The following is a 66,474-nucleotide window of genomic DNA, read 5'->3' as shown; positions in this document are numbered from 1 at the left end:
GTTTTTCCTCCATTTTAGCTCCGTTTTAGCTCCTATTTGGATTTAACCAAATAATTAAGTATCTTGCATCAAAGAAGTAAATAAAGACGTAAAAGTATTCTAAATGAATATATTTAGCACGAATTCAATGTAAATTTAATGTATTTATGTATGATATTTTAGGTATATTTTGGGCTTAACAGAAGTCAAAGCTCTCGAAAAATTGTGAAAGAAATAGAGTTCTCGTACGAACTCTTTTAGGCTCAAAAATACCTCACAAAATTTTGGGTTAAATTGTGTACGTTCAAGTTCTCGTCAAATTTTCAACTATACCGTCTTTATTGCCTTTTTAAATTTCATTATGGAGATGACCTGTGGGTTAGGACTCAATGTTTTTGTTTAGTACGAACCTAGGCTTTGCATAAATTCTATAATTTCAGAATCAAGACTAAAATTTCTTAATCAAACTGATCCTTTGTGTTAACATTTTTTCATTTAAGAACAAATAACGGAACTTTTAATTAATTTCCGAGGGAGGTAGTGTGTCGAAAAAAATTTAAGAATCAATAAATAAATTAGTTTAATTATTTTATTGGTTATTTGATTTTTATTTTTGTTTTTGTTAGTGCAAAACAAACGATAAGTGCGGGGTTGCACGACCCTCTACGTTATTAAAATGACGTCTATTCCAAGGACGCCGCAAAAGAGAAGAAAAAACAAAAACAAAAATAAAGATGGAATCGAAAAAAGGGACCCTTGAAGGTCAGGTCCTACGCGTGGCGTGCCCAGGGGGGCGCCCCACGTAGGAGGTGCGTTTTAAGTGCCTTATGGCTAGAGGCTCAAATACGCGGGGCGCACTTAGAGGGGCGCCCCACGTGGCCATTCATTTGAACTTAGTAAAAGATCAGAAACTTGGCTACGCGGGGCGCACTGGTACGTACGCTTCGCGTGAATTGGCAAAATAGTGCCAGAGACTCGGCTGCTTGGGGCGTGATGGTGTGTACGCCCCGCGTAAGCAATTTGGATGAGTATGGGATTTGTTTTTTCGTTGATTTTAATTTAAGAAGATAGAAAGGGAGAAAGAGATAGTGCCTACGAAGAAAAGAACAAACGGATATGATACATATGTACAAAGGGTTTGAGGAATGCAAACCGAGGCTACGTTTAGAGTCGGAGTAGCTCGACTTTCTCATGATGTGTGCATGCTTACGGTGTCTGGAGGAATGTGGCTTCACCGTGTTGTGGAAGAGTGCCTCCGCAGTATATTTTCAGACGGTGGCCGTTCACCCGGTGGGCTGCGTCTTCGGAACCTTGGATGTCGACCGTTCTGGATGAGTGGGCATTGATAACAGTGTACGGTCCCAACCACCGAATTTTTAATTTTCCTGGGAACAGGCGGAGGCGAGAATTATATAGGAGGACTTGGTCCCCCTTGTTGAATTCCCTGATTTGCATGTGCTTGTCGTGCCATTTCTTCGTACGTTCCTTGTAGATCTTGGCATTTTCGTACGAACCGAGACGAAGTTCATCAAGGGTATTGAGTTGGAGGAGACGTTGGTCCCCCGTGGCCTGTACATCAAAATTTAAAAATTTCAGAGCCCAATAGGCCTTATGTTCCAATTCCACCGGTAAATGACACGATTTCCCGAAAACTAAACGATAAGGAGACATCCCGATAGGCGTTTTAAATGCCGTGCGGTAGGCCCAAAAAGCATCATCGAGCTTTAGGCTCCAGTCTTTCCTAGAGGAACTAACCGTTTTCTCCAAGATACGTTTTAATTCGCGGTTAGAAACCTCGACCTGTCCACTAGTCTGCGGATGGTAGGGCGTGGAGACTCGGTGTGCAACCCCGTATTTATGTAAGAGTTGGTCGAATTGGCGATTGCAAAAATGGGAACCTCCGTCGCTAATGATAGCTCGAGGGGTTCCAAACCGAGTAAAGATGTTTTTCTTTATAAATTTCCCTACCACCTTAGAGTCGTTTGAGGGTAAGGCAACAACCTCCACCCATTTGGAGACATAGTCAACTGCCACGAGAATGTAGGAGTTGTTATGCGACTTAGGGAAAGGTCCCATAAAGTCTATCCCCCAAACATCAAAAAGTTCACAAACTAGGATCCCTTGTTGGAGCATTTCATGTTTACGGGAGATGTTCCCACTCCGTTGACAAGCGTCACATGATTTGACGAAGTCTTGGGAATCCTTGGACAAGGTAGGCCAATAAAAGCCACATTGTAGAACCTTTGCCATAGTCCGACTTGGGCCGAAGTGGCCCCTCGGCTCTTGGGTGTGACTCATGTGCAACACATGATTTACCTCTTCTTCTGGTATGCACCTACGAATGATATTATCAGCACAAGATTTAAATAAGTAGGGTTCTTCTCAAAAATAGTTCTTAGCATCGTGAAAGAACTTCTTACGTTGCTCGTAAGTAAGATGCGGGGGAAGAATATTACCGGCTTTGTAGTTCGCCATATCGGCATACCAAGGTAAAGGTGTTACCGCATAGAGAGTTTCGTCGGGAAAGGTCTCATTGATCTCCACAACTTCCGGAGATGTGGCTTGCTCGCCTTGTAACCGGGAAAGATGGTCGGCCACGACATTCTCCACTCCTTTTTTATCCCTGATTTCGATGTCGAATTCTTGTAGGAGTAGAATCCACCGTATCAACCGTGGTTTGGCGTCCTGCTTAGTCATTAGGTACTTGAGAGCTGCGTGGTCAGTGTATACGATAATTTTGGATAACACGAGATATGATCTAAATTTATCGAAAGCAAAAACTACAGCAAACATCTCTTTTTCCGTAATGGAATAGTTTTGTTGGGCTTCATTGAGCGTTTTGCTCGCATAAAAAATGGGGCGAAAAATTTTATCCACCCGTTGGCCCAAACAAGCACCTACAGCCAAATCACTCGCATCACACATAAGTTCAAAGGGAAGACTCCAGTCGGGTTTCACCATGATGGGTGCATTAATTAGTTTTTCCTTTAGCGTGTTAAATGCAAACAAACACTCGGATGAAAAACTAAATTCTGCATCCTTTAAAAGGAGTTGGGTCAAGGGGGTCACTATTTTAGAGAAATCTTTAATGAATCGCCTATAAAACCCTGCATGACCTAAGAAACTCCGAATCCCTTTAACATTGATTGGGGGAGGCAATTTCTCAATCACCTCAATCTTGGCCGGATCGATCGCGATTCCCTCCCCGGACACCTTGTGTCCTAAAACGATACAATCTTGAACCATAAACTGACACTTTTCCCAACTAATAGCTAGGTTAGTGTCCTCGCAACGTTGAAGGACTTTATCAAGATTGCTTAAACAAATTTCAAAGGACGACCCAAAAACAGAAAAATCATCCATGAAGACTTTCATGAAATCCTCAATCATCTCGGAGAATATAGCCGTCATGCACCGTTTAAAGGTGGCGGGGGCGTTACAAAGCCCAAACGGCATCCGCCTATATGCAAATGTCCCATACGGACAAGTAAACGTCGTCTTTTCTTGATCTGAAGGATCAACGGGGATTTGCATATAGTCGGATAGGCCATCGAGGGTACAAAAGAATTTATGTCCCGCCATTCTTTCCAACATTTGGTCAATGAACGGCAAGGGAAAATGATCTTTTCGGGTGGCTTCATTAAGTTTCCTATAATCAATACATACTCGCCACCCCGTTATTTTTCGTGTGGGAATTAATTCCCCTTGATCATTTTCCATCACCGTAGTGCCCCCCTTTTTGGGAACGCATTGGACCGGACTAACCCATGGACTATCGGAGATAGGAAAGATTATACCTGCGTCGAGGAGTTTGATTACCTCGGCTTTTACTACCTCTTTCATGTTGGGGTTAAGTCGTCGTTGCGGCTGCACGGAGGGTTTGATTTTGTCCTCCATAAAGATGCGGTGTGTGCAAATGGTGGGGCTAATCCCTTTAATGTCGTGAATGGTCCATCCAAATGTGCCTTTGTGTTTTTGTAACACCGCAACCAATACTTCCTCCATTTCCTCTGTCAAAAGTGAAGATATAACAAAGGGTAAGAAATTAGGAGGTTGCAAAAACACATATTTTAAATTAGGAGGCAAGGGTTTAAGTTCCAAAGTCGAAGGCTCTTCGAGAGATGACTTTGGTTTTGCTTTGCTATCCCGGTCCAAACCCTCGAACCGGCTCCTTGCCAACAGACATTGTTCTATCTCGGAGGAGTATTCAAACGGCTTGTCCAATGGCTCCTCATCCAAATGCTCATTACCATCTATTTCCGAAGAGGTTCCCGCAGAGGACCTATCACAAAAATCCTCAACAAAAAGATCAATAGAGTCTACGGAATTTAAAAAGTTGCAATCCTCCATGGTGTGAGATGGGAATTTCATAGAGTTGTACACGTTAAACTCTACCTCATCATCTTGCAACCGTAGGATAAGCTTACCTCCGTGGACATCAATGAGAGTCCTACCCGTTGCAAGAAATGGTCGTCCTAGGAGGATCGGTACCGAATCGTTTCTGCCATGTCGAGCACCACAAAATCGGCGGGGAAAATGAACTTGTCCACTTTCACTAAGACATCCTCCACAACTCCTTTTGGCCGGGCAATGGATCTATCGGCCAATTGGAGCGTTATATTGGTAAGCTTTGGCTCTCCCAAGCCGAGCTTCCTAAAAACAGATAAAGGCATTAGATTAATACTAGCACCTAAATCACATAAAGCTCTACTAAACTCGACATTACCAATCATGCATGGGATAGAAAAACTTCCTAAATCCTTGAGTTTAGGTGAGAGTTTATTCGTTATAATCGCAGAGCATTCCTCCGTAAGCGCTACCATTTCATTATGTTCTAACTTCCTCTTTTTGGCGAGGATTTCCTTAAGAAACTTCGCATAGGTGGGCATTTGTTCCAATGCCTTCGCAAATGAGATGTTAATGTGAAGTTTCTTAAAGATTTCCAAAAACTTGCCATATTGATGGTCCAATTTTTCCTTTTTAAGTCGTTGCGAAAAAGGGAGCTTCGGTATGTAAGCCCCAATTGGATCACACACATTCTTATTCTTATCCGAGGAAGTCACAGGTTTTGGATCCGAACCGGGGTTGCTTACCACTTCCGGTTCGTCACTTACCTTTGGAGCGGTTGGAGTCGCCTTTGGAACTGGTGGTTCCAAACTAGGTGGGTCAAGTTTTATTATAAATAAAAGCAAGAATTTAGTATTATTAATTTGAATTTGGATTAGGTTGTACATATTATCTTTCATTATGTCTACCAAATCCAAGATTGTACAAGATCATTCCAGTCTACTGGACGGCTCCTCCAGCTGGGTGGGTCAAGGCGAACTCTGATGTGTCGGTCACTAGCAACTCAGTCGGCGGTGGTGGTGTGTTTAGAAATTGCAGAGGGTCGTTCATCGGGGCTTTTGCAATGCCATCTAATTACAGATTTGTGCACATGGCTGAGCTTGAGGCAGCAATCACTGTAGTTCGATTAGCGGCAGAAAATAATTGGAAGCAACTGTGGCTGGAATGTGACTCATCTTATGTTGTTGCAATGTTCCGTTCTTGTTCGAGGAGGGTATCTTAGATGCTCCACGGTGACTGGTTAGACTGTTTAGACTTGCTGTCGAGCCTCAGTATTATGGTTTCTCACATCTTCCTAGAAGGGAATCAAATAGCGGATAAATTAGCAAACTATGGTCGTCTGCAGCCCGAGATAGTTTGGTGGAACACAGCCCCAGACTTCTATTTTGGTCTGATCAGAGATAACATGTGGAAGCGACCTTCATTTCGTTTCACGTAGTTTTTTATTTTCCGCCTCTGTATGAATTTCTTTTCTAAATATAATTAAAAATTAGAAAAAAATAATAGAAATAATAAAAACGGAAAAGCAGAAAAATGGAAAAACGGAAAAAAATATTTTAAAAAATGAAAATGTGAACAAAGACAATGGTACAATGGATGGTTCTTGACGGCTGGGGTGCGTTGGCACCCCGTGTCTTCTGCCACCTTCTGTAGACTCAACTTCTTATAATTTTTTTTATGTTAAATATATATCTTTAAGGTATCAAAGAAGTGTCAAAATTACTTTAGTTATTATTCTCTATGCAAATCACAATAAAATGTTACTTTTGAACCCAATAAATTAATATATTATATAAGTGTTGGTATGTCTATTCAAATGAATATATTATATAAGTGTTGGTATGTCTATTCAAATGAGTGATTTAAATAATATTAGATTACTATATGTACTACAATCGGTTGATTGATATGTTTGCAATAAAATAGAATTAGTAAAAAGAAAGAAAATTTGATTTTATCAGCTTAAAGTTTTATTATAAATAAAAGCAAGAATTTAGTATTATTAATTTGAATTGGGATTAGGTTGTACATATTATCTTTCATTATGTCTACCAAATCCAAGATTTTTTTTTTCGTTTTTCATATTTTTTTTGTTTTTCCATTTTTCATGTTTCCGTTTTTCAAGTTTTCACGGTTTCTCGCTTTTCATTTTTTTTATTTTTTTATTCGTTTTTCACAAATTATTAAATGGGTTAATGGATCTACCCAACTAAATCGCGACCCAACTCATTTATTATATAGATTAGATGGGTCGACCTGTTTATGACCTAGCTTATAAATGGATAAACCCAACTTATTTATTATATGGGTTAAATGGGTCATTAAATGGATCATGACCCATTTTGACACCTCTAGTAAAGGGCGTTCATCTGTCTGACAAGTAACATAGGATCCAATCTTTTCTCCGACTTACAAACTCGAATCTGCACTTCAGCTAAGGTTAGTAATCTTATCTTTCCTTTCGATTTAATTAAATGCATGGATAATGTATTTGATTTTCGGTGCTATTTGCTTATGTTGTGTTATTATGATCTGACGAAACCTAATAATGGTATCAAAGCCACTTGCATTCTTAATTCAATCGAAAATGTGTTATATGTATGCGACATATATAAATCCATCATTTTGTTTTTTGTTGGTATATATGATATAACTAATCCTCAGACTTATATAATCATCATTGTAATATTGAACTATGAACTGTAATGCTTTGACTTTAGTAACGACGCTTTGTGAAAAGGGTTAGCTCCTAATCTTGAACTATAAATATACTTAATTCAATCTTCGTGTAAGTCTTCTTCATTTAGTTCATGTTAGGGTACTGAATTCCCTTCATCTCTTCTATCTTGTCGGGGTAACCCTTCATCATCTGCATTTCCCCTCATACTTGGGAAGATATCGTCATCACTTCCCTTATAATCTTCAAACTTCTCACTTAGCTCAAAGTCAACATCAATATTGTCAGTACTCTCAACCACATCCCTCCTATAATCATAATATTCATCGTTTGAATCATCATCATTAGTGCTTACATCTGTTTGGTGTGTTTCTGTGTTTAGTTAAGGGGATGGTTATGTTTGTGGAGGTAGCTGAGGAGATTGATGTGTTTGTGGAGGTGGCTGAGGAGATGGTTATGTATTTTGATGTGTTTGTGGCACTGGCTTAGTAGACAGGTATGTGACATGAGGTGATTATGGCTCTGATTATGGTGATGGTTGTGTATAAGGAGGCGATTGTGGAGTTGGCTGTGTAGCTTGCTGTGTATTATGAATCGCAACAGGAACTATCTCTTTAAATTACAATTCAAATGTCTTATATGGCTTATTGTACGTAGGTAATCATGTTGAACACATCCTTGTCATTCAATATATCCTCATACCATATACTCCCGCACAATCCCTATATCTTGTACCAAATCTGACATGTATGCACATAGCCTCCAAAGCTAATGTCTTGTAATTAAAACAGAGACATGTAATCCACATCTATCTCCTTAATTATCTTGGTTTGACCACCAGTAGACACCATGTATTCTTCTGTAATCATCCAATCGCCTCCATGATGAATGACTAACTTCACGAAGTCGGACATTTTCACAACCTATACTTCAAACAACAATTTCTAATCATCTTTTGACCATTATCTCCAAATAACCATGATCACAACTCAAATAAGAGTGAACAATAAACATGATCACAACTCATAACTATCTCCAAATAACCCAGTTTTACCTATACCAAAAGAACAATTTGAACTACTCACATTTCCATAGCAGAGCAAATAAAAAGTCAGAAACTAATATAATACTTCAAACAACAATTTCACATAAACCAGAGCAATCCTTTCAAATACGATTTCTCCTCAGCTTTCAACTACTAATACTTCAAACAACAAATTCTTCTCAATAATCAACCATTAATAGTTATGAAACAATACTTCAAACAAGAATAAACAAAAATATGATCACAACTCGTAACTATCTCCAAATAACCCAGTTTTACATACACAACATTTCCTCACTTTGCGAATCCCCTTCTTTTGTACATGCAAAACTATGAAATTCAACGTCTCTGGTTAAAGAATCAAAAGAAGTGAAAAAAAGAAATGAGAAGAAAATCTAATTGAGGAGTCCGATTTTATACATTGTAAGGCATGGAAGATACACTTCTTCGCCCGTTTTTGCTAGACTAGAACCAGTTGTTGTTATGGCTTGTTCTTTATAAAAAAGGACTACTTCGTTCACAAACTTGTGGAGAGGATGAATTTCGACTTTTGATTTCCTTTTACTGGTCTTATTTCGTTTGATCGGAGATGAAAAAGAAGGTTGTGAAGAGGAAAAATGGGTAGGGATGACGTTTTAGTTGCAAAATGAGAGAGAAGAAGACTTTTCAATTACCACCTTCAATTTATCTAGATAATAATGTGATGAGCACCTCTAGTAGAGCGGTAAGTTATGGTGTGTGTTACGGTTAAGATCTTTCTACGTGCTTTAACTCTATTAGACGCTACATAGGGGCAAGTATACCCCGTCGTATCAAGTAATAAATCCGGTTAAGACCAGGTATCGAATCCACGGGATTTATAACCACAAATATTAAACTACTCGACTCTATACGTTATCTAAGCGGTGAATACTTTAGACTTGAGTTTGGTGACAACTAAAAACTACTCCTAAACTATGGTGAAACAGACTTATGTAACTCAAACTCTAATGAAGTGTTACGGGTAGTGATAAGTTATAACATATGGCAAACAACTTGAAACATATACGATTAATAATTTACTCTTGCGAAGACGGACTATCTATAGACCGAACAACTCCGTGAGGTTCTAGGGTCGTGATTTCCCCTTAAGGCGACTCTAATTCTTAGGATCAAAAACTAGGCCCGTAAGTTCCGTGGCTCGTCAATTCCTACGATTTCTGGATTGTCAACTCCCGTAAGGCAATACCTATGTGAATCCTAGTGGACTTCGGAGCTCGTAAGCGACCTACACAATAATCAATTATAAGTATCAAAACAAGCAATAAATAATAACACGTATAGTGAAACCAAAATTGTAAATCATATATTATAAATATGGAACGCGTAAATACGGAATACAACCAAGCCTAGTACATAGAAAGAGTACAAGCTAATTAACAAGTAGAAAGGGAAGAAGAATCGACCCTTAGAACTAGCTAACCGGACTCAAAGTCGTCTCTTAGGACTTGGAGGTGAAACTCTCGAGCTTGGTGGATGCGGATGGAACAGAACTTCGACGGCGTGATAGAAGGAATACACAAGCTCTCAAGGTGATAGAGTTTTTATTACATGAATTCTGAATGTCTAAATGAGTGCCAAGCACCCTTATTTATACAAAAACTCAGACCTAGGGTATAATTGTAATTACAATTGTCTTGAATCTCTTTCACACAAGGAAATAGAAATCAGAATCTGGGTGACACAACGTGTCAGGGGTATGACACGCCGTGTCACCTGATGCGAGAACTGTTCGTTTCTTTTTTCAATTCGACACGGCATGTCCTAGGGTCAACACGTCGTGTCACCTGATATGAAAAAGTCTCTGCCCGTTTTTGCACTTTGACACAGCGTGTCACATGGTCAACACGCCATGTCACCTGATGTTACGAATTTTCTGCCCAATTTTGCAACTTGACACGGCGTGTCATGTGGTCAACACGTCGTATTGACTTTTTGACCGATGCGGAGTTGATTGACATCTTGATCCGAAAAAGGAGAGTCGACACGACATTGACTTGACACGCCGTGTTGACTGGGTGACACGGCGTGTCACCTGCTGCAAGGTCATTTTTCCTTCGTTTCACACGGTGTTGAGTTATTCTTTGATAATTTCTTGATCCCTTTTGATTCCCATGGCCTGTAAAACACTATTACTAGAGCTAATTTATTAATATATGATAAAATTAAGTGCAAGTGCATATTCTACTCATTTATTTATTGAAATGTTTGTAAATTTAAGTACTAAACGTAATTATTATCCTTGAAAATAAACCGTAAATCTTCAAAAAAGATAGGGGTAAAACGTCCCTATCATAATGCCCTTGGCAGTCACATGAGTTCTTTGCCATGTGATCACCAGATAACGAGATTTCACGATTTGTCTGTCATTGCTAACGGATTGAAGACGAGGTACATGTTTGCAAATTTTTAAACCATATGATTTATGATTGAAAATTGGTATAACCATTTGGTTTATTTTTGCACTTTTCCCTAATTACAATATAGCTTGTAATTAATTATAACTAATATTATATGCATATAGTGTTTTAATTAGAATGAATGAATAAATCATATCATATATATTAATTCGATTAACATATATTATTTATTGTATAAATGATAATGTTTATATATATATATATATATATATTCTATAGAATTAAAAGAGAAGTGGGATATCAACAGTAAAATGCAATCAATTTAGAAATTTTATATCCTTATAATTTTGACAAATTGACCATCTATCTACTTCAAAAACGACTAGCTTCTTTGGAAGGGAGAAATGTATAGAAATAGGGTAAATTACATCTATGGCCACTGAAATTTACCCATTTTAACATTATGGTCATTGAACTTGAATTCTTAACGATATGACCACTGAACTTTAGACTTTTTTAACATCGGTGACCACTCAATTTTAACTAACTCCTCAAAATGAAAATATTCAAGAATTAAAGTTGTTCAGAACGACATTTACTATGAAACCACACTTTTTTGAGCTTTCTCTCTCTAAAAATTTACTTTCTCTTTTCTAACCAAACAACACCTAAATGACCTCAAAACAAAAAATTTCAAGAATTAAAGTTTCTTAGAATATCATTAACTCTTCGAATTTTTTATTTTGAGGCCGTCAACGATTTTTGAGGTGTTGAGTGGCCACCGGTGTTAAAAAAATATAAAGTTCAGTGGTCATACTGTTAAGAATTGAAGTTCAGTGGCCATGAGTGTAATTTACCCAATAGAAATGAATGGAGACTGCTGCAGTGGGTGGACGCCCAAATATTAATGAGAGACACATATTAATTAATTATTGTTTGCACCATAATTTGATTTTTTGGCACTTATATATTGTTAATATATGGCTTAATGCACAAATAACCCCCTGAACTTGTCCAAATGTTGCAACTGCCCCCTCCAACTTTCAATTGTAACAACTTACCCCTTAAACTTGTCCAATTGTAACAACTTACCCCTTCAACTTGTCCAATTGTAAAACACAACCCCAAATTGCTAACATGGACTGCAATTGAAGAAACACGTGAAATACAAAATATGCAACGCTCGTGGAATATGATAATCAGATCTTTGGCGTGATACGAATCCGGGGAAACTTTTTTACGGTTGCTTCAAATACGGGGTAAAAAAATTTCCAATTTGGGGTTATGTTTTACAATTGGACAAGTTTAAGGGGTAAGTTGTTACAATTGAAAGTTGAGGGGGGCAGTTGTAACATTTAGACAAGTTCAGGGGGTTATTTGTGTATTAGGCCTTAATATATTAATTGGCCTAACTTACGTCTAAATAGATTTTTTAAGAGTGAATCTTAGGGGAAACCAATTTCCTAAGGTGAACCTTAGAGGAAACATAAGGTAAATTAAAAGGGAAATCAGAAGGTTATTTAATATTTTAACGTGTATTTTGTGAGCCAATTAGAATGCAGGAAATGTAGAAAGTGTCATAATCAATTTCATCGTGGAAGTCAAAGTGGAGCGGTTACTCAATGTGGTGGAGAACGTGGATTAGTGGAAAGAAACATGAAGTTACTTCCAACGTCTATAAAAGGAAGAAATCACGATGACAACGCCCAACTCGCCAACTCAACAACTCAAGAGACCCAAGCAAAAACTCTAGCAAATTATCCTTAGACTTCAGCATCTTTTACAATTCTCAATTGTTCCCTTAGATTTAATTTTCAGATCCAAAGTTCATTCATTTCCCAGTACATTTTTTATTTTATTTGTTGTTCAATCATTTCTGTAGGGTCGGTATCGTTTTGATAATCGAATCTTTTAGGAATTTTTGGTCTCTTTATTCTTTACAATCGTTTGTTACGTAGAAGTTAGAAAGCGCACTCAATTTCATTCCATAGTTTGATAATACTATAATTATCTGGCACGTCCGTAATTTCCCACGAAAGAGCCAAACAATTATTAATATTTTTTTTAAATAATTTTTTAATTATTAGGAGTAAGTAATTTTGTAGTATGCACATAAATTAAATTACCATTTGATATTGCATAACGACAAATACCACGTGAGTTGGCCTCACTGAGAGATGGTCAATCACGTGAGTCTTTTTTTTTCTCTTCTATTTTTAGCAATTTTATTTTTCCAATTTAGTCATTTTTTTCTTTAACAAACGTAGATAAATAATTGATCACATCCAGAAAATGTATAAAATTATTTCTTATAATAAATTTAAACCTTTTAAAGTATTCAAATAAATACAGACCTTATAAATTTTGCATATTTCAAGGTCGAAGAAGAATAAGCATAACGATCCAACAAGGGATTTAAGCACAAATGATATTGATTTGTCTTTGTCAAATTTGTTTTGATTGAATCAATTGGATTAAAGTACGTGTACAATGAGTTAACGATGGGATGAAAATGATTGATTGCTTTCCAATTTAACCTGGCTAACTATGGTGAAAGATTAATTTATCTCTATTTGTTATTCAAATTTGAATTTTACCTACTCTCTCACCATATTACAAATTGAATATTCTTTTTATTGAGTTATGTTTGTAGCTTAAAAAGGTTTTCAAAGCATCATCTCATATTGTGCATAAGACTTTTAAAAATGTCTTCAAATGGAACTATATGTTAGGTTTGATGATAACTTTCACAACTATTATATTTAGCCATCATGTTTCTTAATTTTTAACATGATATATTCCTAGATAATTCTTTAAATTATGTTATGTTATTATATTTTTTTATTCTTCTTATTAATTTTGTTCTAAGTATAAATTATCTCTTTCAAATATCCGAAGCAACGCGAGGGAGTTGTCCTAGTATATATAGTAATTAGGAATTAGGAATTACTTACCTGATTAGAATACTAACTCCTAATTCGATTAGGACTCAAACTAAGGAAAAGAAAAACACTTAATATATCCCATACGGGCATAAATTTCAGCCAAGACATTTATGTGAGACATAAATATTCCAAACACTAATTTCTTACCCTAGCTGATTTTTGTGAGATTTTTCTCACACCGCTCATCTGTTCGCGTTCGTATGGATCACCAATGGAGGCACTCCTATTTTGGATGCTCGCTTATTTATTACAACATGATTGTTATTTTAGAGGATCACTTCGTACAACTGTAGATCAGTTCAAGAGGTAAGCACGATTGAACTTCTTGATAGGTTTTAATTTATGAGTTAACAGATATAACGTGATCCATGGTTTAAGGGAATAACTTTTTAAAATTTTCATTTTGTCAATCTAGATCTCTAGTATGCTTTTGGTCCTAACAATTAACCTAAAAGTAATAAGAATGATAAAAAAAAAAAATTGAGTTCATACCTAGAGATACCCTTCCTATTGGTATCTTCCCAAATATCGAACAACATTTGGATGGTTACATTATTGCAACATCTCAATCTCACCTCGAATTTCTTCATATTAAGTAGGATCAAAATTTAATTCAATATTGAACCCAAGCAATTTAAGTACTTGATTATATGTGGAGCAACAAAGAACACTCACCCCCATCTAATGATATAACCTTGATACCAACCAAATCTAAATTCCGGAGCATTAATAATCTAGTGAGTGAATGAGTGAGAAGAAAAGGGGATAGACTTGGGCTGGATGAATCTTCCATAAGAGATCAATTGTCGCTTTAAAAGAGCGCCACCATCATTGAGGAGGTAACCACCGCTACTTAGTTTCTAGGGATTCACCATAGAGAGAAGGCTCCAAACAATAAGGGGATAAGAGGAAGCATATTAGGAAGGTGGATGCCAAAATGAAGAATGTTTAGGTTTAAACTTAATTAGTTTGTTTTTAGGGTAATTAATTTATTAGTCCCTATATTTTGACAAAACACACTGTTTAGTCCCTGTATTTTCAAAAACACACGGTAAAGTCCCTAACGTTTTTCTCGGTGAACTGTTTAGTCCCTAACGTTTTTCTCGGTGAACTGTTTAGTCCCTACCGTTAGACTCTCATGAAGATTCTGTTAGTCAATTTGGATTTGCATTCTTCTTTTCCTTTATTTTCCTTTCTTTTAAATTCTAATGCATCTGAAATCAACTTTAAGTGTTATTCTTCTTGATTTTCTTCTTAATCGTTCAAGTTCGTAAGCATTGGGTCTGTTCTTTTTATTGTTCTCCATACAAATAGCTTCTTCTTCTAAATTGGATTTCCTCTTCTGAAGTTTGAAGGTAAATAGTAAAGGATAATTTAGTCATTTTCGAAGTTATAAACGATAAAAAATCTAACAAACAGACGGAAGGACTAAATAGTTCACTGAGAAAAAGGTTATGGACCTTACCATGTGTTTTTAAAAATACATGGACTAAACAATGTGTTTTGTCAAAATATAGGGACTAATAAATTAATTACCCTTGTTTTTATAGGAAAGTTAAGAAAACATTAGAGACATGGATTAAAACATCCAACAATTTTGATTTGTTTTATAATATGGTTTGAGTTTTATTTTGGTTTCTTGTTTTGGATATATATATATATATATATATAAGTTTGTTTCCTTAAGGTTTTCCAAATTCGTAATCTAACTAGATGAAAATAGGATACAAAATGACTGAAAATAGGTTTATACGTATGATACAACCTTTACCCCATATCACATCTTGGTATATAACCTTCATTTTTGCACACAAAACCACCTCACTTTATGGGTGACCTTCAACTTAAGTGTAGAGCCGCCAAAAATGAATGGCGAACCATAGTCAACCTGCCGCATACCAATTTAACTCATCCTTTAAGAAAAGTGAGATCCATCCATTTTCTTAGACTCATTTTATCTCTCCTTCATGCCTATTCTCTCTCTCTACCTCTCCATTCCACTCCTCTCTCTCTTTCTTATCATGAACTTTAAAATTCCAAAAATACAATAACCTACTAGCATTTAATCAAACATCATAAAGTTTAAATTATTTATTCAAAAATCAATTACTGATTTTTCACATTGTCAATATATATTTTACATATGCATATTTTCCCTAAAGGCTAAAACGCCTAGCTTTGTAGACTCTTTTGTTTGGGTTAATTACAGACTATCCAAACAAAGTGATGAGAACTTATTATTATCCAACTAAACCTGTCGCTTAGCTTTCGTACATTTATGTTCTCGTATTAGCCACAACACACAACAATATCTATATTTCATTTACAATAATAGAAAGTATATATATCCATCATCAGCTAATAGTGAATAACCAAATTCATCTCGTCATTCGTCGATAGATCACCAGCTAAAGCTAATGGATTCAAAATAGAGATTATCTGCCAAACCAGAAGAACATATTTTTGCAACTTCATGTCTTAAAGTCCTTGGCCCACTTGCTAACACTCCAACATCATCTGATCCTTTGCATCCCAACAAAATTCCTGCATAGTCACGTTTATTATAATTTAATGTCATAGAACCAATTGAACTAAAAGCTTAAGATCATAGTTAAAGCCCAATTATAGATCTTATATGAATCTCTGATACATGTCAGCATCTAAGAACTTACCTTTGAGATCTGGTCGAGCACCAAAATTGGTTGTTTCGACAAGCGACTGGCGAGGAAGGCTTTCGACCTCAGCGGGAGTTTCCATTTCCATTTCCATTTCAAAGTTCTGAATTTGTTGCGCAATTGCGTTTACATTTTGTTTCTTACGCCAAAGGAAAACAACACTAGATAGGATGACAATAGAAGCACACCCTAAAAACATATCCCAGATTACAAAAAAGGAGTAATGGTAAATCTTATTAGTGTTTTTATCAATTGGGTAAATGTAGTAGCGATTAATGATGGCTAATAAGAGGAGGAACATGAGAAATGATGATGCAATTATTGCAGCAAACCATAGCCAATTGTTGGGTCCAAGAGGTGAAGTTACGGGTGAGTCTTTCGGGTGTGGCTTGAACCATTTTGTTTCGGTTTTAGTGTTGTCTGTAAAGGATGGTTGTTCTTGATCTTTAGTGATATAAGCTTCAATTTGTAGCTCAACTTGGTTCAATATCTGTGAATCGGAGACATTCATAGGAAGCAAGAGGTCTAACATAGCAATATCAGCAGCCTTCTTAAATGCACAAATCAGTAGGACACGTGGAACCTTCCTGTTTGGTTTTCTGCTTTCGAAAATTATCTCCCGGATTATGGAGATGAATGAAGCGATACCGCTGCCCCCACTAATCATCACCAGTAACTCATGCCTGTTTCAAAATAATAATAATAAAAAAATATGTATATAGTTTGTAAACACCGATATCATAGATCTTATATTAATTATTAGTAATACACCCAACTTATGAATTGGTGTCACATATAGTGGTGTAACCGAGCCGAATCCTAGGTAGACTCGGTATTGGCTCGTTAATATCTCGAGCCGAGCCTTCTCGAATCGAGCTTTGACCGAATCTGGCCGAGCTGAGCTTCTAACGAGTTTTAACCAAATTCATCATTTATGCATAGAATAAGTAATATAAAAAATAGAAAAGTAGCATACTTTAGATGAGTTTAAAATATTTATAAAGTAAAACAATCATGTTATTGTCGAGATTCTAGAACAGTATATAGTACTTGTGATCGGAAAACACAAGCTCGGAAAAAAATTTCAAACAATGACATATATATTAAACTTTGTAATGTATTTTATTCCTTATCAAAACCTAATTGTCTCGCTAACGATTCAAATGTCTACGCTTTTTTTTTGTATGGGTTGAATCTTATTTGAGTTGTAAATGGTAATAAAAACTAAACAATGAAATATATATATATATATATATAGAAATTAAAAATAATCAAGCCTGCTCGCGAGCTTTCCAGCCGAACCTGAGAAAGCTCAGACTCAATTCGTTAGTGCTCGAGCCGATCCAAACTCGAGTCGAACCCTATCGAGCCGAGTTTTGATCGAGCTTTCACCGAGCCGAGTTCAAATAGTTTGTGATCTCGTTTGTACCCTAGTCACATGTATATATTAATTCTTAATATCAATCAACTTCCATTACTTATAATACACACAAATTAAGGGTTATATTTAATGTTGACATTTTATAGAGAAGATGACAAACTTTATTATTAGTATTATTTATTTATTTAGGGTTTGATAAGGAAAAGAGAAGAAATGGACCTTAAAAAATGAGATGAATTGGGTCCATAGGGTCCTTCAACAGAGATCTGAAAATGCTGAACCGAAGAAGAAATTTGATTGAAGAGTTTTTGAGACCAACTTCCTTCTCTTTTGATGACTACACTAACAACATCTGACTCCATCTCACTGTTTGAACTAACAGTAAAAGGGTGCCATTGCAGCTTTGAAATGCTTGGAACATTCAAAAACATTATGCTCGTCGGATTGTAATGCAACCCTGTCCAAACAAATATTAATTAAATCTCAGATCATATTACAAATACATTATATGAAAAGATAGTCATGGTTAAATATAACTATTAACATAGGTACATAGTAAAATTACACGTGATTCGAAAATACGACACGAAACTGATCTTAATTAGGTTGATACGATTATAATACGATTTTTTTTAGGTTGGATTAGGGTTCACTCGTTTGAAACTAGCATGATATAATTGATACCATACAAACACAACATTAACTTGACATCCCTAAAATTTATAGAAAAATAAAATTTTAAGAAGTGGACAAAGTCCAAAATTAAGGGGGCAATATAGAGCAATTAAATTTAATAATAAAAGTTAATTTTTTCTCTCAAAATAATTAATGGGGGGCAATTGCCCTCTTCTCTATTTATGATTTTGTCTATGCTTGAACCCAGCTTTGCTTTATATATTGCAATTTAGAATTAAAATTACTCTAACTTGGAAATTTTCGGATATTATAATAAACTAGGGATGAGATATAAAAATATCTTCGATGTTGGTAGATAAGAGCGTTTTATCCCAAACACCATAAACGGTACATGTTGTGTTTGGCAAATAGCTGTTAGCTGTTGGCTAATTATAAAAACTTGTTTAATAAAAATTCGATGTTTGTTAATAGTTGTTTGTGTAAAATGACAAATAAGGGCATGGTAAGACATTTATTTGAAGTTAAAGGGTAGTAATTAGGGGTAAAAATATCTTTCAAAAGAGATGAAAGCTTGTCCAAAATTAGTTTAACATCTTTTCGTTAAAGACCGCTATTAGAGGCTTGACTAGTCAAAACTTCTAAAACGGCTCAAACCTCTAATTTTACCCCAAAAAACTCTTTACCAAACAGGACCACAATCACACCACTATGTTTGTTGGATATTTTACCCCTAATTATAATTATACGTATACTCTACACATCCCATAATTTCGTTGTTTCTACTTCATTCGTGCTTCATAATATCATTAATCAGTAACATGTCAAAAACACGTCTACACATATGTATCTTTTTTATTAAAGTTTGAAAAAAAATATACACGTCTACACCGTATAAAAAAATTTCACATGCATGTCTTTGATCCGCTATTGATGAATGATGACGAAATTTATAACAAGGTAAAGTGCTTTGCTAATAATGATTTAGAATCGATTCAACTTTCAAATATTACGAGTAAAATTAGCGCAACTTGCTACTAAAAACAACAAGTGATATTCTATTGGGATAGGAATAAGGATAAAAGTTGGGATAGAGATAAAGATAAATGGTTGGGATAAAAATAAAAATATGATAGTCGAGAATTATTATTCAATGTTTAGTATGTGGGATAAGGATAGTGATAGGGATAAAAATAATATATTTTACTATTTTAACCTTATTTAAACTACGTTAAAAATTTCATATTTTACTATGTTTAGTATGTGGGATAAGGATAGTGATAGGGATAAGATGGACTTTTCCATCCTATTAAAATCGCAGGAGCTTATCCCACCTCTAATATGTTTAGTATGTGGGATAAGGATAGTGATAGGGATAAAAATTTCATATTTTACTATGTTTAGTATGTGGGATAAGGATAGTGATAGGGATAAGATGGACTTTTCCATCCTATTAAAATCGCAGGAGCTTATCCCACCTCGTTATACCACCCCCTTCTTGGATATAGAATTTGAGGGATAAGAGGCTTATCCCTCATCTGTCTCACACTTCTATCTCCCAAACAAACACGGGATAACTTATTTCGTGTTTTTTTTATCCCTATCCATTTTCCTATATTCCTTCTAATTAACAAACACCCCGTAAAGGTTTATGGTTGGATTGGAATTAATGAATTAGTTAATTACCTGGATGCTTAGAGAAGTTGAGCTCGAGAGTTCCAGATGGCAAGAGTCGAGCTGAAAGTAATCTAGCATGTTGCATAGATTGTAAGAATCTTAAGTATCGATCAATGAGGAAGAGGAAGATTCCAGGAAGAACCATACAGAAATAGGCAGCTCCAACATGTAAAGCATAGAAGATTATGTAGACAATGTACAAATGGTGTGTGTAGAAGAATACTTCAAACTTCTTACGCCTAGTCGAGTAAAAACTCGTCACCCACATTCCCAATGCAAATACGATTGCTATCTCTCCCGCTACATTTGACACGTATGTTTGACTCCATTCTATCATCTGCCAAAGAAACCATCCAAAAATTCTTTAACTCGATCAAGAAAAACTAAATAAAGATCAAAATTTTAGAATAATTTGGAGAGAACGAAACAATAATACTACGTACCTCAGCCATTTGATGAGTCATTGCATAGTATGTAATAAAACCTATGGTATGTGCAGAGAAAAGAACCATGGAGATATGACCTAGCCAAATATGATACTTGATACTTGATTCAGATGTCAGTCCAAAAATACCCAAAATTGGAGATCCTCTAGTTACTGGAAAGAAGAGAAATGCCCAGGTTATATTCCCAATGTATCCCAGTCTAAGCGATACACTTCTGAACTTTGATTGCCACCTATATATATACATGTACAACCCCAAATTAGTCCGAGAAATTTTACTATACTCCCGAAATAATAGTAGCAGAACCAGAAATCATGAACTTGGAGGCTCAGTGCATAAACATTTTGTTGAGATTTGGATTCTCTGATTCAAAGTTTGTTTTTGACTAAGTTCGGTTTTACTAGGTCTTTAGTTTGTTAGTTTAAAATCTCCATTTTTGTTGCATTATAAGCTTATAAAAAGGTCATAAATCTGTATCTTTCAATTGTGCGGAAATTAACAGATTCAATATAATTGTTAGCACCATGTTTTGTTATTAATTTTTTTAATTTGTTTTACTATTGAATTTCTCACAACTCTGTCATAACAAATTTAGCGACAAGAGTTTAGCTACGGAGTTGGGCGAAATTCTGTCAGTAAACATTTTTTTATTTGTTTTACGGTTGAATTTGTCTCTGACATAACAAGTTAGTGACGAAAATGTTATGCTTAGTTAGCGACGGAATTGGGCGGAGTAATCTTATGATTAAAGAAGTAATTAAACGGGAGTACTCACACTTCCACTTTGATCCCATGGTTCATATGAAGATTACCAAAACTGACATAAACGTAATTAGCAAGAGACCAGATCAAGAGTACAATAAACATAGCTGAAAAAGCAAGCTCCACTGCTGTTACAATCCCTAGAGGATTCAATACCACGACTGGCCGTCTCCAAAACGACAAACCACCGCTGCACACATGTATACGATTTCTAATTAGATTAATTAGAACTCGTACTGATTGATTGATTGATTGATTAATTAAAAACAAAGATAACCTAATTGTGGAAGTGGTTATTCTTGCTTGTTTCTTCTGAAAATGGAGATAAACAGATCCACAAACAGCTATCAACATCACAGGGAATGAAAATAGAAGAAGATTTCTTCCTGCACGACAAGAATTAAGAAATGTAATTAATGTTAACTAAAAGATTTTGTTACTCTTGTATTAATTGAATCAAAACATCAAACATTATGGAACAAATAAATTTCTCTAGAGAGACAAATATTATGGAACGGAGGGAGTAATTAATATATTAAATATTGAAAAAACATTAACCTTGTGACTGAAAATATGTGGACTCGAGATCGGTCTCTAAGGTTGGAGTCCAGTTGTTTTTGTATTGCTTTGTTGGAAGCAAAAACCAAATAAGGATATATCCAACAAATAACAAAACAATTATTACCCTCATTACTCTGGTGATTATCATTTTTTTTTGTGTGTGTATCTGTATCATCTTCTACAACCATTTATATACTGCAGAATAGCCTCCATGGTCAGAACTTAATTAATACAAATTGCAGAAGCATCCATCAATCATACGTTCTATTTATCATTTTATAACATCAAGGGTCGGTTTGTTTTTTATTCTAAAACTAAAAACTTTTCAGGTTAAGGTTAAGGTTAGTTGTTCTTATTTTATGTTGCGAGTAGCTGTTAGCTGATTTTTGTGTCATTTGTTTCTCGATTCTAACCAAACACATTTATTACTCTCTTTGGAATAATAGGAGTGACCATTATCGTGTTCGTGTTGCGTCAATGAGTTAACCCTAATCCAACTCAAAATACCTAGTATTATAATCGTGTCAACTCAATCGAATTAGTCTCGATTGTGTACCGTATTTACAGGTCACCTGTAATAAGTCAGAAGGTTAATACCAACATTTTTCTAGATATGTTGCTAATAGTGCTGTAAACGGTTATGAGACTGATTGAACTAAAAGTTTGGTTACTCATTTTCATACTCACGTTTATCTTTTTACTTCAAAATGAGAGTTTTAGGTGTTTGTTTAGTGACCACATGTTTGCCTTTTACACCTCAAAAGTAGTCTTTTACAAAATTAATTTTTTCCAACAGCAAACAACAAACAATAGGTAAATCAAACCATCCCTAAGCTTATATTTAAGGTCCAATTCATATTAATATCTTACATACCCCGCACACAAATTCACACCGTGCATGAAGCATGTACGACACAGACCCATCTCACCATGTGTTGAAATTAAATCAATAAATGTGGTTGTCAAGATCCGAACTCTTAGTCACTTAGAGTTTAAGAGGTTATGATACCATGTCACGGAACCAATTGAACTAAAAACCTAAGCTTACAGATAAGTTTAAATTCATTATTAACATCTGACCTAAACCATTAATGCATCAGTGAGAAATTAAGATACATATATATATATATCTTTAATTCCCTAATTAAGATGATGAGAAGCTTATTAAATCATTACTCATATAGCTGACTTTTGAGGTTGTCACAATCTTGCAAACAGTGCATCAAGGCGATGGGTGTGATTTCATTATATTCTGTGCGAAATTCTGGCTAAGGTTAAGGTTAGTTGTTCTTATTTTATGTTGCGGGTAGCTGTTAGCTGATTTTTGTGTCATTTGTTTCTCGATTCTAATCAAACACATTTATTACACTCTTTGGAATAATAGGAGTGACCATTATCGTGTTCGTATTGCGTCAATGAGTTAACCCTAATCCAACTCAAAATACCTAGTATTATAATCGTGTCAACTCAATCGAATTAGTCTCGATTGTGTACCGTATTTACAGGTCACCTGTAATAAGTCACAAGGTTAATACCAACATTTTTCTAGATATGTTGCTAATAGTGCCGTAGACCGTTATGAGACTGATTGAACTAAAAGATTAAGGGGGTGTTTGGTTGCTTATGTTTGTCTTTTCACTTCAAAATGAGAGTTTTATGTGTTTGGTTAGTGACCTCAGGTTTGTCTTTTACCCCTCAAAAGTAGTTTTTTCCAAAAGCAAACAAACAGTAGGTAAATCAAACGGTCCCTAAGTTTATATTTAAGGTCCAATTCATATTAATATCTTACATACCCCGCATGCAAATTCACACCATGCATGAAGCATATACGACACAGACTAATCCCACCATATGTTGAAATTAAATCAATAAATATGGTTATCAGGATTCGACTCTTAGTCAGTGAGAGTTTAAGAGGTTATGATACCATGCCATGGAACTAATTGAGCTAAAAACTTAAGCTTATAGATAAGTTTAAATTCATATTAACATCTGACCTAAACCATTAATGCATCAGTGAGATATATATATCTTTAATTCCCTAGTTAAGATGATAAGCTTATTAAATCATTACTCATATAGCTGACTTTTGAGGTGGTCACAATCTTGCAAACAGTGCATCTCAAGGCGATGGGTGTGATTTCATTATATTCTGTGCGAAATTCTGGCGATGTGTGCCAACATGTGCAGTATTGCTACAGATGCTAGTACAGTTGACTTTCTACTGGAAAATGGAAGTACAGTTGACTAATGGCTCATATGAAGTACAACAATTAATACACCCAAAGGAGGATCAAGGCAATAGCTTCTCATAATGTAATGGTTAAAGAGTTATATGCAAACCCTAATCAAATCTTATGGGAAAAATTTAGTTCCATTAAAATTCTTTCTGAGATTGAGGCTTGTCATCTTCAAACCCTAATAAAATTATATGGGAAAATTTAGTTCTATTAAGATGTTTTCTCAGTTCGAGGTTTGTCATCTTCAACCTCTAATCAAATTGTTTGTTTCCTCTCTGAATTGTTTCGGAATTTGCTCATTTTGGATGAAACAAGCACCGCACTAAGCATAAGGTGCATGCAAGGATGAGACAAAACTACCCATCAAAAACGCAATTTGCCTCTTTTATTCACTAGAAACTTGATTCATCTTGTACAATTTTAATAGGAAACAAGTGAAGCTAGGAAGCATATTTAGTTAAAGAGATAAATTGAAGATTAGTGGGTTGTTTTATCATCTTTTTCTGGGTAAATTACAAAACTTGTTAACATACTAACAATTAAGTCTATTACATACAAGTTAATCATATTTTTATTTATCAATGTATCTATAAGTCCATCGATAACTTGTTTGAAAGGTCTAATGTGACGGTTTAATAACAGTTAAAATAGTTTTTTATTTTCAAGAACGTGGGATTAAAATTGATCTTGCTTAAAAACCATATAGTTAAATTTGTACTATTTCATGAAATATATATCTTATACACCATTTAAAAAACGTTGATCTTTATCTCAATTTTAAAATATGTGCTACGGTTTTATCATGGTAAAAGCAAGCAATCAATTAATTTTATTTTGGTAATAGATGCCACATGTTAAGATCAACCTGCCTCCGCTTTTCTTTGCATGATCTCCCACTCTCGTCATGAGAAATTCTATTATGGTCCTAGTCCATTAGACCTTACCAATAGAAACGTGATAATTGTACACCTGGTCCACCGTAGAAATTCTCATCTCATCATAGCCATTCTGCCTCTTCCACTTCTTGAACGGTTACATCTTACCTCCCTCTTCCTTATTTTGTGGTTTTGTACTCATTAAACTATGGTCTATTCTTTTAGTTTGTTGGAACTCAAACTCGAGATCTAGTTTAAACGATTTCAGATTTTTAACCATTCAAACCAACTTTAATTAGTTAAACTAGAGAAAGCTAGCCTGCCAAAAGAAATATGGTTTTTTCTTCTACTAAACCATTCATGATCCACTCTCTAAAGATAAAAAAGAAAGTTGTGAACCTACCCGATTTCTCTCAAGATGTAGGGACCTGAACATGAACAAGATCACAATCTATATCGACCAACTTTTTGAGAGAATTAAGTAGATGCAAGGAGTACAGGACCACATAAAGTTCTAGTTGAGCCCGAGACAAAGCCATAAGAGATTGTTACTCTAGAGAGTAATTTAAAGAATGAGAAAATCCCTTCCAAATCCAACATAATTCCACCAATGGACCTAAGTAAAGAGCTAGAGTAGGAGAAGACCATTCCTATCAAGGAGGGAGAGGTTTGTTGGATCGAAATATACAGCCGGAAAAATTATCTTGTTCTACTTCTTATATTCATAAGTATATATAGATTATAAAGGGATAAGGTACCAAAATAGGCTTAAGGTTTTTGGAGAAATACCAATTTAGGCTCAACATTCAAAATAGCACCAATATAGGCTTAACGTTTACAACATAATTTCAATTTAGGCTTAATGTTTACAATATAGCATCAATTTAGGCCTCACTACAAAATAGCACTAATATGGGCTTAACGTTTACAAAATAATACGAATTTAAGCTTAACGTTTTACAAAATATATACAATTTCAGCTAAACGTCATAATTAAATTAATCATATTATATTTTTTCCCTTTTTTTTTGGTAGGAAAAGGAAAGAAAAAAACAAACAAAACAGCCAAAAAAAACCTAACCCGGAATTAGCCTAGGAAAGCTAACTCCCACCATATCATCCAGAAGAAGAGAAGACATGAACTCAGGAGGTGAAGAGAAGGTTGAGACTCCCAACATCCTCACATGGCCCTCAGCCGCAAGACGGTCCGCCACCCGCTTCTGCTCCCTGAAAATATGGCAGAAGCTAATGGAATCAAAGGAAGAACAAACCCTTCTAATCCCTATTAACTTTATATGTTATATATCTTTTTATTTAGTTATATATTCATATTTATTATAATACAATTAATTAATATTCTTGCCCATTAAAATTTTATATTCGTTTTCCATAAATGATTCCATGACCACTAAATTTCCATTAAAATATTTTTGAAGTTTGTTATTTATTAATATTATATGGTCATTCAACTTTTCAAATCCGACATAAAAAAATCACTCAACAATTAGAATTTCTAGTATAAACTAGGAGCAATACACCCCACCAATTGAAAAAGGGATGCGTATTATTAATTTATAGAAGTTGATTGATGTTAAGAATTAAATATATACAAGTGACACCAATTCATAGGTCGGATGTATTACTAATAATTAAGGACCCATTTGTTTTAGCTACTCTTTATCGTTGCTGTTTGCTGTTGTTTGTTGTTACGGTTTGCTATTTATTGTTACGGTTTGCTATTGCTATATGGTGTTTGCTGTTACGGTTTGGTCTTTGCTGTTGGAAAATGTTGTTTTTCGGGTGTAAAAGGTAAATATGAGGTCACTAACCAAACACCCAAGAGCATGAAAAGGAACAACTAAACACCCCCTAAAACTACATTTGTTTTACCAACTGTTTGTTGTTGGAAAAATCTGCTGCGCCTAAAACTCAAAGGAGAAACAAACACCCATAAATCGATTAAAACATCATTTCCATCAACTCTATAATTTTTTATTTCTATTTTTTTTTTGGAAACAGGCATGAGTTATTGGTGATGATCAGTGGGGGCAGCGGTATCGCTTCATTCATCTCCGTAATCCGGGAGATAATTTTCTTCAGCAGAAAAGCAAACAGCAAGGTTCCACGTGTCCTATTGATTTGTGCATTTAAGAAGGCTGCTGACATTGCTATGTTAGACCTCTTGCTTCCTATGAATGTCTCCGATTCACAGATATTGAACCAAGTTGAGCTACAAATTGAAGCTTATATAACTAAAGATCAAGAACAACCTGTTACAGACAACACTAAAACTGAAACAAAATGGTTCAAGCCACATCCAAAAGACTCACCCGTAACTTCACCTCTTGGACCCAACAATTGGCTATGGTTTGCTGCAATAATTGCATCATCATTTCTCATGTTCCTCCTCTTATTAGCCATCATTAAACGCTACTACATTTACCCGATTGATAAAAACACTAATAAGATTTATCATTACTCCTTTTTTGTGATATGGGATATGTTTTTAGGGTGTGCTTCTATTGTAATTCTATCTAGTGTTGTTTTCCTTTGGCATAAGAGACAAAATGTAAACGCAATTGCGCAACAAATTCAGAACTTTGAAATGGAAATGGAAACTCCGGCTGAGGTCGAAAGCCTTCCTCGCCAGTCTCTTGTCGAAACAACCAACATGCACTTCGGTGCTCGACCAGATCTTAAAGGTATGTTCTTAGATGCTATAGAAATATATAAACATGTTAGTAAGAGTAGAATATTGATATAAGATCTATAATTGACTTAACTATAAACTAGAGCTTTTAGTTCAATTGGTTTTGTAACTGTGTAAACGTGACTATGTAGGTATTTTGTTGGGATGCAAAGGATAAGATGTTGGAGTGTTAGCAAGTGGGCCAAGGACTTTGAGACATTGCAAAAATATGTTCTTCTGGTTTGGTAGATAATCTCTATTTTGAGTCCATTAGCTTTAGCTGGTGATAGATCATATATAGATATAGCAGTGTTCACATGGACACTTTAATGACCAGATAAATTTGGTCATTCACCGATTAGATCTAGGTTGATTAAAAATAAGTTTTAAGGTGCTTTGAACCTTCATCCTAAAATTTTAATCAGTCTATATCTAACAGTAAATGACCAAATTTATTTGGTGATCAGGTTATAAGGTTATAAGAATGATACTGTATATGAGAACATAAATATATATACAAAGCCTAAGCCACAGGTTGTAAGTACAAAAGAGGGAACAGAATAAACTTATCGGAATGTAAATGCTGTGTCGTGGACAGAACCACTGCGTTGAAAACAATTACGACAGACTCTGGTGCAATCTGGAAGTCCGATCGTCAACCAAGGTTTACACAGCAAGCGCCGACCTAGTGCACTCTAGGACGAAACTTTGGAACAGCAAGAATTTTAATGCCCAGAGAAGAGATTAATGTTTGAGATAGAAATCGCAATTGAGAAAAACGTGAATACAGAACTGCTAGGAGTTCGTTTTTATTTTAGTTGAAAATCGAACGTTGTAGTGGACAACGTTTGTGGAGAGAAAAATGTAATGGTTGAGTAAAATCAGGGATAGTGGAGGGAAATAGTCAAAAAACGTTTAAAATATTTAATGGCCAAATAAAAATCGGGCCCAGTCTAGTCGGGCGGGAGTCGCGCGAACGAACGAGAGAGCGCGCGCGTGTGGTTTATTTTGTAAAACCCACTAAACACAATTTAATAACTCTTTTGGCTTAACCCAATATAAACCCTTCAACCAACTCAAAAGTTTCCCATGTAGGATACTTAAAGTCACAAAAGACAAACAAAGGCTAAAGAGCCATTTTACCAAAATCTCCAACAATCCCCCACAAATGGCTTTATAGCAAAACAGTTTTAAGAATAATAATAAATCTTTTCTGGGCAATAAGTTACAGATTTTAAAAACTTAAGCATCAATATCTTTCGATTGAATTGATACATAGTGATGTGAGGCAACATGTTATAGTTTTAGAAGTGAATTGATCTTGAACTTCTACAACTGTAACTGAGACCCTCACAACACGTAAAGAAAATCTTTAAACAAAATTTTGCTGTTCCGCGATAAAAACAATAGCGCCTTTAATGGCCATGCGCACACCTTGGATCTCATGAGTGCTCTAGAAAGACAGCCCAAAGTCTTTCATAGAAGGCGGCCCACCTTCACACACATGTAGGTGTTCTCTATAAGAGACCATTAAGAGTTTCTCATAACTCAACCTCAAAAGGAGCATCCATCAAGTTCATATAAATGAACCACCACACCACGGACTATGGATTATACACACACTATCAAAAGTCATAGGAATGGGTAAAATATAGTGCATAAAAAGATAGTATGGTTTCGTTTGACCACGTATGGTATCCACCATATTTTCTTTAATCAGTGGGCTTTAGGCCCATTCCCCTCGACGTTTCTAGAACCATTCTTCTAGGTAACCCTTTGGTGAACGGATCAGCTAGATTCTTCTCTGATCTCACAAAATCTAAGGCAATTACCCCATGTTTCAAGAGTTGTCTTATTGCACTGTGTCTAATGCGAATGTGTCTTTTCTTTCCGTTGTAGACACTGTTTTTTGCAGTACATATAGCTGCCTGTGAATCACAATGAAGTGAGATAGGTGCATTAGATCTCCCCCACAATGGGACATCTGCCAATAAACTTCTCAACCAATCTGCTTCTTGACTAGCTAGTTCTAGTGCTATAAATTCTGATTCCATGGTTGAGCGTGCAATACAGGTTTGTTTACATGATCTCCAAGAGACGGCACCACCACCCAAAACGAAAACATAACCATTAGTAGAACACACCAAATCATTTTTGGATGACTAGTTTGCATCACTATATCCTTCTAAAACAGCAGGAAATTTATTAAAATGCAAATTAAAGTTCATGGTACCTCTCAAGTATTTAAGTAAACGACGAAGTGCATTCCAATGTTCATCATTTGGATTGTGAGTATATCTACTCAATCTATTTACATCATATGCAATGTCAGGTCTAGTATGAGTCATTAAGAACATAACACTCCCAATAATCTTAGCATATTCTTCTTGTGAAACACTAAGTCCTTTATTTTTAGTAAGACATATGCTAAGATCATAGGGTGTTCTAGCTGGCACTACATCAAAGCTATCAAACTTCTTCAATAACTTCTCAACATAATGTGATTGTCCTAAAGAAAAGCCATTTTCAGTTTTTGTAATTTTGACACCAAGAATTACATCAGCTTTTCCCATGTCTTTCATGTCAAATTGTGATGATAAGAAGGCTTTGGTGTTATTCACTGCTTCTAAATTAGTGCCTAAGATAAGCATATCATCCACATAAAGACATACAATCACATAATTTGATCCAAATGATTCAGAATAAACGCATGTATCTGATCCATTAACTACGTACCCATCAGAAAGTAAAGTGGAGTTAAACTTTTCATACCATTGTTTGGGTGCCTGTTTCAAGCCGTACAATGACTTCCTCAGTTTGCATACCTTATCTTCCTGACCGGGTACAATATTTCCCTCAGGCTGTTGCACATAGATTTCTTCTTCTAAATCACCGTTTAGAAAAGCTGTTTTTACATCCATCTGATGTACCACCAAATTATGTATTGCTGCAATTGCAATTAAGATTCTAATAGTAGAAATTTTAGTAACAGGAGAGTAAGTATCAAAATAGTCAATTCCTTTCTTTTGACTATAGCCTACGGTAACTAATCTAGCTTTGAACTTTTCAATGGATCCATCAGGTCTTCTTGTCCTTTTGAAGATCCATTTAAGTTTTACAGTGTTGGACCCTTTAGGCAAAGAGACTAGATCCCAAGTGTGATTTACCATAATAGAGTCTAATTCATTTTTGATTGCCTCTTTCCAAAAGTTAGCATCTATAGAGGTCATGGCCTCCTTATATGTCTTAGGATCTTCTTCTATTAGATAGGCAGACATAAAAACATCATCTATTCTATCTGAATTATCTAACAGAAAAGAGGAAACAAAGTCGGGTTCAAAACTATTAGCTATTTTCCTTCTTTTACTTCTTCTAGGTTCATGTTCACATTCATCATGTTTTTTTAAAGAACTAGAAGCAAGAGAATCACTAGCAGATACAGTATTAAAGGGACCAACATCATCACTCACAAGATTTTTCTTTAAAGGAAAAATATTTTCAAAGAATTCTGCATCTCTAGATTCACATATGGTATAGTCATTTAGTGCCATAAATCTAAAGGCAGCACTATTAGAAGCATATCCAATAAAAACACAATCAAAGGTTTTTGGCCCTATGTTGGGTTTTCTAAAAGATGGAAAAGCAACTTTAGCAAGACAACCCCAAACCCTCAAGAAATTTAAATTAGGCGAATACCCCTTCCAAAGCTCATAAGGAGTTTTGTCTAATTTTTTATGAGGAACTCTATTTAAAATATAGCATGCACACAAAACAGCCTCCCCCCACATATTATCAGGCATACCAGAACTAATCAGCATGGCATTCATCATTTCCTTAAGCGTTCTATTTTTCCTTTCCGCTATACCGTTTTGTTGTGGTGTATATTGCGCACTAGTTTCATGTATAATGTCATTTTCCTCATAAAACGTTTTAAGGAAATTGGTTCCGTATTCTCCACCTCTATCAGATCTAAGCCTTTTTATTTTTCTATCTAGCTGATTTTCTACTTCCATTTTATATTTTAGAAACATACTTTCAGCCTCATCTTTTGATCTTAAAAGATATACTTTGGTGTATCTAGAAAAGTCATCAACAAAGGTCATATACCATCTTTTACCACCTCTACTATTGGAATTCTTAAAGTCAGCTAGATCAGAATGAATTAATTCAAGCAATTCAGTACTTCTCTTAGTAACAGATGGAAAAGGCTTCTTGGCAAATTTAGCTTCTACACAAATAGAACATTTTCTTTCATGCTCAGAACTGACAATATCAATAACATGCATATTTTTCAACCTTTTAATAGAAGCATAATTCACATATCCTAATCTACCATGCCAAACATCCAAAGACTCACATAAGTAAGCAGAACCAGAAGAACTTGCATTATTTCCAACAGAGTTAACATAAACAGTGTTCATGATAAAAAGCCCATCACTTAGATACCCTTTCCCTATAAAGGTCCCATTCTTTGTAAGAATCACCTTATCAGCCTCAAAAGTAATTTTTAAACCAGCCTTATTCAATAAACTACCAGAAATAAGATTCCTACGAAGTGAAGGCACATACAAAACATTATTCAATGACAAACTTTTTCCAAAAGTTAATTTGAGTAAGACTGTTCCTTTACCAACAACACCAGCAGTTGCGGTGTTACCCATGTAGACGCACTCTCCATCAGCAGCATCCTCAAAATGATGAAACATCTCATGGTTCGAACATAAGTGTCTAGTAGCTCCAGTATCCAACACCCAGTCAGTTTTGTTTTCCACCAGGTTCGACTCTACCACCACAGCAGCAATGATTTCACCGTTCTCCACCAAATTGGATTTTCCGGTAGGCTTTGTGCTTGCATTTTGATTTGAATTCTGTTGGTTCTTCCTTTGAAAACATTGAAATGATCTGTGCCCGGGTTTTCCACACACAAAGCATTCAACCTTTCGCTTTTAGACCTTTTCATGCTTGAAAGACTTATTCTGTTTGAAGCCTTTTTGGGACTTGTTTGCATGTCCTTTTGATCTGTCTTTTGGAATCACAGCAGATTCAACCACATTAGCATGAATAGAAACAGAAATAGAGGAAAGTTGCTTATCTTTCATTCTGTTTGCTTCTTCGATTCGCATATGACTAACAAGCTCCTGCAAGCTGAAATCTTTCTTTTTGTGCTTCAGGTGGTTTCTGAAGTCACTCCGGGAAGGAGGGAACTTCTCCAGCAGAACATTGGCTTGAAGCATATCGCACATATTCATCCCTTACTGAGAACTTCAGCAACAAGGTTCTCATATTCGTGAATCTGATCAATGATTGGTTTCTGATCAACCATCTGATAATGTAGCCACCTACCAACAACATATTTTCTTTTTCCAGCATCATCAGACCCATACTTATCTTTTAATGAGACCCAAATTTCTTTCGCAGACTTTTTGTTCACAAATATATCGAACAGTGGGTTCGACATATGATTAAGGAGATGTCCTCTGACAGTTTTGTTATCTTTCTCATATTTAGCAGACTGGTTATCGTATTGTTGAACGATAAGCGACATAGCAGGACCGTTTAGGTCGACAGGGGGATCAGACAGAACGGCATAATCAAGGTCTAATTGTTCAAAAAATATAAGTATTTTCTGAGACCATCTTTTGTAGTTGAGACCGTCTAAGGGCTCTAATTTAGACAGATCGGAAATATTTTTTTGAGATTAGAGCAGACATGATGACGGACAGAATTAATCATTTTCAAATTGTAAGTACAAAAGAGGGAACGGAATAAACTTATCGGAATGTAAACGATGTGTCGTGGACAGAACCACTGCATTGAAAACGATTACGGCAGACTCTGGTGCAATCTGGAAGTCCGATCGTCAACCAAGATTTACACAGCAAGCGCCGACCTAGTGCACTCTAGGGCGAAGCTTTGGAACAGCAAGAATTTTAATGCCCAGAGAAGAGATTAATGTTTGAGATAGAAATCGCAATTGAGAAAAACGTGAATACAGAACTGCTAGGAGTTCGTTTTTATTTTAGTTGAAAATCGAACGTTGTAGTGGATAACGTTTGTGGAGAGAAAAACGTAATGGTTGAGTAAAATCAGGGATAGTGGAGATAGGCTTTTAACTTGTTGAGAAATAGTCAAAAAAGGTTTAAAATATTTAATGGCCAAATAAAATCGGGCCCAGTCCAGTCGGGACGGGCGGGCGTCGCGCGAACGAACGAGCGAGCACGTGTGGTTTATTTTGTAAACCCCACTAAACACAATTTAATAACTCTTTTGGCCCAACCCAATATAAACCCTTCAACCAACTCAAAAGTTTCCCATGTGGGATACTTAAAGTCACAAAAGACAAACAAAGGCTAAAGAGCCATTTTACCAAAATCTCCAACACAGGTTTAGTTGGATAATAATGTTGGGTATACATCCCAAGTCCCACATTGGAAAGATACAAGGGAGTTGCATAGTTTATAAAGAAGTTCACCAACTACATTAGTATGAGGCCTTTTGGGAAGGAGCCCAAAAACAAATCCGTGCGGGCTTGGCCCAAAGCGGACAATATCATACTAATGGTGGAGCTGTTGGTGAACTCGTGGGCCCTACAAACCACCAAGAGATTTCACAGGTGCAGGACCCCATAGATCGTTGTGAACTAAATCCAACTTCTCTTTCTTCAAAGTTCTGCCACCCTTAGAGAAACTAACTCTTTTCTGCTTCCCAAAGATGCAATCCTCACACAGCCCAAGATCAGTAGATTTCAGACCCAGCAACAAACCCTTTGAACACATCACTTTCATCCCCTTTTCACTCATGTGACCAAGACGACAGTACCACAAATCTGCATTGACATTCTCCCTCACGACATCAATGCTATTGAAAACATTGTCTGTTAAGTACAACGATCCAACCTTCTCACCACGGGCAACCACCGTGGCTCCTTTGGTCATTTTCCAAGCACCACCTGCAAAGATTACACAATAACCTTCATCATCCATTTGCCCAATTGACAATAGATTTCTCTTTAGGCCAGGAACATGCTTTACTCCAGACAGCTTTATCACAGATCCATTCGGAGATTTGATCGAAACATCTCCCTTCCCTACAATCTCCTAAGGCTCATCATCAGCAAGATAAACCTTTCCGAATTTCCCAGGGGTATAGTTTTCCATCAAATCTGCACTACTACATGAATGAAACGAAGCTCATGAGTCTAATACCTAAGACTCCAGAGGACTTCTTACACTCAATACCAGGGCTTCTGCTGCTGTTTCTACAGTTGAATTACTCAGAATCAACGCATCACCAAAATCCTCACTAGCTGAATTCACTAACTTCTCCTTCTGCGGTGCCTTACATTCACTCTTGTAATGACCATTCTCATTACAATTCCAGCACTTGATGTGGCTCTTGTCCTTCACAGGTTTTCCTCTCCCTTTGGACTTAGACCTGCCACGATTCTACTTTGACCTACGATCTGACCTGCCCCGATTCTCTGCATTCAAGGCTGATCCAGATGTGGAACCTGACTCTTTCCTGCGAATCTCCTCGCTTATAATCAAGTCTCTGACATCATCAAACCTAAGTTTTTCTTTCCCTGCTGAAGCACTTAGGGCAGTAACCGTGCCGCTCCAACTCTCTGGTAAAGAAGATAACAGAATTAGGGCTAATACCTCTTCGTCGAAATCAATATCTACAGAACTTAATTGAGTGATTGTCATATTAAAATCATTCAGGTGCATCACCACTGCTATATTCTCCATCATCCGCAGATTAAACAGTCGCCGCATCAGATGAACTTTATTTGTCGTGGACGGCTTCTTTTACAACGAACTCAAGATCTCCAACATCTCCTTCGTGTTCTTTGCCTTCACCGTGTGATGCGCCACGTTTCTGGACAGCGACAGGCGAATCACGCTCATCACTTTTCTGTCCAACAGCTTCCACTCTTCGTCATACATATCCTCTGACTGCTCACCCAGAGGCTGGTACAGATCTTTACCGTACAGGTAATCCTCGATCTGCATCTTCCAGAAACCGAAATCCGAACCATCGAATTTCTCCACAGGGGTTTTTTCGTCTCCCATCGTAATTACCCTCGCTCTGATACCAGTTGTTAGGAATAATTGAAATTACGATAAACGAAAAATAAGCAAACACACAAGAATTGTTAACCCAGTTCGCCACTCGATTAGAATGACTACGTCTGGGGCACTACCAAGCCAGGATATTTCACTATAATGAATGAGATACGGATTACAGAGAAATAGGTTACATTTATACTCCTGAAACCCTAACCGTCTGAAACCCTAATCGCCCAAAAAAAAAATTTTTGGGCCGATGGCCCAACAGGGGCTAGCGCCCCCGTACCCCCGTCCAACTCAGCAGCGAGTTCGATCGCTTCAGTTGGGCCTATATATATTAGTCTCCATAAGCCCAACAATCTCCCACCTGGAGACTAAATCCGTCAACTGATGGTAGTGCCATGCCTTTAACTTAATTACCAAGGCCAGCTGAAGCCATACATAGCTTCAGCTTCTCTAAGGTTACAACCTTAGTCAATATGTCTGCAGGATTCTCTGTGCCTGGAATCTTCATCAACTGCAATATCTTCCTGTCCAAGAGATGCCGTATGTAGTGATACTTCAATTCTATGTGCTTTGTTCTTGAGTGAAAGGCGGGATTCTTTGCCAAATGAATGGCACTCTGACTGTCGCTGTATAGAATAGGATCCTTCTGCTCCTTTCCCAACTCACGCAAGAAATTCTGCAACCATACCATCTCCTTACTAGCCTCAGTCACTGCAACGTACTTAGCTTCTGCAGTAGACAAAGCCACCACCTTCTGCAGCTTTGAAGCCCAAGAGACAGCAGTACCACCCAATGTGAAGACATATCCGGTTGTACTTCTTCTCTTGTCAAGGTCACTAGATGCCAAATCTTCATCCACATATCCTGTTAACATAACTTTCTTGCCCTCAAAATATAGGGCCTGTTCAGTGGTTCCCTTCAGGTATCTCAAAATCCACTTTACTGCTTCCCAATGCTTCTTACCAGGGTCTCCCATGAAACGACTAACAACTCCCACAACATATGCAATATCCAGTCTTGTGCACGCCATTGCATACATCAAGCTGCCAATTGCTGAGGCATACGGAGTTCTCTCCATCTGGACTCGCTCTTCTCTGCTCTTGGGTGAGTCATGTTTAGATAGCTTGAAATGGCTACCCAAAGGAACCGTAGCTGGCTTGGCATCTTGCATGCCGAATCTAATCAAGACCTTCTTGATATACTCAGCTTGTGAGAGATACAACTTTCCAGCCTTCCTATCTCTTTCAATCCTCATGCCCAGAATCTGCTTAGCTTCTCCGAGATCTTTCATAGCAAACCGCCCAGATAACTGCTTCTTCAGTTTTCTCACTTCTCGAGCACTCGACCCTGCAATCAGCATATCATCAACATATAACAGTAAAATTATGTAGCCTTCATTCAATTTCCTGAAGTAACAACAATGATCAGCTTCACTCCTCACGAACTCAATTTTGTGCATGAATCCATCAAATTTCTTGTACCACTGTCTTGGAGCTTGTTTCAGACCATACAAGCTCTTGTTCAACTTGCACACAAGCTCAGCGTTATCAGACTCATAGCCCTGAGGTTTCTTCATATAGATGTCGTCATCTAAGTCCCCATGAAGAAATGTCGTTTTTACATCCATTTGCTGCAGCTCCAAATCTTCTGCAGCTACCATACTCAACACTAAACGAATAGTAGTTAGCTTCACCACTGGAGTAAAAACGTTAGTATAATCTATGCCATACCTCTGCTGAAAGCCTTTCATGACCAGCCTTGCCTTGTAGCGTTTGCTACCATCAGCCTCTTCTTTAATTCTGAAAATCCACCTGTTTTGTAGAGCCTTCTTACCCTTTGGAAGCTCAACAAGTTCCCAGGTGCCATTGGTCATCAAGGAATCCATCTCATCATCTATTGCAAGCCTCCACTTGCTCGCATCCTCTCCACGAGATGCTTCCAAGTAGCTTTCTGGTTCACCACTATCTGTCAACAATATGTAGTTGCTTGTAGGCGTGTACCTGTCAGGTGCTCTACGCTCTCTAGTGGATCTGCGCAGTGTAACCGGTGGAGTTTGGGGTTCTTCCACCTCCTCCATAACTGCCTCCTCCACAACTATCTCCTCCACAACTACCTCCTTGCTTCCACCAGAATTCATGATGTCTAGGTCCACGACCTCTGGTCCTGCATCACCAGTATCAGATGCGCCCAGACTATCCTTGTACATTATCTGCTCGTTGAAAAAAACATCCCGACTGCGAATAATCTTCCTGTTCTGACTGTCCCAGAACCGATATCCGAAATCATCACCACCGTATCCAATAAACGTGCACTTAATAGACTTCGCATCTAACTTGCTTCTCTCAAGGGGAGCAATATGAACATATGAATCACATCCAAATACTCATAGAAAGGATAGATTTACCTGTTTGCCACTCCAAACCTCTTCAGGAATGCCACTCTCCAAGGGACTCAATGGCCCTCTGTTGATCAAGAATGTTGCAGTGTTAACTGCTTCTGCCCAGAACGTCTTCAGAAGTCCGCACTTCAGCCTCATGCTTCTAGCACGCTCACACAGAGTTTTGTTCATTCATTCTGCAACTCCCTTCTCCTGAGGAGTTCCTTTCAGAGTCTTCTCCATGCGAATTCCATTCTCAGCACAGAATTCCTTGAATTCCCTAAGCTCATACTCTCCACCATTGTCAGACCTCAAGCACTTTACCTTCAAACCTGTCTCATTCTCAACCAGGGCCTTCCATTTTCGAAAGGAATCAAAAGCATCAGATTTCTTTCTCAGAAAATAGATCCACACTTTCCTAGTGGAGTCGTCAATGAGGGTCATGTAATACAAAGCTGGAGATTGTAGGGCCCACAAGTTCACCAACTACTCCACCATTAGTATGATATTGTCCGCTTTGGGCCAAGCCCGCACGTATTTGTTTTTGGGCTCCTTCCCAAAATCCTCATACTAATGTAGTTGGTGAACTTCTTAATAAACTATGCAACTCTCTTGTATCTTTCCAATGTGGGACTTGGGATGTATACCCAACAATCCTCCCCTCAGACCAAGGACCACAAGCCTCCCCTTCAGCGATAATCTGTCTAATCATCTTGTACCGCCGCCAACCCGCGAAACACGCCGCCTAACCACCACAATATCAGGAAGACTTTCGACACAAGGCACCAAGCACAGATTTCCCATCGCGAGGTCACACTGAGAGCCTCCCACATCTCCTTAGATCTCATGCACGTTCACCCAACCGAACCATCGGCTCTGATACCATTTGTAGGGCCCACGAGTTCACCAACAGCTCCACCATTAGTATGATATTGTCCGCTTTGGGCCAAGCCCGCACGGATTTGTTTTTGGGCTCCTTCCCAAAAGGCCTCATACTAATGTAGTTGGTGAACTTCTTTATAAACTATGCAACTCCCTTGTATCTTTCCAATGTGGGACTTGAGATGTATACCCAACAATCCTCCCCTCAGACCAAGGACCACAAGCCTCCCCTTCAGCGATAATCTGTCTAATCATCTTGTACCGCCGCCAACCTGCGAAACACGCCGCCTGACCACCACAATATCAGGAAGACTTTCGACACAAGGCACCAAGCACAGATTTCCCATCGCGAGGTCACACTGAGAGCCTCCCACATCTCCTTAGATCTCATGCACGTTCTCTCAGCCGAACCTGGCTCTGATACCATTTGTAGGGCCCACGAGTTCACCAACAGCTCCACCATTAGTATGATATTGTCCGCTTTGGGCCAAGCCCGCACGGATTTGTTTTTAGGCTCCTTCCCAAAAGGCCTCATACTAATGTAGTTGGTGAACTTCTTTATAAACTATGCAACTTCCTTGTATCTTTCCAATGTGGGACTTGGGATGTATACCCAACAAATAATAAGTTCTCATCACTTTGTTTGGATAATCTGTAAATAACCCAAACAAAAGAGTCTACCAGCCTTTAGGGCAAATATGCATATGTATAATATATATTGACAATGTGAAAAAAATCAGGATTGATTTTTGAATATATAATTTACACTTTATGATGTTTGATTAAATGATACTCCCTCCATTCTCAAATAAGTGTCGTTTTCGTTTTTCAATAAAATTTAGTATAGTTTTTTGGTCTAAGCATTTAAATTTTGTCTTGATTTATGTGTTTTTTAAGCTTTCAAAGTTTTTTCTCCAATCATTATAAGAGAGAGAATTTTTATTTAGTTAATTCGTGTAAATTTATTAATTTAAGTGCATATTAATTGTCTAAAACGACACTTATTTGAGAATGGAGGGAGCAGTAAGTTCTGTTTTTTTTTTGGATTTTACTTTGACTTAAATTAAATTAGATACAATTGTGAGAATTTCAAATTCCCACCGTTACTTAGTAAATATGTTGCATCTATAATCCGACTGGACTCATGGCCGGTTCGTGGTCCAACCGTTTGAATCGGTTCGTCCGGTCCGGTTGGTTTGGCTTTCCTACTCGGAATTTTTATTCCAAACCAAAGCCTTTTAATTCACACACGGTTTGGCAATCTTTAACCGGTTTAGATGTTTTTAATCCAAAGAATACATCTAGTAAGCTACTTAAGGATGATTGTATCTTCTTCTTTCACAAGTTTTTATCATTTTCCTTATTTGGTCGGGTTGAAAGTTCAAAGGTGCAAGTTCGTGATTTGTTTGTGTTGGATAGTATTTTTAAGGGTTTGACCATTGATAGTATTGAGATGATATTTACTAATTTAGTTCGAGCTTCCAAATCCCGCAATAAGCAAGTGCCAATGGGTAATTTAATTACTGGTATTGTTTTGGGTGCTCGGGGTGAATTAGTAGATTATCAAAATATGCCCCATGTTGGTTTACCTTCATTGGACCTCACAGCACTTCAACGGGCCAATTTATTGAAGTAAATGGGACCGCCCGCCTTTATCTCTTATGAAGATCGTACAAGACGTGTTTTTGCTACCATGGGTAGTGAAGCTTCGAGTTCTCAAGGTTTGGGTGCCCAAGATGATGATGAGGAAGATGAAGAGGAATTTGATGAAGAGGAGGAGGAGGAGGAGCATGTTAATGTTAATACCACCGAGCACGAAAATGTGGAACCGAATGAGGAAGAACAAGTTGGATGGCAACGTGTTTTGCAACAAATGAACGAGCATCACCGTCACATGAATTTGCGGTTAGATGAAGTCATTGCCAACAATACCGAAATGAGTTCGAGGATAAACACGGTGGATGCCAATATCACTACATTGAGACGTGAGCACAAATCTACTCGTCGCCGGTTGCTATCTTTCTTCCGACGCCAAGGAGTTGAGACTACGCCTTCTCCGCCACCTTCACCTTGATAGGTTTTATCCTTTCTATCTTTTCACTCACTTTCGTTATTATGTTTTATTCGGTTTGGTACAATATCTTTAATTATGTTTGGTACACTTTTCTTTATTATTATGTTTTAATGTTTTCGTACTATATTTTTTTTAATTCTAATTCGTATGGTTTATTTCGTACTATTTTTCGAGTTTTATCAATTTTTGCACCAATGAGGACATGGTCCAAATTAAGTGTGGGAGGAGATATTTCATATTCGTTTTAATTTTAAGTACGAATGAATGCAACGAATGAGAATGAATGCTATTTATTTAAGTATAAATGCATGTTGTTATTCAAATTTAAGTAAAGTATAATATGCAATATAAAGTGCAACATTTTTCAAAACTAATGACAATTTTTCATAAACATAAAATTTTTGTTAACTACATATTTCATATGTTTCAAACAATTTAATTTTCAAAATAATGTTTAACATATTTTAAGGTTATCATTATTGATAGAAATAATATTTCTATACGGGCAATATTTTTACAAATATTTCTACAAATCTCCGATACGATTTTATCAAAAACGTCTCGAGTAAATGTATATAAGTAAAATTTCTTTAGTTTTAAATCTCTACTTTATATCATGAATTCATGATAAATATAAATCTTATTTTCAATTTTCAATTAGGTTTATAGGCATAAATCGAACTAACAACTTTAGCTTTTTAGCTCGGTATTATTTTTCGTCTTACATTAAAAATCAATTGAAGTTTTTAAGGAAACTTTAGCCATAATACGTGTTGAATTTCAAGTCAATATAGGATGAATGTGCTGTTTTTCTTTTCCCAATTTTATTTTCGTGTTAATTGACTTAAGTAGTCGTATTCTTAACTTTTGGCCACGATTGAGACCAACCTTATCACAATCGAGGTATGAAAGGGAAGAACATTAAGTACCATTTAGTTTTGGCCACGATTGCGACCACCCTTATCACAGTCGAGGTATGAAAGGAACGTTAGAAATTAAAGCAAAATTAAACGTGTTTAAAGTTTTAAGTAACGATTGCGTCCACCCATGGCATGGTCGGTACCTCTTAAACGAACACGAAAGCAAATTAATTCAAATAAAGTCACGGACGAGACCACCCTTATCACGGGCGTGACTAAGCAAATATATTAAACCTAAGTCCTTAATAAATCTATATTTGTAATAGTTTAGGTTTGGGAAAGGAAATTTTGTGCTTAGAAATGCCTTGAGACGAAAGATTCGAAAACATGCGTGCTTACACCGTCCCGAATACTTCAATATAAAAATTGAAATACAAGACGAGTAATATATCTCTTTTACACTAGCTAGTTTGATACTTTGCGTATAAATTTACCATGAAAGTTTATCTTTCGGTTTAACTAATTTAAAGAGGAATATATGGATATATGTTCTATTTATAAAGAGATTGATTAAAGAATAAATTCAGTGAAATTTTGCTCAGGACTAGCAAAAGCTTAAGTGTGGGAGTTTGTTAAGCCCAAAATATACCTAAAATATCATACATAAATACGTTAAATTTACATTGAATTCGTGCTAAATATATTCATTTAGAATACTTTTACGTCTTTATTTACTTCTTTGATGCAATGTACTTAATTATTTGGTTAAATCCAAATAGGAGCTAAAACGGAGCTAAAATGGAGGAAAAACCTAAAAATCGTACCGAGAATACGTATCAGTCAGAAGAACGCTCAAGGAGGACGAGAAGCAGTCGAAAGACGGGGAGATAACTCTCTATCGCGACTGAGATTTTCATAATCTCAGTCGCGACTTACGAAAGGCGTCACGAAAAAAGAACGAAATCTTCAACTCGCCCTTGTACCCCATGTCGCAACTGAGATTTTTAGAATCTCAGTCGCGACAGCGAAGCATTCTGCACATATTTCACATGTTTTAATCCGAGAAACGCGTCTGTTCGTTTGGATAAAAGCGACCCTTCACCAACGGACACGACCCATCATTTACAACCATTCAACAACTATAAATAAGTGATCCATTTCAGAAATTGAGGAGGTTGGAAAAGTTAGAGAAATTAGAGAAGAAAGTTATTATGTTGAGTTTCTGATTCAGAAAAGAATCAGAAAGTTAGATTACATTTCTGTGTAAACAAACTTGTTGTACACAAGTTGTTATTAGAGTAGTTATAAACACAGTATTAGTTTAGTTTCAAAGGTTGATCAGAGACAAGTTTCATTCTGGTAGTGGACTGACCAGTCTCTATTCCAAAGATCCAGCGAGAAGAATTGACGGCTGGAGCGTATGAGGTCTGACAAACCTACGGAGTTTGAGGGAAAGATTGACAACCCGGATCTCAAAGTTTTCGTTGCAATGCTCTCCAAGTTTCTACTTCTCTGTTAACTTGTGAAGATTCACATTTCATTAATGATATACTTATTTATTCAATACATTCTTTCTGTTGTTATTTTGATATTGTTCTGACAAAATGATTTTCAAAATGATAAATTGGTGTTTGTATTAAAACGTTCTATTCCATCTTATTCATATAAGAACTTTGTTGAACACTTGACAGATTTAGTTTTTATGGATGATATGATCGCTGATCGCGGCTTATCAGACATAAAATACTAGTTTGATTAAGGTAGCAATCTGCTCCGATCCAGAGAGATTTCTACGGTTCAAAGCCATTTAATTGAGTAAATCCCTATATTGTTACATGTCCATAATCTTTCCAAAGTTAAAGTTGTTTTCTTTGCTTTATGAAAATAAGTTTTATACCTTCTATTTATTCCAATTACGGAAGTATCTGCCTTGTAATCAAAATCTCAAGACGGAACTGTTCTCTAAACTCGATATAATATTTCTATCTAATCCTAATTTACCCAATCCAATTCCATCAATTAAACGTATTTCTTTTATTAAACCTAAACACGTGATTAAAACTGAATTAAATAAAGTTTTAGTTAAAAAGCGTTCCTTGTGGGTTCGATATCTTTTATTACTACAAGCGTATACCGTGCACTTGCGGAAATCGCTCAACAACTGCTTTCCCTTTCTTGGGCATAATTGGTTGATCGTAGAATAGACCAAACAGTGCCGCTGCAGTGATCTCTGTTCCTATAGTGTGGATTTCCTCAACCAAGCTTACCCGGTGATCTTTGTGGATTTTTGTGATAATGGATCCTAACCTAAGGGTTCCAGTACTTCTTTGAAACCCACCGATTATAAAGACAGGCATGTTTATCGGCGTATAGGTCAGCATGTGCCAGATGAAGCACTGCTCAAAGTTTGTCGCTGAGTTAGTGCAGTTGATCTTAGGGAAGAGGAAATTGGTCAGTATGTAATGGGCCATCTTCTGATGCTGACCCATGGAGGTACTCGAAATTTCCCCTACATGACCAGGAGGTTTACAGAACTCAACAGAGTAGTTGGTTTTATCTTGGTCACCGGATTTACGAAGTATTGCTCCTTTGTTTTTCAGCTTGAGTAGCGAGGCCAGATAAGCGGGGTTGATGAAGATATCCTTTCCTCGAACCTGGGTGACCATGTAGTCCCGATTATCATCCGCGGCTTTTAGGTTAGCGTAGAATTCCTTTACTAACTCAGGATAGGTCTCTTCGCGAACTGAGAACAGATCGGTCCAGCCGTTGTTTTTGATCCACTCACAAAAGGGTTGCTCAGCTTCCACAAAACCCTTTGAAAACCATCTAGAGTGGTCTATCTTATACCCCTAACACTCTCGTAAACCGGAGAGTAGGTGCGTTCCACTGGCTTCTTTGCTTTATCTTGCTTTTGCTTCCCTTTCGAGGAGGTGGCTTGGTCAGCCTTGGTTTGCTTCCTCGGTGTAGTGACCTTTGAGTGGTCACGCTGACTAGTGTCTCGAGACTTGGTGGGAGTCTCACCGTGTTCCTACTGAGCAGGGATTTGAGGGTTTTCATCGGAGCGGTTATCGGTGTAACCGGCACCGGAGACATTCTGAGAATCTTTTGTCATGATTCTTAGAGAAGTTTGAGAAGTTTGGGAGATTTTAGAGAAGAGTATTTGAATACCAGAGATTTCTAAGCGTAAAGAGGTAAAAGTGGGAAATCGTCCACTATTTATAGAGGTGTCGAATTGATCTGAAGCGTTGAGGTGTCGGTTGACCTCGAGATACTCAATCGACAAATATTCTAGCATTTATGACACATTCAGCGCATGTGTTTTCTAATCATCGCGCTTAGGTCATCCTAGGTAGCTATTTAATTCGCGTGTTATGCATTAAATTTTGCAACGGATCTTTACTCAATGTTAAGGATTTCAACCGCTTAAAGTTCTGAGTAGTCAGTGTTATGCAAAGGAATAATTCTTATGCTTAGTAGCTCAGCTTAAGATAAACACTCAGCATGTATATTTACTCGGCATGTGATAGTTATTGCACAAGCACAAATCATTCAGCATGGTAATTCACTCAGCATGCATACATACTATACTTGGAATTTATTAAAGAGGATTAAACATACCAATGGCTTCTTTAAGTATGTTGAATTGATCACGAGCCAGTGGCTTTGTAAAGATATCAGCAAGCTGCTCATCCGTTGGGACATAGGTCAGCTTGATCTCTCCCTTGAGTACATGATCTCTAATGAAGTGATGTCTTATGCTGACATGCTTCATCCTACTGTGCTGGATTGGGTTCTTTGATAAGTCAATGGCACTCTTGTTGTCACATTTGACTTCAATTGTTTTAGTCTGAACGCCATAATCTTCAAGCTGTTGCTTAATCCATAGGACTTGAGCAACACAGCTTCCAGCAGCAATGTACTCAGCTTCAGTGGTTGACAGGGCTACTGACGCCTGCTTCTTGCTGAACCAGGACACAAGACAGCTCCCAAGGAAGTGGCATCCTCCTGAGGTGCTTTTTCGTTCAAGCTTGTCTCATCCGTAGTCAGCGTCAGTGTATTCAATGAGTGTGAAATAATGAGTATTGGGATACCACAAACCTGCATTCACTGAGACTTGCAAATATCTAAGGATTCTTTTTACAGCTATGTAATGAGATTCCTTAGGGTTAGATTGATATCTAGCACAATAACATACTGAGAACTAAATGTCCGGCCTACTAGCAGTTAAGTAGAGTAGAGAACCAATCATACCTCGATATAATCTGCTGTTGTTAGACAAGGTGCCGAACGGCCTCGCCCGGGCGGACCGGGGGGTGGACACCTCATGGCGACGTAAGCGGTGATTGGCGCCGAAAGCAACCAATCGTGGAATCAAGCTGCTCGGCAGGACCGGAGCTCGGAGTATGGAAGAGTCGCCACCCACGAATGGGAAAATGAACACCGATCCCTTGCGGGAGACCGGTGAGGGTTCGGGAAACTTAGGTACGAGCCGAGAAGGCTAGCTCCTTTCCGGAGAAAGGCTACTAGGCACCCCGACATCGCCCGGTTATGAACCACCGGCCTCCTACTCAGCGTTAGGCGATAACAGACTAATCACATATTTCTTTAAGTTTAAAATTCATTTGAAACCTTTTCTTTCTCGCTTTGAAAACCGTTTTGAGCATGTTATTCGAAAGCCATTTTAGTAAAGAATCACCCATTTTGCATAAATTTAAAGTATATAGGAGAGAGAGGGGGAGAAGAAAGAATTGATTTATTCACAGTGTGATTTTATGCTTTAGACTATACACGAACTCTACGCTAATCTCATTCCCCAAAAACGAGTTTATTTACATGGTTCGTACCTTAATCGCCGTTGGAACGATTTAGGTACGTTTCAAAACCCCGTTAATGATGTTCACTCGAATCACCGTTGGAACGACTCGAGCGTTTGAAAACGTTGAGCAAACGTTTTTAATCTAAAAGCGTGGTGAAGCATACAAGTCAATTTATTTTGTACAAAAACCATTTAGTTAGGAAAACAATTCAAAACTTCATTATTCACAAAAGCAATTTTAATTACAAGGTTCGCTTAATCCGTCGTTGGAACGAATTAAGGTTTCAACACGTGATATATTAGAAACGATTTAAAAACAACAAGAAAATATTATTTACACTTTGGGAATATCTAGAAAAGCTTTAATTTACACAGACAAGTTAAACTCCTTTTTGTCTTTTATTTTCCCTTTTTCACTTAATTATCCTTCATTTGAATATAATGACAACCATTAATAAATTAAATCCAAATTCACCCAACCCAAAACATTTGAAATATATACATATAGATGTCAAAAGGAAAAGAATGAATATATACATATATATACATTTTTAGCAAAAATGGTAATTATACCTATAGATTAAGAATGAGGTAAAGAGAAGATATATATATTATGATTATTAATAGGTAAAAATAGTAATGAAAATAATACTAGATATAATACACTTTTATTTTAATAAAACAAATGTAAAAAAAAGAATGAACAAGGTTCATAAATAAGAAAATAACATTTAACCCCAAAATAGTTTTTTACATAATAACTATATGGAAATTAACCCACCCAAATGTACATCCCAATATCAATACCCAAAATAATATCTAATAACCCAAAAGCATTTATTAATTATCCCAAATGGGCCAAGCAAATAATCCACAAAAAATACTAATTAGATATAGCTTAAATGAGTTTAAAGAAAACCTATATATACATATATATATATATTTTTACAAAGTTAGAATAATATAAATAATACCGAAACACAAAATGAGTAAATATATAATAAATAATTATTAGTTATATACCTCCAAAATAATTTTAATAAAATAATTACATAATTATATATACATATATCAGGAACCAAATATCAAAAAGTTAAGAAAATGGGGTTAAAAGGCATTTTTTCGAATTCCAGCAGCTTTACCGACGGAAAATCCGTCGCTAAACTGCCTTTACAGACAGAAACGGAAGAATTACAGAAACAGCTCCTATATTTTCCAGATTTGATGAAAAACCTTAGATCTACTCTATTTCATCATTTTAGCCCCCAAACTACCCCAAATCGGGTCATGGTTTGTAACGGGGGATTCTAAAACGACGTTTTCTTGAAAATAACGGTTCAAAATGTTTATAGAACAACGGATCTACGACGTTTGGATCCCGAACTACCCTTGAATCGGGTCACGGTTCGTATTGGGATCCAAACGAAGTTTTTATTTCAAAACCAAAACCAAATACTTGTTCAAATGCAAAACGAAAAATTAACTTAACAAATCTAAACAATAAAAGTGTAAAAAACAAGTAAATAACTAGATCTAAACAACAAAAATGCAATAAATAATTAAATGGGTCTAGTTCCTCGGATTATTACCTCTTCAATCGGTAATGGGGATCCAAATCAAGTCGATTGATTGTGTTTTGAGTCGGTTTTTTGTGTTTTTGGGAGAATTCGGTCTCGTTGAATTTTTCCAGGGGTTCGGGTCCAATTTTCTTCCCCGCTTTGTGCATTGAGCTCCATCCTATTTATAGGCATGGAGCTCCCCCAAATTTTCTTTATCCTTGGCTCCAAGCAAACTTGGAGCCAAAGATTAGCCAAATTAGCCTAGAAAACTCTCTCCTCATTTCCTCTTTATTTACTTTTATATTTTTTTCTTTTTAATAAAATAATAAAACAAAAAAAATAAAAAAACTAAAAAAAACAAATAAAAGAAAAAAAGTAAAGCACTTGGCTTTTGGCCAAGTGCAGCGAAATTGCACTTGGCCAAAGCCAAGTGCAATTGGGCTGGGCCTAGGCGGCCCAGCCCCTATCACGGGCCGTCTAACGGCTCGTGACGAATATAGCGGCCCCCGATGGGACCGCGTTTGTATATAAAAATATTTTAAAAAAAACCCCTAAAATTAACCAAAATCCAAAAAAAAAAAGATTTTTATTAAAATGATTTTTGTCAAAACTGATTTTATAAAATTAGCTTTTATAAAATCGATCTTTTTACAAAACTATTTTTTTATTGTTCGAATTCTAAAATAAAACCCCTATCGACCCGAGATTTTATTAATAATGAAATACTCCGAATTTGGCGAAATGATTTAAGATTTCATTTGCGGAACCGATTCGCCCGTCATCTCGATTCGATTTCTGAATTTGATCAAACCGGTCTCCACGGTCCCTTTGAACAATATTTTTTATTTATTATTTTTATTGACTCATCATTTATTTTAATCGACTGATTTGGATCCCTTTTTTATAATTTTTCTTTATCGGTTCTCCGACCCCGGTGTCTACAGTTGCCCCTACTTTTCTATTTTTGACAGTGACATGTGTGCTTTTTGAAAAAAACTTTTCTAGAATACAACACATGCAATGTAAAACATTTTAAAGTAAAAGACACATATAGAATGGGAGGAGAAATACCTGATCTCCATGTCGCAAGTTCCTATCTTGTCTTCAATCTTCACTTTGGCTGTCCTGTCCTTGCCTCTGAATCGGCTGCCGGCGAACGCTCCTTCTGGGGCCCCTAGTCTCTAAATCGACCGCAGGTAAAATGGCTCTTTCTAGCAACCCTAGTCTAAATCGACCGCAAGTAAATGGCTTTTTCTAGCGACCCTAGTCTAAATCGACCGTAGGTAAATAGCTTTTCTAGCGACCCTAGTCTAAATCGACCGCAGGTAAATGGCTTTTTCTAGCGACCCTAGTCTTCACATCGACCGCAGGTAAAGTTGCTTTTTCTAGCGACCCTAGTCTTTATCTCGACCGCATGTAAAGTTGCTTTTTCTAGCGACCCTAGTCTTTATCTCGACCGCAGGTAAAGTTGCTTTTTCTAGCGACCCTAGTCTTTATCTCGACCGCAGGTAAAGTTGCTTTTCTAGCGACCCTAGTCTTTATCTCGACCGCAGGTAAAGTTGCTTTTTCTAGCGACCCTAGTCTTTATCTCGACCGCAGGTAAAGTTGCTTTTTCTAGCAACCCTAGTCTTTATCTCGACCGCAGGTACTCTTTCCTTTTGAAATTAATCATTCAACCCTAATCTCCACATCGATCGCAGGCGTCCTTTCGTTTGCGTATCTCCACATCCATCGTTCGACCCTAATCTCTACATCGATCGCAGGCGTTTTCATGTATTGCAGACCTCCAAATCGAACATCCGACCCTAATCTATACATCGATCGCAGGCGTCCTTTCGTTTGCATATCTCCAAATCCATCGTTCGACCCTAATCTCTACATCGATCGTAGGCGTTTCCTTGTATTGCAGATCTCCAAATCGAACATTTGACCCTAATCTATACATCGATCGCAGGCGTTTGCTTATTTCGCATATCTCCAAATTAACCGTTCGACCTTAATCTCTACATCGATCGCAGGTGCTCTTCGTTGATGATAGTTGGGCTTTATCACTCGTCCGAGAGTTGGAATTGAGACCTCGTCCAAGAGGTTTTGACCGCAGTCGCTTTGATATTTGGGCTTTATCACTCGTCCGAGAGTTTGTGACTGCAGTCGCTTCATGCCGTAGACTGGAGTCCATAGCGGGACCTGTTGTAGACACCGAGTCAGAGGACCTGTGATGAAAACCCGTAAACAAGACGGTCGAAGCAGTTGATTCCGGAAGTTTTAAAACAAAAATATATAATAAGAAAAGAAAAGTTAATGTGAGTCGCGGTCGTCAAGTGGACGGCTCGCGAGTGCTCAGCGATGTGGTGCGAGCGCCTAGCGGCAGCCGACGCGTGTCCGACGACAGTTGGACGCACGCCCGGCAGTGCGGGGCGCACGCTCGACGTCCGTTGGGCGCGCATGCCCGGCAGCATGGAGCGCGCGCTCGACGACCGTGGGGCGCGCACACCCGATGGCCGATGGGCGTGCGCGCCCGGCAGCCGCTGGGCAAGCGCCCAGCGACGTTGGGCAGACGCCCAACGATCGTTGGGCGAACGCCCAACGTCAGTTGGGCGCGCACGCCCAACGCTGGTTGGGCGCGTGCCCAACTGAAGTTGGGCGTACGCCCAACGATAGTTGGGCGTTCGCCCAACCATGTTGGGCGTCCGCCCAACGAAAGTTGGGCGTTCGCCCAACCGGCTTTGGGCGACGCCCAATTTTATTTGGGCGTCGCCCAAAGCTTCCGGGATCCGTTGCCTATTTAAGGCACGGATCCCAATGCATTTGGGAGGGGATTTTTGGAGAGCTTTCTCACTCTAGACATTTTTAGAGAGAGAAAGTGAATTTTTTTGAGAAAAATATTTTTTTTCTCAAAAAGTCCGAATTTCCCAAAAGTTAAATTTTTTACTAAAAAGACGAAAAAACACAAAAAACCGGAAAATCACAACTCGTGGAATCGATCGACTTCGACTGTCAGATACCGATCTTGAGGTATTATCCGAGGACTAGACTCGTTTTATTTTATTTAATTTATTTTTATGTTATAATTTTATTTATTTAGTTATTTATTTATTTATCACGTTTTATTTAATTTTTCGTATTTATTTAATTTTCGTCTCGTATTAGATAAACGTTCGGTTTTGTTTTAAAATAAAAACCTCGTTTTAATATCCCAATACGAACTGTGATCCGATTCAAAGGTAGTTCGGGTATTAAAAACGTTGTAATTATAAGTTTTAAAAAATATTTCAAAATAACATTTTAAAATAAAAACGTCGTTTTAGGAACCTCCGTTATAGACTATGATCCATTTTTGGTAGTTCGGAAGTCCAAAACGATAGAATAGATCTAATCTAAAGCTTTTGAATAAATCTGGAAACAGTTGGAGTAGTTCTGTAATTTTCCATTTTCTGTCACTAAAGGCTGTTTACCGACGGATGTTCCGGCGGTAAAGCTGCTGAAATGTAAAAAATGCTGTTTGAGTCCCTCTTTCTCAACTTTTAGGCTTTTGGTCCTCTATATATATATGTATATTTATGTAATACATGCTTTCAAGCTATTTTTTAATACTTCGTACATATATTTATTTAATGTGTTTACATACCATTTTTCTATCAATTTGATTTAATAAAAATATATGTATATATATAGATTTGTCTTTTAAATTCATTTAAGACATACATATTTGCCATTTTGGGTTATTAGAAAGTTATTTTCCATACATACTCATCATGAATCATTTTGGGAGGGATTAAATACTAATTTCTTATTCATGAATCTTATTCATCTTTTGTGCTTTTGATTAGAATAAAAATTTATTATACTTATTAGTATTTTCATCACTACTTTCACTTATTAATGTATATTATTTTCTCTATGTTATTTTAATGGGTATTATTACTTATTTTTGTACACATGTATATGTATATATATATCTTTCTCCTTTTCTTCCCAAATTTCTTATATGTATATATATTATTTAAAAAAAACGTTTTGATTGGGTGAGTTTGAGATTCTATTTATTATTTGTTGTTATTGTAGTCAAGTAAGGTTCAATTGAGTGAAAAAGGGGAAAATAAATCACAAAAAGAGAGTTTAATTTGCTTATTTAATCTTAAAGTTTTCCTAACTAAATGGTTTTCGAACAAAATAAATTGACTTGTATGCTTAATCGCGTTTTATTGTTAAAACTTTTATCTCAACATTTCAAACGCTCGAGTCGTTCCAACGGCGATTCGAGTGAACGTCATTAAACGGGGTTTTGAAACGTACCTAAATCGTTCCAACGGCGATTAAGGTACGAACCATGTAAATAAACTCGTTTTTTGGGAAGTGAGCTTAGTTTAGAGTTAGTATGTAATACGAAGCATAAATCATATTGTAAACAAATCAATTCTTTCTTCTCCCCCCTCTCTCTCCTATGTATTTTGAACTGATGTAAATGGGTGATTCTTTACCAAAATGGCTTTCAATAATATATGATCAAAACGGTTTTCAAAACGAGAAAGAAAAGGTTTCAAATGAATTTTAAACTTAAAGAAATATGCGATTAGTCCGTTATCGCCTAACACGCTGAGTAGGAGGCCGGTGGTTCATAACCGGGCGATGTCGGGGTGCCTAGTAGCCTTTCTCTGGAAAGGAGCTAGCCTTCTCGGCTCGTACCTAAGTTTCCCGAACCCTCATCGGTCTCCCGCAAGGGATCGGTGTTCATTTTCCCATTCGTGGGTGGCGACTCTTCCATACTCCGAGCTCCGGTCCTGCCGAGCAGCTTGATTCCACGATTGGTTGCTTTCGGCGCCAATCACCGCTTACGTCGCCATGAGGTGTCCACCCCCCGGTCCGCCCGGGAGATTAGGCCGCGGCACCTCGTCTAACAAGTGACGACTCTGCTGGGGAAGCGAGAAATTTGATTCCGGAAGGCGTGTATTAAGCCCTTAACGGGGACGGATCGTATTATTTCTTTTCGTATGCATTCATAAGCATTATTGCAAACCTTTTGGGTAATTTTCGCGAAACCTCTAGCGAGAGTCCATTCGTCGCTCGAAAGAGGCTAGTGTAAGTTCCCCCTTACAGTAAGGCGCCAAAGGGTCCCCATCCATTCGTTAGGGGCGAATTTGTGCGGTCCTGTGAGGTCCCGCGATCAGCCGTGTCAGCATATAGTAGCCTTAGAAGTTGCCATAGGATTACCCGTTACCATTTTTGATGTGATAAATGAATCAGTTCGTGTTTTCAAATTGCCATGATACGTGTCTAATCCTAAAATATGTAAAGAAAATGAAACGACACGTTAATATATACTCTTAAACCAATATGTAAACTACCCCAAAACATCGAAACGATTCGAACTAAAGACGACTTAGTCATCTCGTATGAATGAACTTGTGCGACCCGCCTGGTCCCTTTCCGTGTCCCGAAGAAGGCACATGTTCAGGAAATGCGTTGTGACGTAAGCACGTATTAGTTCAAATCGGTTTGATATTAAGGATAGTTATATCTCGATTCAAAAGACTATATTAACGGTAGCCGTTATTCACATTCTTTAAATAGGTTGGGATAAAACGAGATTATGACAGAACGAAAACGAAGAACATTTCTGTTTTTGAACAACCCCATTGTAACGTAAAGAGTTTCGCAAACGTGGCCCGTCCCTTCCGAATAAAAGACGAGCTCTTACGTTATGCCTTGTGTTGTTCTTGAGAGAAATGGATGTGTCCGCAAAAGTGACTAAGAAAATAAAAGAAAAGCAAAGATAAACAAACGACCAAAGTCATTCTGTATCCATGATATATATCCATCCCGAGGGTAGTTAAAGAAAATGAACCAATATCGTTAAATATGTGCCTCGAACTGGTATATACGCCGCTTAAAAATCACGAAGCCGAATTAAACCAAACCGCATAATTGTGCCATATGGACGAGACTGTGGATTTGACTAATGGCTCGATCATTTTGACCATTACCAAAACTACAAGAAATATGGCCCGATCTGCGTGTTTGTTCAGTTCGTGCCAAAGTGAGAAGGACGATAATATCCCTGCTTCGAATAAGCATGCGATTAAACGAAACGTTGACTTTCTATAACCACGCTAGGATGATATATCCCGTAAATGGGAAAGAATAAAGAATTGTTGCTAGCCGAAAGATTACCGTGCGCTCAAATAAGACTCGCCGTCTTTTTACGTGGCCAAAACGAGCAAACGGATTCTTAACGCTAAAAACAAACACGTTACGCGATGAGTCTCTTCCCTAAAATGAAAAGTGATTTCATCACTAAATGAACACGTGGTTACATCTCTCGATAGATCCAAAAGATCCCGTCGTAATCCAAAAATCGAGACACGAACCCACGCGAATAAAAGGGAACGAGTCATTGTCAATAACGAACGGTTGGACTGAAAGAATAACTCGTACCACGTCTAAAAACCGAGATGCGCTCAAAGGGAGTCAAAACCCAAACTAATGCGTCTCGCAAAATGACAAAAGACGAGTTATCCCGAAAGGACAATCCAAATTGGTCGATATCTTAGTCACTAAACGTTGATACGTCAAAACGAACTGTATTGTCTGATGAGTGATTTACTTTTCCGCAATAAATCGTCGGCATCACGCGTCCCCTGGACCGCAATGTGAGCCTCAAACCAAAATCCTAGGAAAGAGACTTAGACCATCGAGTGTGTGGAGGAATAAGGGTGGAAGAGAGATGATGTGATATGTGTAATTCGACTAACGTTTGTTCTTCTTATCTTATATATCCGTAAATGATAAACACACACACCACGAATCATGCATATAAAATCATGCATACATACTAATGGATACTGTTCGCGCAGACTTCATCATTAAGCGGGTGTGGTTTCGCGAGAGTAACCGGCTAGTCAGGCAGTTTGATCAGCTACAAATTGACAATTCCGAATCGGCAGTTGTGGCTTCTGAATCATCTTCGTCCGAGTATACTCAGTCTTCTGCCAGTATGTCTGCGACCGACGAAAAGGTGGCCGAATTGGAAAACTCTGTGAACAACATTAATGATTAGTTGGCCACAATTCTGGCGCAGCTCGCTGAGCTAGCATTGAAGGATAACAAGAGTGGTAGCAAACGCGCTGATAATGAAGTGAACACCGGTCCCCGCTTCGGGAACGAGGATGACTATCAGGATTATATCCAGAAATAGCTTGAGAAAGAGAAGGCTAAAGAAGAGGAGTGGAAGCAGCACATCACTCAGGAAGTGTAGGATTTGCGTGGGGGAAGTTCCGGGAGTCAAGACTTTTATAATTTGAAGAACTGCTTGTCGGCAACGGCTTTGCCCTTGAAATTCTGGCTCCCGGACATGAAGAAGTTCGATGGAACTGGGGATCCCACGGCCCACATGAATCAGTATATTGTTGTGATGAAGCACACGATCCTGACTGAGGATCAAGTCCTGGGGCTGTTTAACACTTATCTAGAGGGGGCTTCCCTCACATGGTTTCATGCGCTGCCAATGGTGACGAAGAGGGATTGGAAGGAGTTAGCGAAGTCATTCATCGCTCAGTATAGCTTCAACACCATGCTTGAGGTTACTTTGAAAGAGTTAGAGAGCACTAAGAAACAGACTGGGGAATCTTTCTCCGATTTTGTGAGGAGATGGAGGGCCAAGGCCGCAGTTATGAAACAGAAACCGCTCGAGCAGGATCAGATCCGAATGGTAATCGGCAACACATTGTCGTATATCAAGAATGAGTTGCGGTATATGCCTTTCTCCGATTTCAACCAAATGTATAGCTGCGCCTTGACAGTTGAAGGGGACGGAGAACCAAAGAAAGCTTATACCAAGTGGACGAAGTCTGGATATAGTGCCGGAGGGCCAAGTGCGAGTGCAGAATCTGCAGCAGTGAAAGTGCTTGATCTTAATGCTATCGAAAAGAGGCAGTTCGCCAAATTCGATCAGACCTACGCAAAAGTTTTTGAACGATTGCAGAAAAAGGGGTTGTTGAAAGCTCTTACCCCTTATAACAAAGCTCCGCCCACTCAGCAGATACAAGCTAGGGGATACTGCGAATTCCACAGCAGTTATGGGCATACTATTGAGAACTGTGAGAGGTTGAAGCACGAGATCCAAGATTTGATTGAGGAGAAGAAGATAGCTGATCCTTCATCAGCGAACCCTTCCACTAGGCATAATCCATTGCCTAATCATAGGGTGAGCATGATCGGAGTCGGTCTGAAAGAAAGTATAGTGATGGAATCCTTCGAGGATGGCGAAGAAGAGTTGTTGGACTCCGACGAAAAGAGAAATGTAGGAAATGGTCTATATGTGTCCTTCCTTGGCGAGGAACAGGAAGGTGAACCGATGGATGAAGGTTTGGACAGTGGAGCACCGTATGATGAAGATAGTGCCGAAGAGACTGGGGAAGGGCCATCTCGGACTATTGTGCCAGAATTGGGTCTGTTTAGTGGTGGAGAGGATCCCGATGTGCACTTGCATGAATATATGCACGATATGTTTGTTGAATCCTTCGGGGTGGACGAGATTGCTCAGTGGTTCCATCATTCGTTAATAGGTGAGCCTTTGGGATGGTTCCACTCGTTGCCCGACTCCTGCAAGCATGATTGGGAGCGGCTGTCAGATTTATTCCTAGAAAAGTACCAGAGAGCTAAGGACAGGACCGTAGAGCGCTTTGCGATGCAGATTGGATCTATCAAGCGTCCGTTACCGAGGGTCAGTAAGTATAATGGCAACAAGGATCCGATGGAACATCTTCACTTCTACTTGTCGGCCATGGGACCTTTGGGTTTTAAGGAAGAAGAGATCACTGACCTGTTTTGCAATTCACTAATGGGGGAGCCGCTGATGTGGTATATGTCTCTCCCAATGCATATTAAGCGCGATTGGGCCGCGATGACGAAAAGGTTTATCAAAGAGTACACAGTATGGATGCTTGCGGATCAAACCCCGGACTCACCCTCTTATGAAACACCCGAGGCAGTGTTGGCAATGCCTAGGTATGGTGGATACCGAGATCCTATTGAGCATGCGAGGATATTCCGCAACCATATGTATGACGCCGGGTTCCCTCAATGTGAATTACATGAACATTTCCCGAAAACCCTCATGGGAGAAGCCTTGTTGTGGCATCAAGGCCTATCAGAGGAGGAAATGGGTCATTGGATACCGCTTAGGGATGCTTTTATGGCGAGATACGAGATGTATATTCCATGGACGGGATCCCTAGAAGATCTAGATAGGATCAGGCAATTCCCCGAGGAACCATTCATGGATTATGTTAGGAGGTGGAGGCACCGCTATGAGCAGTGTCATGAAATGATGAGTGATAAGGTGTAGCTCATGTGCATACAGAGAGGCGCAATTCCGTTGGCGGCAAGGAGGATGAGTAGAGTATCCCTCAGGGATTATGATGATTTGATAGGCTGGGCTTTGTATGGATCAGCAGATCCCTTTTATTTGAATTCAAACGTTCCTCACGTAATGGATCTGATGATTGTGGACATTTGGGAAAGTTCCTCGGACGAGGAGGATACTGATCGGAGAATTCCTATCAATATTTGGGATGAATCTGATGATGAGCCGGAAATCGCCGTCTTGACAAGATCAGGTCGAGTGGCCGAGGGAAAGGCACCTATGGTTGAGACTGAGATTGGGGAAGGATCGGCTCCCAAGCCAGATGACCAAGTCCTCGAGCAGTTGAAGAAAACACAAGCTAAGTCTACGGTGTGGGAAGTCCTATGCCATTGCAAGTACCACCGTGAAAATCTGATGAAAGAGCTGCAGAATTTGGTTATTTCTACCGATACTGAGCCGGCAGCTTTAGTAGGGGCAATTATGGCCCGGAAGAAGACCGAAATCACGTTCACTGACGAAGATCTCCCAGAAGAGGGGAAGGCTCACAACAAGCCTTTGTACATCCGAGCTGAAATTAACGGGAAGAAGACTAGTTGTGTGATGGTCGATGATGGATCGGCCATTAATGTTTGTCCACTAAAACTTTTGTCCAAGTTGGGGGTAGAAAAAGGAGATTTGACTGCCTCGGAAACCGTGATCAGGGCCTATGATGATAGCCGTAGGCACATCGAAGGAGTTTTTAAGGCCAAGCTGAAAGTGGGGCCGCACGAGGAGGAAACAGAATTCACGGTGCTGGATATCCCGGTGACCTTTGCCATGTTGTTGGGACGCCCATGGTTCCACAAGTTGGGAGGTGTGCCCTCCACGCTCCATTAAATGATCAAATTCCCCTTCGGGGAGGAGATAGTGACAATTAGAGCTGAGAAATTGAGTTCGGTGGCGGCATTGGGAATTGAGCCTCAACTTTTCTCCGGATTCCAAGTTTCTAGGATCTACGAGTCTAGCATGACCTCCGATGTGGTGAAAATGATGAAGGGGGGTTTCATCCCCGGTATGGGCTTGGGAGCACACCATCAAGGGTTGCCAGAATTTCCGGATTTCAAGAGTAAGAAAACCCAGAGGGGTTTGGGATATGAGCTGGGAGGTCCGTCCAACGCAAGTAATGAAGGAAAAGTGGGCCTAAGGAAGTATTTTGTGAATGAGGGGCACGGAAAGGTTTATTCGGGGACTCCTGAGTCATGGACTAGCGCCGAAGGAAAGATTCTGCCGGGCTTTGAGATCTTCAATGATGTAACCAGCTGGGGCAAAGGAGAGGCGAGCTGCTTTGTCGAGGAGATCATGATGTTAGACCTGAATGCCGAGGAGCAGGTGATCACTATTGAAGCAACTGTGGGAGCGGCGGATGAACCCGGTACCTCCAAAGCCTATGAGAAACCCGAGAACCCTGACGATGAAAATTGTATTACTGCTTTGTTTGAGTCTGATGATGTACTCACCAACACTATCAATGAAATGAATTATGATTTTGCTTACTTGCCTGATGTTGATCGTGATCATTCCATGCATTCTCATTCATATAACATGCCTACATTTGAAATCAATACAATAGAAATGTCAACTTTCAATCTTGGCACGGATGAAAATCCTAAACTTATACAAATTGCTCAAGAATTAACTATTGAAGAGAGGAAAGAATTTTTGAGAGAATAATTAAAAAATACGAAATAGTGTTTGCTTGGACGTACGAAGACATGCCAGGAATCGATCAATCAATCGTAACTCACCGTATTCCAACATACCCCGACACGAAGCCCGTGAAGCAGAAACTCCGACGCATGAGACCGGAATGGGCATATAAGATCAGAGAAGAAGTGAAGAAGCAGTTAGAAGCAGGGTTCATCGAAGTAATCGACTATCCCCCTTGGGTCGCAAATGTAGTGTCCATCGCAAAGAAGGACGGCAAAGTAAGAATGTGCGTCGAGTATAGAGATCTTAATAAGGCGTGCCCCAAAGATGAATTCGCACTGCCTCATATTGACGTGTTGATCGACAGTGCAGCATCGAGCGTCTTACACACGAATGTGGACGGTTTCATGGGCTACATGCAAGTTCAGATGGCCGAGAAACACAAAGCAAAAACCTCGTTCACAACTGAGTGGGGAACATACTGCTATAGGGTGATGTCGTTTGGTTTGAAAAATGCCGGGGCAACTTACCAGCGAATGGCTACGGCACTATTCCATGATATGATACACAAAGAGGTAGAGGTTTATGTGGACGACATGATGGTCAAGTCGGAGACGAGAGAGGGGCATTTCGCTGCACTCGAGAAGTTTTTGGCCCGAATTGCAGAATTCAAACTAAGGTTAAACCCGAAGAAGTGCTTCTTCGGCGTTTCATCGGGGAAAATCTTAGGCTATGTAATCGGAAACAGGGGAAGTGAGGTAGATCCCGACAAAGTAAAGGCCATACGAGAAATGCCAGCGCCAAAGAATGAGAAGGAAGTGAGGGGGTTTTTGGGGCAGGTCCAGTATATCAGTCGGTTCATAGCAAGACTCACTGCAATCTGCGAGCCGATCTTTAAGTTGCTACGAAAGGATCAACCCATGATTTGGAATGATAAGTGTCAACAAGCCTTAGAGAACGTCCGGAGCTACTTATCTAATCCACCAGTTCTGAGACTGCCTAAACTTGGAAAATCGCTTCTCCTCTATGTAGCGATCGAGGAGCGATCTATTGGGGCAATGCTGGCCCAGGAAGGGGACACCGGTGTGGAGCACGCGGTGTATTATCTGAGTAAGAAGTTCCTAGAATACGAGCTTAAGTATAACATGATCGAAAAGACGTGCGTGGCAGTAGTATGGCTAACAAAGAAACTACGGCACTATTTTCAATCTTACAAAGTGATCATTATTTCCCGGATGGATCCCGTGAAGTATCTGTACCGAACTCCGTCTCTAACAGGGAAGCTAGCCCGATGGTTGTTGCTTTTGTCCGAATTTGATATCGAATATGTAACGAAGAAGGTTGTCAAAGGGAGAGCCGTAGCAGAATTTCTGGCCAACCAACCTCTGAACGCAGAAGAGGAAGAGATAAACTATGATTTCCCCGATGAGCACTTGAACGCAATAGAAGTTATACCATGGAAAATGTTCTTCGATGGAGCAGTTAATTCGAATGGAGCCGGAGTAGGGGTGCTACTTATCTCACCAGAAGGAGAAAGGATCCCAATGGCAAAGAAGCTATCCTTCCCTCTCACCAATAATATGGCCGAATATGAAGCGTGCATCTACGGGTTGGAGTCATTAGCAGCACTGGGAGCATCATATGTTGAAATCTGGGGCGACTCAAAACTGATTATCGAACAAGCGCAGGGAAACTGGGAAGTGAGGGAAGAAAGGTTGCGTCCATACCTAGACCAGTTGGAGGGATTGGCGCAAAGATTCAATGAATGTCGTTTTTATCATATTCCCCGAGCACGGAACCAGGCAGCAGATGCTTTGGCCACTTTGGTGTCAGTATGGGATAATCCTCGGAACCTTGCCTCGAAGCCTTTGGTGTTGAGAAGGTCTCACAAACCATGCTACGAAGATGTAATGCTGTTGGGGGCAGATGAAAAGCCTTGGTATTTCGATATCGTAAACTTCATGAAGAGTGGAACATACCCGGCAGAATCAGAACTTAGGGATCAGGCTATGATTAGAAGGTTAGCACAGCAGTTCGTCATCCACAACGACTTGCTTTACAAAAGGCACACCGATGGTTTACAACTGAGGTGCTTGGATGCGGGAGAAGCCCGTGAGGCAATGGAGTCAGTACACTCAGGAATTTGTGGAGCCCATATGGGAGGGGCTGTATTGGCAAAGAAAATCATAAGGCAAGGCTTCTATTGGCTCACCATGGAAAGAGATTGTAACGATATGCGAAGAAATGCCATGATTGTCAAATCCACGGAGATTATAATCATTTACCAGCTATGGAACTGCACGTGTTAGCACCCATTTGGCCGTTTGCGGCTTGGGGCATTGATATTATCGGAGAGGTGAGGCCTAATGCTTCGAACGGGCACAAATTCATTGCAGTCGCTATTGATTATTTCACCAAGTGGGTGGAGGCAGAATCATTTAGCAAGTTGGGGTCTAAACAGATGAGGAAGTTCATTGAAAAGCACTTGATCACCAGGTTCGGAGTGCCTCATCATATGATCACGGATAATGGGGTCCAGTTTCAAGGAGAAGTGAAAAGTCTATTCCAAGAGTACGGTATTGAACATCATAGGTCTTCTCCGTATCGTCCGCAAGCTAATGGCGCAGTAGAGGCAGCTAATAAGAACCTTAAAAGGATACTCGTAAAGACAGTAGAATCACATCGGAACTGGCACGAACAGCTTCCGCTCGCTTTATGGGCTTATCGCACGACAGTTAGAACGTCAACTGGGGCAACGCCATTCTCCTTGGTATACGGTGCAGAAGCCGTTCTCCCGATTGAGGTTGAAAAGCGATCGTTGAGAATCGCAGTAGAAGCAGAGATTCCCGAGACGGAATGGGTGAAGAAGCGGTATGAACAGTTAGCATTCGTGGACGAGAAAAGGATGGAGGCCCTTTACCATGTGCAGTTATATCAGCGAAGGATGGCCCGAGCCTTCAACAAAAAGGTCAAGGCCAGCCCTATCAAAGAAGGGGATATGGTGCTAAAACAGATTCGAGTGACGCACACCGACCCTAGGGGCAAGTTTAGGCCAAACTGGGAAGGGCCGTTCTTCGTGAAGAAGAAGATACTAAGCAAAGGAGCGGTGAAGTTAACTACTATGGACGGCATGGAGTTCTCCGAACCTACCAATCTGGATAGGCTTAAGAAATACTTTTCGTAAAAAAAAAAGAAAGAAAAATTCCCGATAGGTCGAAAACCCGCAAAGGGCGGCCTATGCAACAATAAGGGACATCCCAATGGGTGAAAACCCGAAAGGGCACTCATTTGAAAATTCCGGGATAGTAAAAGGAGAGACGAAAAATCGCTGGGATCTGAAAACCGAAAAAAGGCAGGTCCTGGTAACGGTAGTTATATCTTGAGCAATTATAAAAATAATGTATAAGAGGCTAAGTATTTCTGTTGTTTGTAAATAAATAAAGGCATGAATATATTTAAAGAGAATGATTGGAATCGTTATAATCTACTAAATGCATGGTAATACGAATCATGAGTTATACATTTCTTACCACAATAAAAAGCCTACGTACTATCTACCCCACTCCCTATACACAAGCTATACATCGGGGTAATTCTAATAAAAGCTACGAAGCTATACATGATAAGCCTAATAAGGAGGAAAATCCCAGTGAGCCTCAAAGTCCCTCAGGTGTGACGCCCGCTCCGCAGATAGGGTCTCCTCGGCGACTCGAAGTCTATCCTCGGCAGCAAGGCGCACTGCGATCTCCTCCCGCACCCTCTCCTCAACAGCAAGGCGTCCCGCGGTCTCTGCCCGCATCACCCCGGACTAGTGGTCGTTCCTCTCCCGATACACCTGGCCAATCCTGGCATCGGCCTCCCGCAGCGCTTCGCTCTGTCTCAGCTCATGTGCACGGAGATCGCTCTGTAAAAAAAAAAAAAAAAACAGATATAAAAAAGAAATACAGACTAGAATAGAAGTCATACATACACATGTGCATACATTCCACTACACTAATATAAAATAAAGATACATACCAGGTGGCTGGCGCAACGCAAGCTGAGTCGATCTCTAAAGAAACCAGATAGCCCCACATAATCGGTGCACGTCTCCCTCGAAGTCTGGAGAGCGTCTGAGGGATCAAACGGTATCCTCGACGTAAAGGCAGGAGGGGCCATCTTGACACCGGCATAAGCCACTCCGGACTGGTCATAGCAAACTATCGCGAAATCCCTCCCAAAGTCAGGGATGGGTACGCCCAAAGGGGACCTCTCCGGTCGGGCGGCGCCGGAGGACTCGCCAATATAATAGGGCGGCTCGCTCGCAGACGTCTGAGCTCGGGCACCATCGAAGAAGTCTGACATGTGGGCACTCCTCCAGGAACCCTCCTGCAAGTAGAGACACAATAAACACCACTGACCATCTCGTAATTATTAGTTATATACCTCCAAAATAATTTTAATAAAATAATTACATAATTATATATGCATATATCAGGAACCAAATATCAAAAAGGTTAAGAAAATGGGGTTAAAAGGCATTTTTTCGAATTCCAGCAGCTTTACCGATGGAAAATCCGTCGCTAAACTGCCTTTACCGACAGAAACGGAAGAATTACAGAAATAGCTCCTATATTTTCCAGATTTGATGAAAAACCTTAGATCTACTCTATTTCATCATTTTAGCCCCCAAACTACCCCAAATCGGGTCATGGTTTCTAACGGGGGATTCTAAAACGACGTTTTCTTGAAAATAACGGTTCAAAATGTTTATAGAACAACGGATCTACGACGTTTGGATCCCGAACTACCCTTGAATCGGGTCACGGTTCGTATTGGGATCCAAACGAAGTTTTTATTTCAAAACCAAAACCAAATACTTGTTCAAATGCAAAACGAAAAATTAACTTAACAAATCTAAACAATAAAAGTGTAAAAAACAAGTAAATAACTAGATCTAAACAACAAAAATGCAATAAATAATTAAATGGGTCTAGTTCCTCGGATTATTACCTCTTCAATCGGTAATGGGGATCCAAATCAAGTCGATTGATTGTGTTTTGAGTCGGTTTTTTATGTTTTTGGGAGAATTCGGGTCTCGTAGAATTTTTCCAGGGGTTCGGGTCCAATTTTCTTCCCCCTTTTGTGCATTGAGCTCCATCCTATTTATAGGCATGGAGCTCCCCCAAATTTTCTTTATCCTTGGCTCCAAGCAAACTTGGAGCCAAAGATTAGCCAAATTAGCCTAGAAAACTCTCTCCTCATTTCCTCTTTATTTACTTTTATATTTTTTTCTTTTTAATAAAATAATAAAACAAAAAAAAATAAAAAAACTAAAAAAAACAAATAAAAGAAAAAAAGTAAAGCACTTGGCTTTTGGCCAAGTGCAGCGAAATTGCACTTGGCCAAAGCCAAGTGCAATTGGGCTGGGCCTAGGCGGCACAGCCCCTATCACGGGCCGTCTAACGGCTCGTGACGAATATAGCGGCCCCCGATAGGACCGCGTTTGTATATAAAAATATTTTAAAAAAACCCCTAAAATTAACCAAAATCCAAAAAAAAGATTTTTATTAAAAATGATTTTTGTCAAAACTGATTTTATAAAATTAGCTTTTATAAAATCGATCTTTTTACAAAACTATTTTTTTATTGTTCGAATTCTAAAATAAAACCCCTATCGACCCGAGATTTTATTAATAATGAAATACTCCGAATTTGGCGAAATGATTTAAGATTTCATTTGCGGAACCGATTCGCCCGTCATCTCGATTCGATTTCCGAATTTGATCAAACCGGTCTCCACGGTCCCTTTGAACAACGTTTTTTATTTATTATTTTTATTGACTCATCATTTATTTTAATCGACTGATTTGGATCCCTTTTTATAATTTTTCTTCATCGGTTCTCCGACCCCGGTGTCTACAGTTGCCCCTACTTTTCTATTTTTGACAGTGACATGTGTGTTTTTTGAAAAAAACTTTTCTAGAATACAACACATGCAATATAAAACATTTTAAAGTAAAAGACACATATAGAGTGGGAGGAGAAATACATGATCTCCATGTCGCAAGTTCCTATCTTGTCTTCAATCTTCACTTTGGCTGTCCTGTCCTTGCCTTTGAATCGGCTGCCGGCGAACGCTCCTTCTGGGGCCCCTAGTCTCTAAATCGACCGCAGGTAAAATGGCTCTTTCTAGCAACCCTAGTCTAAATCGACCGCAGGTAAATGGCTTTTTCTAGCGACCCTAGTCTAAATCGACCGCATGTAAATAGCTTTTCTAGCGACCCTAGTCTAAATCGACCGCAGGTAAATGGCTTTTTCTAGCGACCCTAGTCTTCACATCGACCTCAGGTAAAGTTGCTTTTTCTAGCGACCCTAGTCTTTATCTCGACCGCATGTAAAGTTGCTTTTTCTAGCGACCCTAGTCTTTTTCTCGACCGCAGGTAAAGTTGCTTTTTCTAGCGACCCTATTCTTTATCTCGACCGCAGGTAAAGTTGCTTTTCTAGCGACCCTAGTCTTTATCTCGACCGCAGGTAAAGTTGCTTTTTCTAGCGACCCTAGTCTTTATCTCGACCGCAGGTACTCTTTCGTTTTGAAATTAATCATTCAACCCTAATCTCCACATCGATCGCAGGCGTCCTTTCGTTTGCGTATCTCCACATCCATCATTCGACCCTAATCTCTATATCGATCGCAGGCGTTTTCATGTATTGCAGACCTCCAAATCGAACATCCGACCCTAATCTATACATCGATCGCAGGCGTCCTTTCGTTTGCATATCTCCAAATCCATCGTTCGACCCTAATCTCTACATCGATCGCAGGCTTTTTCTTGTATTGCAGATCTCCAAATCGAACATCTGACCCTAATCTATACATCGATCGCAGGCGTTTGCTTGTTTCGCATATCTCCAAATTAACCGTTCGACCTTAATCTCTACATCGATCGCAGGTGCTCTTCGTTGATGATATGCTTTATCACTCGTCCGAGAGTTGGAATTGAGACCTCGTCCAAGAGGTTTTGACCGCAGTCGCTTTGATATTTGGGCTTTATCACTCGTCCGAGAGTTTGTGACTGCAGTCGCTTCATGCCGTAGACTGGAGTCCGTAGCGGGGCCTGTTGTAGACACCGAGTCGGAGGACCTGTGACGAAAACCTGTAAACAAGACGGTCGAAGCGGTTGATTCCGGAAGTTTTAAAACAAAAATATATAATAAGAAAAGAAAAGTTAATGTGAGTCGCGGTCGTCAAGTGGACGGCTCGCGAGTGCTCAGCGACGTGGTGCGAGCGCCTAGCGGCAGTCGACGCGTGTCCGACGACAGTTGGACGCACGCCCGGCAGCGCGGGGCGCACGCTCGACGTCCGTTGGGCGCGCATGGCCGGCAGCGCGGAGCGCGCGCTCGACGACCGTGGGGCGCGTACGCCCGATGGCCGCTGGGCGTGCGTGCCCGGCAGCCGCTGGGCGAGCGC

The 66,474-nt window shown here is 38.6% G+C and overlaps 1 protein-coding gene across 1 annotated transcript; it reads right to left on the bottom strand.

Annotated features, from left to right (window-relative positions):
• Positions 1-7,139: 7,139 nt before the first annotated feature.
• LOC136217458 (ferric reduction oxidase 4-like) lies at positions 7,140-21,657 on the bottom strand. Its single transcript, XM_066004057.1, has 9 exons — positions 21,525-21,657; positions 21,244-21,352; positions 20,980-21,156; positions 20,202-20,436; positions 19,768-20,095; positions 17,668-17,905; positions 16,065-16,750; positions 15,798-15,936; positions 7,140-7,311 (listed from the first exon to the last, which is right to left on the bottom strand). Exons 1-9 carry the CDS (start codon positions 21,655-21,657, stop codon positions 7,140-7,142), a joined length of 2,217 nt encoding a protein of 738 aa, XP_065860129.1.
• Between the last annotated feature and the right edge of the window lie 44,817 nt (positions 21,658-66,474).

This window comes from Euphorbia lathyris, chromosome 2 (assembly GCF_963576675.1).
Source record: "Euphorbia lathyris chromosome 2, ddEupLath1.1, whole genome shotgun sequence".
NCBI classification, from domain to species: domain Eukaryota; kingdom Viridiplantae; phylum Streptophyta; class Magnoliopsida; order Malpighiales; family Euphorbiaceae; genus Euphorbia; species Euphorbia lathyris.
Note: the sequence above shows the minus strand (reverse complement) of the source record. Positions and strands in the feature narration are given on the sequence as shown.

Excerpts from the sequence above, each read along its gene's own strand:
- LOC136217458 (XM_066004057.1), bottom strand. The coding sequence starts at position 21,657 with ATGAGGGTAATAATTGTTTTGTTATTTGTTGGATATATCCTTATTTGG. Across the intron at positions 21,353-21,524 it reads CACATATTTTCAGTCACAAG|GAAGAAATCTTCTTCTATTT; the intron begins GTTAATGTTTTT and ends CTTGTCGTGCAG. Across the intron at positions 20,096-20,201 it reads TGACTCATCAAATGGCTGAG|ATGATAGAATGGAGTCAAAC; the intron begins GTACGTAGTATT and ends TTTCTTTGGCAG.